Below are 72,089 nucleotides of genomic sequence, written 5' to 3' on the forward strand. Positions count from 1 at the left end.
ATATTTAATTAAATATTTATAAATTATATTAATCTTATATTTATAAATTATAATAATCTTATATTTAATTAAATATTTATAAATTATATTAATCTTATATTTATAAATTATAATAATCTTATATTTAATTAAATATTTATAAATTATATTAATCTTATATTTATAAATTATAATAATCTTATATTTAATTAAATATTTATAAATATATTAATATTATATTTAATTAAATATTTATAAATTATATTAATCTTATATTTAATTAAATATTTATAAATTATAAATATTTAATTAAATATAAAATTAATATAATTTATAAATATTTAATTAAATATAAGATTAATATAATTTATAAATATTTAATTAAATATAATATTAATATATTTATAAATATTTAATTAAATATAAGATTATTATAATTTATAAATATAAGATTAATATAATTTATAAATATTTAATTAAATATAAGATTATTATAATTTATAAATATAAGATTAATATAATTTATAAATATTTAATTAAATATAAGATTATTATAATTTATAAATATAAGATTAATATAATTTATAAATATTTAATTAAATATAAGATTAATATAACTTATAAATATTTAATTAAATATAAAATTAATATAAGTTATATTAATCTTATATTTAATTAAATATTTATAAATGGTATTAATCTTATATTTAATTAAATATTTATAAATTATACTAATCTTATATTTAATTAAATATTTATGGATTATATTAATCTTATATTTAATTAAATATTTATGGATTATATTAATCTTATATTTATAAATTATAATAATCTTATATTTAATTAAATATTTATAAATTATATTAATCTTATATTTATAAATTATAATAATCTTATATTTAATTAAATATTTATAAATTATATTAATCTTATATTTATAAATTATAATAATCTTATATTTAATTAAATATTTATAAATTATATTAATCTTATATTTATAAATTATAATAATCTTATATTTAATTAAATATTTATAAATTATATTAATCTTATATTTAATTAAATATTTATAAATTATATTAATCTTATATTTATAAATTATAATAATCTTATATTTAATTAAATATTTATAAATTATATTAATCTTATATTTAATTAAATATTTATAAATTATATTAATCTTATATTTATAAATTATAATAATCTTATATTTAATTAAATATTTATAAATTATATTAATCTTATATTTATAAATTATAATAATCTTATATTTAATTAAATATTTATAAATATATTAATCTTATATTTAATTAAATATTTATAAGTTATATTAATCTTATATTTAATTAAATATTTATAAATGGTATTAATCTTATATTTAATTAAATATTTATAAATTATACTAATCTTATATTTAATTAAATATTTATGGATTATATTAATCTTATATTTAATTAAATATTTATGGATTATATTAATCTTATATTTAATTAAATATTTATAAATGGTATTAATCTTATATTTAATTAAATATTTATAAATTATACTAATCTTATATTTAATTAAATATTTATGGATTATATTAATCTTATATTTAATTAAATATTTATGGATTATATTAATCTTATATTTAATTAAATATTTTAGTAATAATGTAAAATTTGATCGTGATCAGGAATTGAACTCGGGTCGCATTGTAACAATGCGGATAGTTCACCGCCGAGCCATTGATTTCCTTAAAATAAAGGAACAATTATGATAAGGTGGTTTTTTTACTAAATTGATTAATACAATATCTGTATATATTGTTTATTGAACTTTGTTTGTTTATTCTTTGGTACGGTTTTTGGTTTTGTTTTAAATTTTTGTTAAATTCTTAACAAAATTTCGTTAAAACACAAAAAGTAGTTCATTGTTACCTTTTAATAACGCTTAGAAAAAGGATAATTATTCAAAACTCCCGCGGAAACTATGTAAAAGTAATAATATAGCGCCACCGTATGGAGAAGTATCAATCAAACCGGGTAAAAAATATAATATCTTCAATTTTTCGAACTTTAGTCAAATCTCGACGGGTAAAAAAACACAAAATAAACGTATATAAGGCCGTTGCCGTCAATATAGAAGATTTAATCTTTCTAAGTTCTTGGCTGTCAGACGAACTACTACAGGACGGGGTCCTGGTGTCGGTCAAACGTTATGAGGTAACTTTCCGGTTTTAATTACTATGTTCGGTCTTCGGTCAAGAAAAGAGTTAAATTGTGTTTCGCGTTTGGAACGTGAGTGAATGGACTTAAGTGTATGAACAGTGCGTGTTTAAGACTGAAAGTGTTAAAGTAATTGTGAACTAACTGAAGTCAGCTGTAAGATAAAATTGATTGTTATTTTTTTGAATTGGAATAACCTAATTATACCAATGAAATTATCAACTCAACCTATGAGGCTAATTAAGTAGATTGGAAGTAATTAGTAGCAAACAGCTCTCAGCTGTTAATAAAGACAGAGTTTATAGTTAGGTAGTTTGAATTTAGTTAAAATTACTCAGCATAATTTATGATATTTACTTAAGTGTAAGTGTGTTTTGGTTTATTTTTCAATCACGATGAACTAAGACAAATCTAGTCTTAGACACTTGAGTACCAGTTCTGTACAGTTACGTAGAAGGGATATATATTGTTGGGTTATTGATGAAAGTTAAATCTAGAACGTTCCATAGACTGTTCTGAATAAAAATAAACATTTATAATTTTGCATAATTCTGGTTGCCATTTTATTTTCTAATCACTCGCCCACAACATTACAGTTCTGGCAATCCCGAATAAAGTAAATTTTCGATATAACGGCGACGGGAAATTATTATCGTAAATTTATCGCGCGGCCTTAGGGAATATTCTTTTAACAAAATTTCGATAAACTATCGTTTAATTAAAATCCGCCCGATTCCGTTAAAATTATAAACCAAAAAGCGAACGGTCGTTATAATACCCTCTGTAGATATTTATTTCATTAAAATTTGCTTTGTATTATATTCAACTGATAAACTTGTACTGTAAAAAGGGTTTAATTCAATTGTGCATTGTTATAGTACGTCTAACTCACTGTTGTAAATAATTAACTTATGATATTCTGAATAAATTAAAATTGGTCGTTTCGTCTCAATTATTTTAATTATAATTAAAATTTTATACCGGGCGGGATAGAACTGGGATAACATTTTTAGCAAATAACTCTAAATTGCGGAGATATATCTTTAAGGGTTATCTCGAGAAATTAATACAACTAGGGACAATTCTTCCGAGGAGAGGTATATTTTGGCTTGCCAACTTGTTATATTATGTTATAGTTTTTGGATACAGTTTAGTCGGTCAAAGGTCAGCGGTTAGGACACTAACCTTGAAAAATATACTGTGGCTCATTCTACTGATTGAGATCTACTTTGACTTTTAAAGAAAAGCTACACTCTTGACGGTATCCAATATTTATAAAAAAAATAATATTCAAATTTTATTTTCAACAAGAAAATTACGAATCAGTATATTTTTTTTATTATTAATTGGCAGGGCCATGCTTATGTTTTATTTAGATATATTAGTATATAAATTCATACTTTTAGCAGTCCCATTAGTATACTATTTTTATTTACTCTTTGCGAATTGAAAAAAGGTAAATAAAGCTTCTTTTAAGATAAATCTAGAAAAGTTTAATTTATTTAGTGACATTTGGTTAGTAACTTTGTAGGAAATTGTTAAAGTATGAAATTTAGTAGTAAAAATTGGATTATTATTTAAAAAATTACATATATTTAAAACATACAAATATACAATTGAACTTCCTCAAGAAAACAAGTGAAAACTTTGTTAAATATAGTATACAATTGGAATTTTCGAGGAAAAATGTTGGGAAAAAATCTTAAAAGAATTGCTTAGAACGTTTGGGAATTTCTTAAAAAATCTAAAGGAAATTTTTGTTTAAAACCCATTTCCTAACCCAGAAGAGATTTCCAAAGTTTCTTAAGAATGTTGTTATAAGATTGTCACCTCATCTTTTCAATTTTACATGAGAATAAGTGGGTAAAATATTTGACTTAGGCGTTTAGATTTAAATAAAGTAAACTAGGATTTATTGGATTGCTATAGAATTAAAACCAAATAGACTAAAAATTATCCCTGGCCGATATGGGACTGGCCAATTTCCAAGATGGCGTAGGATTTGAACTAAATACAAAAAGTGTCATCTGCAGTGTGTGACAAACTAACACCGAGGCGTTCGCTCGCATCGGTTTTAAACTACCCTTATTTTGTCCAACCCTAAAACTCTTAATAAGAGCCTAAAAATTATCATGCGGTTATATTTCTTTTATATAATAAAAGCTTTTAAAAAACCGTCTGAAATGGAGTCGCCATTACATTCGCCATTGTAAAATCTTGCTTAAGTGATATTCGCCATTGTGAAATCTTGCTTAAAGGATATTTACCATTGTGAAATCTTGCTTAAAGGATATTTACCATTGTGAAATCTTGCTTAAAGGATATTTACCATTGTGAAATCTTGCTTAAATGATTTTTGCCACTGTGAAATCTTGCTTAAAGGATATTCACCACTGTTAAATTTAGCTTAAAGAATATTCACCACTGTTAAATCTTGCTCAAAGGATATTCGCCATTGTGAAATCTTGCTTAAAGGATATTCGCCATTGTGAAATCTTGCTTAAGGATATTCGCCATTGTGAAATCTTGCTTAAAGGATATTCGCCATTGTGAAATCTTGCTTAAAGGATATTTGCCATTGTGAAATCTTGCTTAAAGGATATTTGCCATTGTGAAATCTTGCTTAAAGGATATTAACCATGTGAAATCTTGATAAAATGCTATTTACCATTGTAAAAACTCGTGGAACTGGTATTCACTATTTTGAAAACCTAATGAAGCGAGACCACTGTTTTGGCAATCCTAGATGTAAGAGAGCTCTATTCAACCTAATGATTTTAGCTAGAGTCGGATTTAGACAACTGGATAATCCGTGCTAGTAGACCTTTGCAGTCTCCAAATTATATTCTTAAAGGATGGAACCTCACGCAGAGCTTATCTCAACTCCTCCTCTACATAACACGAAACGGTTTAGGCCCCTGTACTGCTGGCCCACTTCGTTAAAAATCAAACCAAAACTCTTCCTCATTTCACTTTTAGATTTGATTGTTGCACACGACCATGCCTTTCAATAATATTTAAAAATTACTGGCGCGTAAAAACGTCAAGGGTAACCTGGTGTCTTGATAAAGAATGACGAATTGATAACGATAGTTAGGTATGACACGCTCTCATCGGTATAACAGTGGACGTTGAAGGGTCTTAAAACAAGGTCGCTAAGCGAAAGGAAAAATTTACACCTAAATAACGATCAATGAAGGGTTTTCAGTTCCAAATGGAGATAAATATTATAAAGTTTAAATAGTTAAATAATGCCCTAAATCGTCTAGGCTTTGTAGTGTATTGTAATTGCTATTTTTATAACACGAATCAAATACTATTGATATCCATTTAAATTAATGATTGTGAAAATCAACCCTACATTTATGCAGGCTCACAAAAAAAGCCTATTCTATTTTACATTTAGAAAATGTCATTCATCGCTTTCAAAACAAAAACCAAAAAATAATATTAAAAATGGATAATAAATTTGTAGTAAACATAGTTCAAAGAGTCTTAAAACCGCGTGACATCAGAATCACAATCAGAGATTGATAACCTCCTTTTGATATTCAATGTTATTTCGTTTCCCGTTCGGCAAGTGGAACGTTGATGATTGTAAATGTTTTCGCAAAGAGAACATCGTGAAGGACAAATATGGAAATCTAATATAAAATAAGACAGCAAACAACCTATACAATTGATAAGATTTGATATTTTTAATACGAAACAGGAAAAGTATCGCTTGTATATTTAAGTGACTCACAGGCATACACGTTTTATGATTATCCTACATGTATGTTCATTCAAGGCCACTGGAAACGATAAATCTTAAGAGATAATTTCATAATTCAATGTCAGTCGGTAATTTATTTTCACGACAGCGAAGGGGTACACATAAACTGAACGTCTGACGTCGATTACTATAATAACGAAGGATTTTCCCAATAGGTTTTCCGATAATGACAGCTCTACGACAATAACAACTGCATAGGTATATCAAAGATATTACAAATGTGACGCACTTCGATCGAGTTGTTTTCTTTAACCATATGCCTTGATTCCAAGATGTACTTGAAAGCGTCAATCATAACCGAACGATAATTCGCGTTTAATTAACTCTCAGAAATCTGACATTGAACTGGGCCGATAAACGTGAATATCACTTACACATCGACGAGCGAACAGTCCTCTGCTGGTATTCTTAGCTTCACCATTTCAGTGCGTACCAGTTTTCTCATCTTTTTATTTCAATATTTTGTGGCTTTTTATTGGTTTGCCTCTATATTTAATAAGTGTTTAAGAAATATTTCCTGGCATTGTTAGAATTTTGGATAAGAGATAACGTCTCACGAAATCGTAGTTCGGAATCATCACGCACTCCCCTTCAAAATGCCCAAAGATTCGAAAGTCCGAGAGTACGTTGTACCCGAGCCCGTTTTGAAACAGGGAATAGAGGACTTACGTCAGAGATTTTTTGAAGACTTCGACCAACAAATAGGTATGTTATACCCTTTGTACCTTTGTACCACTCTATATTTCTTTTCAAATTTTATATTTAGACAGTACCTATATTTATTGATATTATCTACCTATATTTATTTCGATGTCTTTAATTATCATAACCTACATTTACTCCAAAATTTTATAATTATTTTCCCCTTAAATTTCTTTCAAAGTCTGAAATAGTCTCTACACATTTCTTTCAAAGATATATAATTAGTTTATATATATATATATTTCTTTTGAGGTTTTATATATATTTCTTTAGAGGTTTTATATATATTTCTTTAGAGGTTTTATATATATTTCTTTAGAGGTTTTATATATATTTCTTTAGAGGTTTTATATATATTTCTTTAGAGGTTTTATATATATTTCTTTAGAGGTTTTATATATATTTCTTTAGAGGTTTTATATATATTTCTTTAGAGGTTTTATATATATTTCTTTAGAGGTTTTATATATATTTCTTTCGAGGTTTTATATATATTTCTTTAGAGGTTTTATATATATTTCTTTCGAGGTTTTATAATTATTTTCAAAGTATTCTATAAATATTTGTATAATATTTTATATTTTGTTTCTACGAATATTTCAATCAAAAGTCTCTTCACATTTATTTCGAAGTGTTTATGAATTTCCACGAATTTTGGTTATCGAAATTTTTTAATTAATTTGTACGAATTTTTGTTATGGATGCTTTATATTTAATTTCTAAATATATATTTCTTTCAAACTAATCTATAAATATTTAGGTAAATTTACCCACTCAAATAACTAGTTAACCAAAGAATTAATGTTGACGCTTTTTGAGATATATTTACCGCTCTATTAATGACTGTAAATTTGAAGTCTTTCGAAATTAATAACGTAGATTGCTTTACGTATTGTATGATTTTAAAATTCTTCACACTTGTAACTTAATCGTGAGTGATTTTCAGGTAGCTATTTAATTATGTTGTTTATGGAGATCAGCAATTTCGTTAAAAATAAATATACCGTTTATAAGTAAACTTTAAAATAATAAAGCGCTATCGGAAGTAAATTAACTGAAGTATTCAACAATCAATGCTTGCATTGACTTAGAGAACGCTATAAAATCATATTAAAGTTAAAAGAATGACGAAAGGTTTTAAATATATAGTAGTCTATAGTTATTTCTGTAGGAAAACAATTTTTTCTAAGCATAATATATGTCTTTCCGGGTTTTCGCCATACTCTTATATTGCCTAATTATATACCTCATTTTATCTTATCGTGTCGTGTCTTATCTGAATCGCTGTTGAAAATTAATTTATCTAGGTTAATTTATTTCTAGTAATTAGGGTACCAAATTAAAAAAATGAACATTACTTGAATATTTAACTTATATTTAAAAACATACAAACAGAATAAACCATTTTACGAAGTCGTAAGATCTCTGGAGTTCTATTCTATCCTATTTAACAAATTAATTGAAAAATGGACTATGTTCGTCGCTCGATGTTTTGGTATTAAGTTGCCTGTATTTTGGAAATCAGTTCTTCGTTTATTTGTTATTCTAAATGAGAGATGTTCCTGCGCCAGTGGTTACGTAATTTTAAATTTTCTAGCTAGTGGAAAACAATATAGTTATCAATATAAAATGTTATGTTATTTAAACTATTTTATTTACCACTTTCCCAAGAGCGTGTATGACTGTAATTTGGAAAAGAAAGGCTTTATGCATGCGTCATATTTGAGAAATTTAAATAATCTATATACACATAGGTCGAGTTGATAAAACCATGAAGTCTAATAGTATATAATTTTAAGAATAAAAACCTACTAAAAGACTTCATTTCTTTCAATTTTGAATAAAAACCCGCCTTGGATGTCAAACTATAAAATACTTTATACAAGTCTTTGGTACAACCACTGTTTGATTATGGAGACATTTTCGACCATGGTGCGTCGAAACGCCATCTCAAATCTCTACAAGTTCTCCAAAATAGGGCCGCCAAGACTATACTTGGTGCTAATCGTCGTTCCTCCGCTACACTAAATACTTCTTTAAAACCTAATTCGTAACGCGGAAGGAGATGTTCCGAGTTTTCAACCAGTGGCACAAGCTGGGATCGAACCCGGCTCTTGCTGAGAGGTGAAAGTGCTAACCACTCCCCCACCTTGATAATTTAGATTTCTTATTTTTATTGAAATTACTGTTCATTGTGGTATACTGAAAACCTTTTTTCTGGGGTGGAATATTACCAATAGGTGTACAATTCGCATTTATTATGGAATTTACTACTTTTTCGATATTTAAAAATTTAACTTTACTAGGTTTTGGTATGAGGCGACCGAATTGTCACTAATGAATCATAAAATTTTCCTTGTAATCGAACTCACAACTTTCCAGACAAGTAAATTTTCTGGCAGCTGTCATCTTGTACATTTTTAGACAACGCTTTTTTCACTACTACTGCCTTTATATTTGTTAGATAAAAACCTTTTTAGGTCTACCCAAACATTTTTTCGTTGTTGTTGTCAGATACATTTCCCCGAGGGGCAGGTCACCTCCATTTTGGGTGCGTCTTAATCATAGTAAAATGATTAAATCAGGGTAATCAAGATTAAATAATCTAATCAAGATTGAATCTATCTAATCACGATTAAATCTATCTAATCACGATTTAAACGATATTTAATTATTCTAATCATGATCAAATCTTCTTAATCCGGATTTAATCATTTTAATCAGATTTAATCATTTTAATCACGATTTTATCATTTTAATCACGATTTAATAAATATAATCGGTTGTATCGAGATTTTATAATTAAAATCAAACCAAAAGTACGATGATTTAATATTAATTATTAATATTGATGGTTCTATCGTAATTGTGTTTGATTCTCGTTCTAATCTTTCAATCAGGATTTATTCATTTTAATCAGATTTAATTATTTAATCATGATTAAATCAGATTTAAACACTAATCACGATTAAACGTGATTTAAACACTCTAATCACGATTAAACGTGATTTAATCAACATAATCGTGATTAAATTGAATTTAATCAAAATAATCCCAATTAAATCAGATTTAATCTTTTGAGGGGTGCGTCGTTAATCAAGGAAGTGACCTGCCCCTCGCGTCCCCCCCCCCACAAAACCTTTATTTACTGCTATCGTCTTTTACATTTATCATAAAAACTTATTTAATTGTCATTTCTTTTACATTTTTGAACCAAAACATTTTTAGGTGCTATCTTCAACAATATTTTTCAACCAAAAATGTTATCACCTTTTACATTTTTCAGCCAAACCTTTTTAACTGTTAAATTCAAAATACTCTATCGTGTTTACCCGATTTTTCAGAGCACTATGATTTGGAGTTTGTGGAAAAGATTCGTGTGGACGACGACCTTCTAGGCCGTTTTATTTGGAATCAAACTAGCAATGTGGACAAGGCTCTCGATCAACTGAAATATTCAACGAAATGGAGGAAAGATTTTGGAACGAAGGGTATTCTCAAACATTTATCGTAGATTTATAAATTTTAGTATTTAGTGGTTTCAATTTTTCGCTTCGCAGATTGACAATAGAAAACATTTATATAATGTAAGCTGAATCGTTAACTAGTTAGGGCATGAAAGTGTGATTTTCGCGGTTTATTTTATCGATAGGCAAAAATACCTTTTTATTTAACATTCAGAATCAATTTAAAGAGCATTCCGTAGCGTACATTGTAGAAAAGAAAGTAGACGAAGCTGATGCTTCAGCTCCTCTCTGTTTTGTCATCTATCTTATTAAATTAAAATTATTAATAATTTATTAATATGAACGTTTTGTATAGGTTCTATAAAGCTAAATAAATAATAATAACACTTTGAAAACATTTTATATGTATATATATAAATACTTATATCAGATATATATAATTTATCAAGTAATATATTTCACATATGTATAAAAACATATAATATATCATTTGTTATATAATAAATATTAATATCTTAAACGAACTCTGTGAGGTTTTAATCCCGCTCAAGCAGTATTAATTAAGTTTTGATTTTCAGACCTTAAACTCACCGGCTTGAATCAAGAGCTTCTTAAATTATGTTCACTCTATCCAAACAAATGGGACCACAATGGCCATCCTATCCGTAAGTACATTCACTTAATTTGCGCTGCACTCAGATATAACATTTATGTTGCATTTTCATCCATTCATCATTTACCGAAGATTCAACGACGTTGTCTTATAACAATTTTGTTTTAGGTATGACTAGCGTTTTATTTGATCCGTAATTTCGACTGACTATTTACACATTATCCAATTTAAATTATGTTAAGTTCTAGCAGAAGGAAATGGCCGTAGCCGAGCCATCTTAATGTTTTGGTTGGGCCTTGGGTACATTTTAATTTAGTGCCCTTTTTGACATTTGGCCTACTCGTCCGAGTGTTTACAGTAACATTATTAAAATTCTGGTTAGGAAATCAACAACGCTATTTTAAATTATCAAATAATTTGTTTTTATAAATTAACGGGGTACCCGACAACTAAAAGTGCTTGCTCATACTACATAAGAAAAAAATGTTTTATTTTAAAGAGGTGGCGCTGGTTGCCCTTATCATCTCTGCAAAATTATGATGCACTGTAGGTTTTAGAATGAAAATGTTCATGTGAGCCCCTGCTAGGACCCGTTTGGAATGAGGCCCTTGGCCCGTGAGCCTCATGGCCATGCCTTAAGATGGTAATGGGCTATAGTAGTTATCTGTGTATTGTTGGCTACATATTTACCTTTTCCAAATGCGCTTCGGCGCTTCCCCATGCCGGACGAAAGAGAGGCAGTTAGTGCAAATTATGGGGCCCATTTTGAAATAAATCTCGGTACCCACCCCCTGGTTTCTCCTCGAAAACCGATAGAGTTTCAATTTGTTCCCTCTAGGAAATTAAATTAAAATCAACGATTTTGTTGTTATCTTTCCATTAAGGTTATTTCGGGTATTCAGGGGCGATTTTTCGCCTAAGAGCTTTGGGTCTGCGAATCGTATGGGCCGCATTTTGACCACATGATGGGGGTGAATATCGCAACATTTACACATTTTACGTTCAGAGTCGTGGGGGGCACGAAACAGATCCCAAATTTCCACTGCGCCAATGAGCTTGAGAGGAATCTTCTCTAAGCAGAATCATGGCAAGCAGAATCCCTTCTTCCTCCAGTACACTTCTCGGAACATCCACGCCAAAGCCACTGTGGGATTATTGTCCTTTGAGGCCCTATAGGGACAATTTTCTTATAAGGCCCTATCTAAAACCTAATTTTACGGGCCATATGAAGCCTAAAGAAATGTATTGGTAAAATATGAATTATTTTGATTTCAGTGATGTTAGCAGTGCATAGAGTAACTCGGGATCCGGAAATGAACCACGAAAAGCAAAGAATATTAATTTTTTTGACTGAGACCATACTCAAGAAATCAACAGACCACAAATTGACGTTTTTCATTGATTGTAATAACGTTGGAATTTCAAATATGGTATAGCGTACCTATCCTTGTTTATCAAGAACGTATTTATGTAACTGAGAACGTATATGTCGACAGAATTGAATATCGTTATTCACATTTAAATAGTAACAACAGCTGTCGGAAACCTATTCTAAATTATTTTATCTTGGCACTGTTGTGAGAAATATACCACTAATTTGTTATTTATGACCAATTCAATTAAATAACTCGTTTAATTCAGCTTTTATTAAAGTTGTTTATATGTTTCTACTTAGGGAGAATAACAACGTTGTTTCCAATCCCTCGGGGCCGGAACAGTAACTATACTTTCCCGTAAACAAATTAGCCCCGAACCTCAACAGTCATTCTTCCTAGGTAGAACTTAATTCTTGGTTGCACGAACCACAATAACAGTTAATTTAATTATTTTCGTAACAAATTTTAATTATTTCCTTGAAAAATAAAATAACACTTTCTTATGAGAATGAAGGATTTCCATTTGAGAGACAAACTTATTAAGTAGATCATTTGTAATTAGCTTCTGATTCCCAAGTAAAATAATTTCTTATTCAATTTAGGATCTCGAAATGATGGTTTTTATTACGAATTCCCTGTTGAAGCACTATCCAAACTCCATTGGTAAGTTTTTCGTTTTGACATAGGATTATATATTATTAAAATGGGGTCGTACAGAAATTATTAAACTGAAAATCGATTTCGACAAAACCTAACAATTGGTAAAAGTTCAACCCTCAAAATTATTTAAAAAGTACTCTGACGCACCTTAATAATAATCATCTAGGCTAATACGCAAGGTACCACCTTAGGCCTAAGTCGTCAAGCGACTTTTAAAGCCATTAATTCAGGTGGCCGGTTTACAATGCGTAGGAGGGTGGTGGCAAGCCCTTCATGCCACGCGAGCCAACAGCTCCCTACACTAACTATGATTACCGTTAACCTCAACAAGTTTTTATGGAAGGGGCAACCGAAGAACTTGCGAAAAACCCCTAAACCTGTTATAAAAGGACAATAAACTTTCAAATTATGAAACTTAATTCAAAATTAAGGCTATTTTTATTGTTAAGTAATCGCTAATTTAGGTTTTGGTAGATAATTATGATATGGACGTCACATTATTTTCAAATTCATACCTTAATTTACGAAAGGTCACATTTTAAAATATAATTTGTTTATTATGTGTAAAAATATATTGAATTGAGTAAAATTTTAGGATATGAGCTGAAAAATGTGTTTCGATATATACCCTAGAATATTAAAAATAATAAGAAAATACGATATAGACCGTTATACGGTAATAATTCATTGATTTCAACAATTCATTCCAATTAGTGTCAATCAAGTGTTTAATTCTATAAATTTTGTCAATACACAACTTTAAACGCATTAATAGTTGCCAGGTGACCTAGGATTTGGGTAATGCTTTTGGTATTAGCCTAGCGGGTTATATTTATTATAATTATTATTGTTGCGCCGTCTAGGACTATGTTTTGAAAGAAGATAATATTTCAGTGTATTATGTATGACACGTTAATTATAAAGATCAAAGCAGATTTTGGTTTGATCTTTAATATTTGGCCAAATGTATTTGACATTTTAGTAATTAATAAACTTTATCTTTTATAGGTTACGTTTTAGTGTACAACATGCCTATACTATTTAATGGTAAAACGTTTTATAAAAATTGATTTTAACTTTTAAACTTCTAACGAACTTGTTTCGTACCGTTTATATTACAGTGATATGGCAAGTTATCAAATCAATACTTCCGAAACACTATAGACCCAAAGTGAAATTCGTAAATAAAGAGACGGTCAGAGAGTTTGTCAAACCTGAATGTTTGCCTGAACGAATGGGAGGACAGGTATGGCATTTAGAAAGCACTTTTGGGATGAAAGGGACCTACCCAAAAAAACAATGGCTTTCTTTATGGTGGTGTCTTGAGTATTAGATGAGCTGATTAGCTAGCCTAGTTAGATTAGGTGAAACAGATGTTGCTTTGTGTTCACTAACCCGAGGCGGTTCTTGCAAGGGCTTTAATTTCGAATAGGCGCTTAAATAAAACATCTTCAAGGAAATTTCCAAGAAATAATATATCTGAGAGCCAGGACCTGCAAGTTGCTGCTTGTTGAAATAATGGCAATTTTTTCACCTGTAAACAGAACTTCGTGTTTTTGCTAAGCCTTATTATGTCAAAAAAGGCTACCTGGTTAAACGGAAACATTTGTCGCATACCGTTCAGGTTAAATAAATTACATGATTTCAACAAGCACTATATAAACAATAACTTTCAGGTCCTGGTTCTCGGAAATATTACTTCTTGGCGATGTTTTATTGAACCGTCTATTGTGAACCACCTAGTAAAACGAAACGTAGGCTACAGCCTAAATAGTCTACCCTTGGCGCCAACACTGTTTGTAAGCGTGTGCCATAATTGTTTCGCGAAATAAATTAGTTGGACAACAAGGTAATACGAGACACTCTCCTGTTATTTTAATTTTAATGGCCTAGATCAGGGTCGTATTAAGGCTTGTGGCAAATGTGCGATGGTACGATATAAATATTTTTGAAATTTTTATTTAACATTATTACAAGACAAAAAGTAAGGTCTGAATTGTTTAGGGGCCCCAAATTCTACTTTGCACAGGGTCTCCAATAGTGTTAATCAGGCCCTGGTCTAGATCCCGAAATACAAAAGCGAGAAGGGAGGGATGGTGGTGGAACGTGATAGAACTACAAAAGTTCATTGAAAATTAAATTTCGTCAACTCGACTAAAATTTTTCCACTTTGGGATAGGTTTGTAAGGATTACTCCCACTTATATCGACATTTCTGACCGTTACGATTATTTCCTTCAGGTTCCCGACTACTACGACTTTGATAAGATGGTTGACTTCGAAGAAGTACATTCTTTAAATTGATTTGAACTTTGACGACTTTTATTGTATGAAAAATTTAGAACACCCGTGATTTCTTTCAAAAAGTTTATAAAATAAGCCTTTGCACAGTTAACTTTTATCTTTTCCCAAATTAATGGTTTAATGTCTAACAATTGTAAGCTATTGACGTGCTACATTACAAGACCAGACTAAAAACTTCTTTATGAAGAATAAGAATTTCAATGGTTAAGAGTTTCACGAAGGCAATAGGCTTGGAACATGATCTACTGAACCCAGTCCTCTATCAAAGCTGAAACAACTCGGAAGTGGTGCAATGTCTGTTTGAATCTTGTATTTTGAACCCAAAGGTTTTAATTTTGTGTATATTTAATTTATACTGTTGTAATCGCAAAAAATGATCAATTTAAATGAACCAAAATCGATTTTTTATTATTATTTAATTAATGATGAACATATGAACGATTTACAAGAAGAATTTGTAAATCACCTTGGCTAGAACAAATCACTGATTGGCTTTGACTATTCAGTGTGCTGGTTGTCTCTAATCTCATAATTTTATAACATTGGGCCAATTAATTTGATATTAATGTATATTATTTTTATGTATATTAAAAAATTAAAAGTGATATGTTTTAATTCAAATGGTACATACAACTGCGTACAGGAAATTAAAATGCTGAGACATAGAAAAAAAAGTATTATTTGTATTGCTTGACAAGGGTTTTACTTGTACTGCTAGAAACTATTTTCAGAAACGTTAAATGTGCAGATTTAAAACCTTAGGAAATAGTTTTGAAATAATGCATCTAATATCCGGTTCAATTCCACTTATAAAATAAAAGTAAAATTAAAAAAAGGATGCATGGAAAGAAAGTATATTTTTAATCAATTTACATAACGTATTTTCATTTAAAATTTTCTATCGGAAATTTGTATGATTGTAATTTTAATAATTTTAGTAAATTCTCTATATCAGTACCGTGTAAATACAAATACTTAGATAACGATTGATAAGGGAATCAGCTCATTTTGACTTAATTGGATTGTAAGTCGCCAACAAGGAGTATATTCTGATCTCATGAAAAACACGTGAAACGATTGTAGTAAGCAACAAGACTCACGTTGATAATTTTTTTCTAAGTCATTGTTTTTTAATATGGCTGTATAAAGCAAATTACAATCGAACTTTCCACTGTAGTGACTGATAAAGTGCAGAATCATTACATCAGCAGAAATGTGTGTGTTTTTACTTTTGAGATCAAAATAGCCTTGGCAATAATGTCTGGCTTGATGACTAGTTCATTAAAAATCGTAATTTGATTTGATTGGAACTCATAACCTCCAATTTCTTAAAACTTTTAAGGGCAAGACTGAAAGATTTTAAAGTTTTATTTCTTGATGATCGGTGCTCCATCTTTATTTACTGTAGTTAATTTTATAAAAGTTCAAGGTTTTCAAAGGTTTTTTCAGATTGAAATATATTATTAAGCACGATCAAAGAAGCGAAACTAGCCATTGCCATTTTTCCCTAGGACCCATGGTTTTTCCAGTATCATGGGTCAAAAGTCGGACGAAACTGGCGTGTTCTATTGGTTAAAAGAAGTCCGAATTTACTTTTAGCATTCAAGCCTCGCGCGTAGCCGATTTGGGATTCCTCGAGAAGCCTAATTATTTGTATTCTTATATTATGGTTTTTGCAATGTTTTATATCGAGAGAAGGAAGATTAAACAACAAATTCCAACTTGAAATAAAAAAACTTTGTTACTAAATGTGCACGTGGAAAATATATCTGACCAATTAATGTTCTCAACTTAAGCTACGAGAGAAAGAAACGCCCGAATCACAAGAGGAAAGTTGTAAAATGAAAAATTCCGTTCATGCTCCTAACCAAACGAATGCTAGCTACTGCATCATTTGGAGACAAGTTTAAGTTAGAAGGAACTGTACTACATAAAAAAATTAAAAGTCGTTAAGTAGCTTGAAAAGCTGCTAGTGACAATTTAATGGAATTAAATATGCATGATACATAAAATCAATATCGATTTTTTACTTCTTTTTTGATATTGACTTAAATAGTAATTTTTGGGAAGGAACTTACTGAACTATTAACAACCTAACAAAAAATACACTTTTTATTTCTTAACTGATCTTAGCTTATTTTATGTGACCTGACCGAGACTGTTGTTGTTATTTTCGATCGTAATAAATTAAGCAATTAGCTATGTCCAAAAACCAAAATAAAGCCTTTCTCAATGTTGATTTCAAGTTCACATTCAATGACAATAAACTTTCGCGGACCAAATTATGAATTAAACGGTTTTTAAAAATACTAGCTTGTTAGTGGCATGACAAAATACTTGGGCACAGTCAACGGAACAGAACCTCGTTGCGATAGTTAAAATTTACTGCGTCGGGCATTCAGAAGGCTTGTGCTGGGTGTCAGATCATTAGTGCGGGTTTTCTAAATGGAAACAATGCTTTTCTCTCAGCCTCTCTTTCAAAACAATCAAATTAGGGTGATTATTTTTATTCAAAGGGGATATTTTTAAATGTTTTAGGTATGTTATTTTGGAGTTTGGCATTACCAATGGGTATAAAAATGTATCTTCGACACTCCTACATAGAAGTTTGAAGGAAGCTGTGTTACAGGTTTTCTGACTATATCAGCAACAGGCCTAGCCTGTCTTTCGTGCACGTATTTATTCTGTTTTGGTCTTGAGCAATCATGACTCTTGGAGAGAGCGCAGGGTAAAATAACAAAACACTGATTTCAATAATTTACAACCTCTTAAAAGGTCACGTAATCACTTAAATTTCTGCCCGAATTTCATGTGGCTCCATGTTTTCCGTACATCGTCATAGCAGATGCAGCGAATTAGGCATTTTCAAGTCTTATTTCCACAATTCAGACGGCTCTATGATTCTTTAAGTTGCATAATTCAGTAATGACCAATCAACGGTGGTATAACATAAGTCGCACTTGATGGCATCCACCTGATTGCAGCGCAGCATTCGGAATAATCTGCCAGTCATTAACCGCACCACTCCTATTCTCACTAATTCCCATTTCACTTTACTCAGATAGTTTGTAAGTCTGTATTCATTTAAATCCCATTCCACTCATATGCATTTGCGATTTCCACCTTTTTCCTATTCAATTTTATTATCATTTTATTTTTACCTCTCCGAGGGGACTTTGTACCCTAGGAGGGGTTATACAACCACCGTGTCTGTCTGTCTGTGGGTGGGTCTGTCTGTCTGTGGGTTTGTCTGTCAGGCCTGCGAACGCGTTCGCATTTTCGGGGCAAAGCGTAATCACTGCGTACCCAATTTCTTAGAATCAAGGAAAAGGTTTTTCCAAAAGCGCCCTCTTTATGTCATTGGGTGTAGTATAATTTTTTAATCGGCCGGGATTCGAACCCAAGCCCTCTTGAACGACAGGTGAGCGTTCTACCGCAGAACCACGGATACAGTTACGCTTCACTGAAAATTAAAAACTCTTCCGAGGAGAGGTATATTTTGGCTTGCCAACTTGTTTTACTCAAACTCATCCCTTACATCTATAAGCCATAGAAATGAATCGTGTACCTTATAGCCTCGAAACCAAAAATAAAATATATCGCTAATATTATTCCAACTGTTTTAGAAAGTCACTAAAGCCGCGTTCACACTACAGCTTGAAACCAGTTTCAATTACGAGTTTCTCTCAATTTAATTTTCCAAAACTGGCAATCAAAGATACTTAAATTTTATTTTAAACTCTAATGTGACCGTGGCTTTACATTCAGTAAAAGTTATTTTTTTAACGTTTCAATCTCTGAGTGAAGTAATGCACTTTCTCTTAATAACAACAAACAAGATATTCCTTTCAGATATGCCTTTGACCATGTTCCATATGGACTACCAGGAACTATGGAATATCCTGGGTGATATCCAATAGATGATACCTTTCTTTTTGGTTGAAATCCGACATTGATTTACAATAGGACTGATATGACTATGAAACAATAGGTGCCATATAACCCATTATTAGAATGCAAGTTAAATTTCAATCCAAACTATAACTAAAATTGGGCAGCTCCAAATTCAATTTTGATCCCAATTTAAATCAAAACTTTCATATTTTATTCATTTACAATGTATGATATAGAACTTTATTTAGATTTTATTAAAATGATTTAATCGAAACCGAATCCAAATTCGTTAGAGACAAGTAAGGGATGTTTTGATGTAATTGTATGTAATTTATTTATAACACTCATTAACTTCGAACACCGCGACACACGCGGGCACACTGACAGACATGGCAAAGGCAATACCTTTCCTAGAACAAGTTAACTCGGAGGTTTTACACGTTTTTGGATACAGCCGAAATCTCTGTAAGAATCGCGAAACCTTTCAATCCAATACATAGCACGTGCGTTAAAACGTTCGATTTCAATAATTTATTTGCGCGTGAAAAAAAAATTTAAATACTTTATTTGTTGTAATACTTCTATGAAAATAATAAATAACCTTCTTCATTTTCGTTCAAAAATGCATTTGGAATGAAATAATTTTAATTTTATGTTCACTCATTTTCGTATAAATTATATTCCCTGGAGCAATGTTCTTATGACCTAAAACATTAGGCTTAACGTCGTTCGCTTATATTGAATGTGTTTTTTTATATACAAGCACCCGAAAAAATATTTAAATATGTTGTCATAAACAATAAGAAATCATTGCGTATTTCATTAGAAATGAGACTAAAGTGGTGTGTTTCAAAAGGTTCCAGGATCTGATGAAAGTAGTACAAAGAAAATTACACGTAAAATAGTTGTGTGCGAAAATTGATAGCGTATCTTATGGTAAAATCAATATGTTAAAAGCTGTTTTTCATTTTCTAAGCAGTTTCTAAGCTTCGATATCATTATCTCATTTAGAAATAATCAATGTCATGTTTATCTAAAGTCAAGTTATAAGGGTTCAAGGATGAGAATTTAATAACCTGCTGCTAAGCTGTTATCTTCGTGCAATATTTAAGTTAAATTTGCGACATTCCAACTATTTTCATGGTAACGTTGGTCAAATAAAAACGATCTTGCAAAATGAATACCCAATACATACAAATTATCCTCGTTCTTTCATTTTTAAAGCTCGCTGTAAGAAATTTAATTATTATTTATGTTAATTTAAATTTGTTAACTTATGAGCGATTTAATTTTACTTTTCTTGCGCAAATAGATCTGCTACGAAATCAAAGCGCGTCCGATACCGGAAAATGTGACGGCTAATTTAATAACGTCTCGCTCTATCCTCTGGACTTGGGATATGCCTGAAAACACTGGACCTCCTCTGGTTGGATATTTCATCTCTTGCGTTAGGAATAGAAGCAAAAATATGTGGACACAGGACCTGTCCAAACGAAACGTTCTATGCGAAGGATTGGAACCATTTAAGATATACACATTTTTCGTGGCCTCATACGCGTTTGAACCAGGAACAAATCAAAATTATACATCGAAACCAGCCTTCAACACAGCTAAAACACATACAGAAGGTAAGCAATATCATAGAAAAATTCAACACCAAAATTCAACGTGCTGAGTGATATGAGGATTATATAAGGAACTTCCTTTTATATAGCTCCGAGCGCGCCAGTTAATATGACGCTAAAATTATCACCGAATAATATAATTATAAAATGGGATGGACCGGAAGTTTGGAACGGACCTCTGGACGGTTTCATAATTCAAGTCCAGAACGATGCTGGTGAAACCATATTTGAACATAGCGGCAAAGGTTACAGTAATTCCTTCGAACTGGATTTATTCAATATACCTTCGACGGTTTCTGACGTAACTGTCAGTGTTAAATTTTACAATCTGGATTCAAATTTGGGAATTCAACTTATTGGAGCCTCATCTTCATTGAGTATCAATATTCAAAATAAGTTTAAATAAATTTACGAAATTGAAAAATTTACATTTTTTTACAAATAACCTGTGAAATATATCGGTTTTTGAAAGTTTATGATAAAAAGAACTTGTCTTACACCAAATACGGTAGTGAACTCGTATTTCATCTCTAAACCTTGTACTGTTTATTTCGTATTAAAAGTGAAATTGTCTCCGTACCACCCTTTATCACTTTTTAATATTGTTTTCAAAATTATCTGACAAATTTAGAGGTAAAAAGTTTAAATAAAAATAATCAGTCCTCTAGCGACTTTTAAGTGCCTTAAACCGGTGGCCGGGTTACAAATAATAATAATCAGCTAGGCTAATACCCAAGACACCACCCTAGGCCTAAGTCATCGAGCGACTTTTAAAGCCTTTATTTCAGGTGGCCGGGTTACAATGCGTAGGAGGGTGGTGGCAAGCCCTACGAGCCAACAGCTCCCTACACTAACTATTACCGTTAACCTCAACAAGTATTTTATGGAAGGGGAAACCGAAGGTGTCGGGGGAAAACCAATTAAACCAGCGGGGAGAGAACTTGCAAACTCAACGCAGAAGGAGTGGTTCCGAGTTTTCACCCAGTGCCACACGTTGGGATCGAAGCCGGCTCCTCTTGCTGCGAGGTGAAAGTGCTAACCACTCCGCCACCCCACAATGCGTCGAAGGGTGGTGGAAAGCCCTTCATGCCACGCGAGCCAAAAGCTTCTTACACTAACTATAACAATTAACCTCTAAAAGATTTTATGGAAATGGTAAACCGAAGAACAATTTTTTAGGTCACAGTTTCTTCCCAACGTTTTCAAACACAATCATAGTCAGAATAATCAGGTTTGTCAACTCCAAGATATCGTTTCTAATCAATTCGCACTAGTTTTTACCTTTTGGTTCATGTCAATGAGTTCCAAGGTCAAGACACTTATACCGTATGTTTATCGTGTGAAGATACATCTTCTTTCCATTTGCTGTCCGCGCCATTATTATCTCCTTGAGCTCCCGAATCTCCCTCACATAATTTTGGTACAATTCGTAAATGATAAAACAAGTTTTTCTTTCTTCAATTTTCAAGCCCCTTAACAGCCGTAGACTACGAACAGAATTCAGTTGAATTATCCAAAAAAAAATACAAAATTAATTTTTGTGGCATTTTCGTTTCTTTAGTTTTTAAATTAAGTTTTAAGCAGAACCCTTACGAAAAATTTATATAACAAACCGTTAGCAAGGCACTATCAAAGTTTCTTCGAATCTTCTTTATCAAAACTCTTTGTATTTTTCAGAATATCTTAAAGGAACTGGCAAGGGGTGATGCGCGGGGGGCAACGCAATTTCAAAAAACGTCAGAGTTAACGTAGAATTCGGGAGGGCACAATTACGGGGGAAAGAACGAAGATATTCGGTAATGGGCCAATTGCGCAGTTCCCATTAGCGCAGTTCCCATTTCCGCAAATGCAATTTCGTGGTTTTCCATTTGCGCAGTTTTCATTTGCGCAGTATCTAATTTCCGCAGTTTTCCATTAGCGCGTTTTTCATTTGCGCTTTTTCCGTAAGCGCAGATATTTTCCATTTGCGCGGTTTATCATTTGCGTAGGTTTTTCATTTGCGCGGTTTTTCATTTGCGCAGGTTTGTCATGTAGAGGTAGTTATATCAAGGCTAGCGCGCGAAGCGCGCAACGGTTAGGTTAGCCGGGCGCGCCGCAGGCGCGTAGGCACCGTTTTCATATAGGTGTTCTACTACAGAGGACCGCGCAAACGGGGAACTGCGCAAACGAGAAAACCGCGCAAATGGTAAATTGCGCAAATGGGGAGCTGCGCAAATAGCAATTCCGCAAATGGGAAACGCGCAATTGGGAACGTGCGCAAACGAAAACTGCGGAAGTGGGAAGTGCGAAAATGGAAACTGCGCAAATGAAACCTGCGCAAGTTGACCCAAACCAGATATTCCGATAGTTTATAGGAAGGCCATAACAACGTCATGGTACTTCGCGTTTCCGTTCGCTTTCATCAAAATGTATTCGTCCGCGATTCCTTTATCTCGGGAGGCTCGTGCAAGATTCACGTAGGCCTAATGTTTACGTGAGTCCGTGTTGTAGCTTAGCTTTCCACCCGTTGTGGGTGTATTTAATTTTGGAATTGAAATAAATGGGCCTATTTCAGATAATACTAAACGCAAAACCACCGAGAGTGTAAGAGCGAGAGTAAGCATTTTAAATGCTTTCGATAATTTTCAAAATTTGAAATCACAGTGGATAGAACAATGTTGTTCTACCGATGGTAGTTTCTGGGATTCCAATAAATGTAAAACAATAGTTCATTGTTTGACTTTAGGTGAATCTCTTCTTACTGCTGTAAACCCCATGAGTATTTTATTAGAGGAGGAAATGGTAGATGCTTTAGAAGCAGATAATTTCCCTAGGTACGTTCAATGAAGTTTCTAAATACAAATATCCGGGTAGTTAAAACCTTTTTTTTTCGGTGTACCGAATTTATACAAAATACTCGGTACGTACCAATTTATATTGGGTTGAAGTAGATTTTTTATCTTAAATAATATCTTTGAAAAATCAAATTTCAAAGTATACCTAAACAAAAAGGTCAACTAATTCATTTAGGACAAAACTGGAAATATGTCGCTATCACTTGGTAAACTCGTTATTCAAATCCGCCACTAGTGATGAACCTAGACAACTGAAAATAAGGAAAGTTGGTACTTGAATTAATAGGTAGAGCTTATTTATAATAATTAATACATACATATATTTACTTAACCTTTTTTTATTCTTTAAAGCGTTCATGAGGATCCAGTAAGTCTCGGGCTATCCGCTATAAGTGATTAAAACCAATCCATGGAGCCGCCTGTCCAACATAACGATACTAATTAATTAAACAACTTGAGTGAATGTCCACAAAATCCTTCACTTACATTTAATGAATCTGAAATGTGCGAGGCTGAGTCTCCAAATAACCTGAAATTAACACCTCACGCGAAAGAAATCCACACCATTCCTTTAAATTAAATTCATTAAGCATTAATATTTGAATATGTAAAATTATCCGAACATTTTTATTATAGCTAGAAACGGTGTTCACTTTTTTGGGCATGCAAGCGATCAGCCATACTAGTATGTATCATGTATGAATTTCACGATGAATATTTTTATCCCACGGTTTTACACTTTTGGGACAACCAGTAAGTCGCTTTTTATCACGATGCAAAGAGTCTATGGTGATAGCTTGTGATGCCAGGATGGATAGGTGAGACAGCTATTTGCAATGTTGACTTAATAAATTAATTTAACTATGAAAATTAATATTTTAGCCCTGTTTACTGTGCAAAATTTTGCACATATTCCGCAATTTATGTAAAAACTGTACAAATTATACCTATGACATTCGCCACGAAAAGCGACACGGAGAACAAGAGCCTAAATATGAAGTCATTTTGTTTTCGTAAGTTATTGAACAAGGTTGTGCAGCATTGCAAAGTCGCCGAAGTAGTCACAGATGCCCATAAAACAATTAGAAAGATAATTCGTAAGTAATTCAATATTTTAGAGTTGTAGTGTTATTAACGTAAAACCTAACTATATTGTTTTTAGGGACGGAATATCCCAAAATAAAACACTCCCATGACATCTGGCAAAGAACTTAAAGAAAATATTAGTGAAGGTAATAAGTTAAGCTGTAGCCATTGTAGCCATCCTTTACAGTTTACTAATTCTAATTCTAATTAAACCTATTTTTAGGTCAGAAAGAAATTGTAGGGTTATTGATGCCTGGATTGACGATTAAGTTACTCATTTTTAGTGGTAAGCCGAACATTGCAATGGCGATCCAAATGAAATGAGGGTAATACTATCTCAAAACCATTAATTATGAATTCCAATTTAAATGAGTGGATAGATTTAGGAACTATGGCTAACCTCATTACATCACGTGACCAACGAGCATGATTGGCGTTCTGGAGAATGTTCTCATGACGAAATGACACCCGAAGAGGAGATAGTGAAAGAATGGCGGGACTATGAAAGCGTATCACAAACTTCAATGTATTAAAAGTTAAAAATCTCTCCTAGAAGATTTTGAGTTTTATGAGAATTACAGATAAATTCAAAATTCAATTTGGTACTTGACGTGCCTAGAAAAAACACGATATTAGATTCGATCCCCCAAATATGTTATTCGCAACACCGCTACATAGTTTCTTTACTCAATTCTATATCGAGCCGAATCTACATTCAGCGGGAAATGTACATAAAAATATAAAATCTGTTTACTGCACTTCAAGCTTCACTATATACGCCGCATAATTTACACTTTTATCTTCGCTGTTTTAAGTCTTTCAGAGTGAATTTGGCAAAAGACACTCAAAATCTCGGTTTAATCTGGCCAGAAATAACTTATATTAATAAAACCGATTTTTCAATATTAAACAAGGTCCCTTCCAAGATGGTAACGACTACATCCTGTTGTACCTTAACAAACATGTACTTCCGCAACTGCTTATCTGTATATTCCAGGCTCGCAAGTATAGTTTGTTCCAAGGTTTGTTCGAAGTACGTATAATACATGTAGGCCAATTACTGCAACAATAACACGTTCAGAACTACCCCGAGAATTACAGATATATAGGTATTACCATAAGTAAATAATTAAATCCCGTGAAGACTGTTTCGGCCGGCCCCAGCTAGAAATAAAATCCCGTTTTCGGCCGGGTCCCAGCTAGAAATCACCGCTAGCTTACCGTTGTTTTACCAGAAATATGGAAGTACGTACTGCCTTTAAAGGAATATGAAGAATTTAAAGCTTACTCTTTGGTCTTTGGTACACTAAATGTTACAATGGGGAGGGGTCTCTGAAATGTTACGTAACCCCCCCCCCCTCCCAGTCTCCATTCTCCAAGTGAAGATGACGCAGAAGCGAAATTGACTGAGGCAGAAAAATATTGGTTGTATAGGTGTATGTAGGTTGCAGGATTCACGGCACCTTTCCAGGGGCAAAATTACATTATTTAATTAATTATCTTAACCCAGATTGGAAATCGATGAAAATAGCGCGACTCGCTGCCTTTGCGCCATCACTACCTACGTTATTTAATCAAGGCCCGTGCATGGCCATTTTTCAGTGAGTACTTTTCGCTCTCCTCCCCCCCTAAAGTTTCAAAAGTTGTCGATAGATGGCGCACATACGTCTAATGTAACTGGGGGTCAATACTAAAGGTTTTGTAATTGGGGGTTGCTTTTTTTCATAAAGATAACATCGTTCAAGATTTTAAAAAGACAATTGTCCCTAAATAAAATATGATATCTTTATTTTAAACTTAAAAACTTCTAGATATTGTTTCTAAATATTATATCTTTATTTTAGACTTTAAAACTTTAGATATTTTAACAAAACAGGAAAGTCTTGAAATTTCCGATTTGGTAAAGAACATTAATTTTACTACATCAAGTTAACAATATATCGTTTAAGACACCAGAATGGATAAATAGTTTATATATTTTATTTATATTTAAAAAATATGTGAAACAATACTTACAAAAATGAGGAAAACACCCGCATAAATGGTCTAAACGCGAGTCTAAACCACTGATCCGTACGAACGGTACGATTCACTTACGCCATTAGCGTGTAAGACTTTTTGGCAGACGAATTCAGGAATCAGTAGATCACGTGATTTCTTTAGACGTAGCAGCGCCTCTCGCGGGAATACGCGGCGAAGTAAAAATACCAGAAAACAAATATTTTTGGCGACCATGCACGGGCTTTGATTAAAAAACGTAGGTAGTGCCAAGCGCCATAAGAATAGCTGTGATAAATTTGGTGGTCCTAGGTTGAACGGCTCGGACGTCTATAGAGAAACAGACGCAAGACACTTAGGAATATAGTATAGATATCAAACTGAATCGAAGAACTTTAAAATAATAATAAGAAATTAAATATAGTATAATATAATTTTATACATAATTATATTTATTGTTAAATTATATATTACAAAATGCTTGATAAATCTCATCTATCTATACTATCTATACTATATTCCTAAGTGTCTTCTGTCTCGCGTCTGTTTCTCTATAGACGTCCGAGCCGTTCAACCTAGGACCGCCAAATTTCGCACAGCTATTCTTATGGCGCAAAGGTAGCGAGTCGCGCTATTTTCATCGATTTCCAATTAAGTTAAGTAATTAAATCATGTATTTTTGCCCCTGGAAAGGTGCCTTGAATCCTGCAACCTACATACATCTATACAACCAATATTTTTCTGCCTCAGTCAATTTCGCGGCTGCGTCATCGTCACTTGGAGAATGGAGACTGGGAGGGGGGGGGGTAATGTAACGTAACATTTCAGAGACCCCTCCCCATTGTCACATTTAGTGTACCAAAGAGTAAGCTTTAAATTCTTCATATTCCTTTAAAGGCAGTATGTACTTCCATATTTCTGGTAAAAGAACGAGTTATGTCACCAGGTTTAATATAAGCTAGCAGTGATTGGCGCCAAATTTATCACAGCTATTCTTATGGCGCAAAGCCAGCGAAAAGCGCTATTTTCATCGATTTCCAATTAAGTTAATTTATTAAATAATGTATTTTTGCTCCTGGAAAGGTGCCGTGACTCCTGCAACCTACATACACCTATACAACCAATATTTTTCTGCCCTGTCAATTTAGTTGCTGCGCTGGGGGGTGGGGGAAGGGTTTAGTTTATGACTCAGTCTACACGGGATTTTAGTTCTAGCTGGGGCCCGGCCGAAACAGTCTTCACGGGATTTTAGTTCTAGCTGGGGCCCGGCCGAAACAGTTTTCACGGGATTTTAGTTCTAGCTGGGGCCCGGCCGTAACAGTCGTCACGGGATTTTGTTCTAGCTGGGGCCCGGCCGAAACAGTCGTCACGGGATTTTAGTTCTAGCTGGGGCCCGGCCGAAACAGTCTTCACGGGATTTTAGCCAGTCTTCACGGGTTTTTAGTTCTAGCTGGGGCCCGGCCGAAACAGTCGTCACGGGATTTTAGTTCTAGCTGGGGCCCGGCCGAAACAGTCTTCACGGGATTTTAGCTCTAGCTGGGGCCCGGCCGAAGGACGGGCTACCCAGCTAGTCTATACTATATTCCTAAGTCTGTTTCGTGTCTGTTTCTCTATAGAAATCCGAGCCGTTCAACCTAGGACCGCCAAATTTCTCACAACTATTCTTATGGCGCAAAGCCAGCGAGTAGCGCTATTTTCTTAGATTTCCAATTAAGTAAAGTAATTAAATCATGTATTTTTGCCCTTGGAAAGGTGCCGTGAATCCTGCAACCTACATACACCTATACAACCAATATTTTTCTGCCTCAGTCAATTTAGCGGCTGCGCTGGGAGGGGGGGAAGGGTTAGGTTTCTGACTCAGTCTTCACGGGATTTTATTTCTAGCTGGGGCCCGGCCGAAAACGGGATTTTAGTTCTTGCTGGGGCCCGGCCGAAGGACGGGCTACCCAGCTAGTTTTAAATATGTTGAAGTCGAGTATTGAACTAAATTGTTTTCTTGATATCCATCCAACGGTAATATTTTTCTTATTGAAAAACTGATAAAAAAATTTATAATGGAAAATGTGGTTCTCTTCTAAATTTGGTCAAAATATCTAAGAAAACAAACGCGGGAAATCCCAAACTTTACTTCTTAAGCAGTCGTAATGCTTCAATATCATTATCTCTTTTAGAAATAAATTAATGTCGGGATTATCTAAAGTCTAGCTATAAGGATTTAACGATGATAATTCAATTATCTTTGCTAAAACATGTTAACTATTTTCTGAAATTACAATTGCTTTTACGGTAACGTCGGCCAAATTAAAACAATTTTTCAGAATGAACACTCAATTCCTATATATAATCTGCCTTCTCTTATTTCTTAAGCTCGCAGTAAGATAATTACTTTTTTTAAATGGTTTAACTTAACAGTGATATGATTTTACTTTTCTTGCGCAAATAGAAATGCTACGAAATCCAAGCGCGTCCGATTCCGGAAAATGTAACGGCTTATTTAAAAACGTCTCGCTCTATCCTCAGGACTTGGGATATGCCAGAAAACACTAAACCACCTCTGGTTGGATATTTAATCTCTTGCGTTCCCAATAGAAGCAAAAATGTGTGGACTAAGGACCTGTCCAAGCGAAACGTTCTATGCTAGGATTTGCAACCTTATACCATGAATATATCTAGCTATGAATATACAATAGCAATAACCTCTCTAACCTCCCGCTAAAATTTGGGTTGGGCTTATCTAGTCACGTGATCAATCACATCTGCTCCGACCGAGTGAGGAGCATGCCGTCATTTCCTTCAGTCTCCTGATTGGCTGAAAACGCGTCACTGGTCTCGAAAGTTGCCACCCAAATCAAATCGACATGATAGAAGGGCTATATCGTAGGGTTGGATATTCATAGCTAGATATATTCATGCTTATACCGAATATACTTTCTTTGTGGCCTCATACGCGTTTAAACCGGGAACAAATCAGAACTTTACATCTAAACCAGCCTTTTATATTGCCCGAACACATACTAAAGGTAAGCAATATACTAGACATTTTTGAAATTCAGGGCCTAAATTAAAGTAACCTTTTGAGCTCCATGCGCTCCAGTAAATATGACGCTAGATTTAACACCGAATAAGTTAAAGGTGAAATGGAACTCTCCGAAAGTTTGGAACGGACCTCTGGACGGTTTCATAATTCAGGTCCAGAACAAAGCGGCAGAAATAATATATGAGTACACTGCCAAAGGATACAGTAGTTTCTTCGAACTGGATTTATTCAATATACCTTCGACGGCATCTGACATAACAGTTAATGTTAGATTTTAAAATCTAGATTCCAATTTAGGAATTCAACTTATTGGCACCTCTTCTACGTTAAAAATCAATATTCAACATTATTTGTATAAATTTAAGAAATTTTAAAAATTGGCATTACTTACGATTAACTAGTGAAATATGTTGAATTAGTTTTTCAAATATATTCTTTTGTTTCAGAACCAATACGATAATGACTCGAATTTCTGCTTGAATTTGGTATTATAAAATTTATTTAAATAAATAAAATCCTTTTAGTTAAGAGTTCACCTTATTACTGGTTTCAAACTTTAATTTTTCCAGCGTCAATACTATACTATGTATAAAAACAATATTGTCTTTGAAGAACTGATGTCATCAAAGCTGGTCCGAAAAGTAAGCTTTTATCTGGGGTATTTACTTTAGCGTATAATGATAGAGCTCACAATAAATGGTTAATTTCAATACTTCACCCAAATTATTGAAGTATTTAAAAAAATTAGCCTGTACCTGGTTTGCAATAGATTATAGATAATCAATTTACATAAAAATTTGGAAAGTTAAATGCTGGAGAAAAGCATGCACATTATACAGGGTGTTTTTAATTTGATCGCCTCAGGGATTTTGCTTAAAAACTGCATTACCTAGAAATTTTAATTTTTTAGTATGTACAGTATTGGGGAAGGTCGTTGTTATTTGTAAATTTCAGCAAAACGTGACATTTTTCACGGTTTCGGAATTTTTATTTCTTTAACGTTAGGTGGTATACGAAAACTGTCAATAGGCGATACTGTAAAGTAAATTTATTCTTAACCAACTTGTTAAAATGGGAAAACAAAATCACATTACTACCTTTTCACAGCCAACTTCGATTCGGTAACTCGTGAAATAGTTGGCCGTGCGACGTTAAAGAAAAACATTATTCCTTCCAGATACTACAGACAGCTTATTAACTTCCACTCTTCTATTACAAATTGTTTTAAATAATAATAATAAATAGATAATTTAGACGAATCGATCCAAATTTAAACCACCATTAGCAAAATAAAATGAATAATAGTTCGAATTTCTTAGGATAGATGGCGCTGCAGTTCTCCACAAAGTCACGTGACTACCATCTTTGCAGCCCCCATTAACTTTATAGTTTCGCGTATTGGTTTGATCGGAATAGTTCGATTTTTTACTGAAATATTTGGTCATGAAAAATAACAAGCCGGTAATAGGTGGCCACGCATTTTTACAAGTAATTTAAAACGAAACCTATCTAAATTTTAATGTTTGTATGACTGCTAAATATGAACGTTTCTTGATCTAACTTTTTTAATTGGTAATTAATTTTGAGATAAAAAAACAATTTCAGAAAGTGTTACAAAATTTACAAATGTACCAGTCTTATACTAAATGACGTTCAATAATTCCACCATGCGCTGCGTTATGCAGCATATTTTGAAATGAAAGACGGTCAAAAGCGGGAGTTACGAGTCGAAACGCTGCAATTATTATTTGCTGCAAGTCTTCTTCGCTAGTGACTGGCGTCTTATAAACTTCCTCCTTCACGAATCTCCACAGGAAAAATCCGGTGGTGCCAAACCTCGGGACCTAGGAGACCATCGCACTGAAACGTTCGGTGTTAGGGAATTCTACCACACCTCTTAACTAGTGAGGAGGTACACCGTCCTGCTGAAATCAAAGGTGTGGGATGTCTATCAACGCTTCTGCAACTTAATTATGTAAGAAAGCCAAGTATTCTCCCCATTTAGCCAAGTAGAAAAAATGGTCCAATAACGCGATCTCCTAGTAGACCAGCCCATAAGGTGAAGCGAAATTGGATCTGGTTGTGGTAAGGAAATCCCTAATTCCGGATTTTCATCACTCCACATTTGGTTATTCTGTCTGTTAAACGGGCTGTCCCTCGAGAATGAGCACTCATCGGACACGAGGAGCAAACAAAGGATATTTTTATATGCATCGGACCTGGTACTGAACGAGTTTCATAAGCCCAATCTAAGTCGCTTATCACCATCGTGGATTGGTCGGTGCAGCGTGGCCCGGTACGTATGAAAGCTATGGTGGTCAAGGACACTCCAAACATACGTTGACAAGTCCAAATCAGAGCATGAAATTCTTATACTTGCTCGAGGGTAGGCAATAAAGCAGGTGATGACTATGTCTTCCATATTAATGTTACGATGTCCTCCTCCGTGGAATCTGGGATTTACGTTGCAATCATCTTCAAAGTCACGAACAGCACGGATAATAGTTTGTTAATCTAGTCGACTGTCAGGATATAATATTTGAAATAACTGACTTACTAGACGTTCATTTTGATGACCATCACCGAAGTATAACTTCACCTTCTTGGACCGCTGTTCACGGCTATAATGAGGCATACTTACTTACTGAAGAGCGTTGAGTTAATTTAAATACATAAAAGGAAACTTAAATTTAAACGAAGTGCAAATAAAAACAAAAGCTTTAGGAAATTCAGTTGGCGTAAATTAGTCATTTTGGTAGACTTCTTATAACCTCCTTTTTTAAAATTTAGGAAAACTTTCGGAAATTGTTTTTTTTTTCTCAAAATTAATTACAAATAAAAAATAGTTTAAATACGTTCATTCTTAGCCGTCATATAAACATTACAGTTAAAATATTTTTCTTTTTAAATTAGTTTTGAAAAGTCTTCGGCCACCTACTACCAATTTGTTATTTTTCAAAACATTATATATCAGTGACAAATTGACCTATTCTGACCAAACTAATTTCATTTAAGGTTTTATAGTATGCTCTACAACTTGTTTATTGATTGTTTTCCTCTACCACCCAGCGTTTTAAAATAAAAATTCCAAAACCCTGTGAAATGTCACGATCTTGTTGAAATTAAAAATAACAACGACCTTCCCCAATAGTGTACCTTCTGATAATTTCACATTTCTAGGTAAAATATTTTGAGAAAAATGCCTGGATCAAATTAAATCATCTTGTGTAGACGAACGAAAAATTTTAATTTCTAATCAAAGAATAAAAAGTGTTTGTCGGGTTTTTAGTTTTTCATTAAATAAATAGAGTGGTTTTAAATTTTTGTGAGTGTTTTAAACGGATGTGGTTCACTAATCTTGAACAAAATAGTGAATTTTAATTCAAATAAATCAGTGAATTTGTGCCTTTGCTATCAGATAACTGTGGGTCTTAAAACCGAATAAGGTAGCTATTTAAGTCTATTAGTTATAAATACTAGGTGAAGGAGAGGTGCAAACGACGCTTTTGGTTCGCATAGACATGAATATCAGTAAAGAGGTGTGAAATTTTTTAGGACAATGTGGAACAATTATTTAACCTTTGCAAGCAACGACTTAAATGTCTTTACATTTCAGGAGCATGAAACAATGCCTCAAACAATATACCTACAATTTATTCCCTTGAATAGGATATGGCTCTCTGTTTTCTCTACCACCACAAAAAGAAATCTTCGTCGACTTCAGCTATTTCAATGCGCGTTATTGTAGGCGCATCACCATCGACCCAATCTCTGCCCTTCAAAGTTGCTGCGGAAATTTACAACTTCAGGATAGATTCCATGTACCTCTGCAACCCTATCTACTAAATAAACCAAATCTGCTGCTAATCAAAGGATATGATTCGTCGACTGTCATATTTTTTTCAATTAGACAAAGTGTTCAGGAAGAATGTACAAATCTAGCGGGACTAAAATTGAAACCCGCTGTAGAGGCTCTGTAATATCTCCTTTGAGGAAGTAAATGAATGGTACTAAAGCTTGTGACGGACGGACATTTTATTTGAATTTAGTGATTTGCTCAACGCATGATGCGCGCTTCGTCTACGTTAAACTAAATTTTTTTTAAATATTTTATCGCATGAGGAATATAACTTAATGAATCTTAAGATAAACAAATACTTTTCCGTACATTGATTAGATCCTCTGCTTTATATTTGGTTACTTGAAAAAAAATCCTTGCACTTGTTTATTTGAAATTGGCTGATCTAAATAATTAGCATCTCATTTCCCTACTGGAGCTTAATTTCATAAATCGAAATATTTGCACAATCTGCAATTACCTTCCATTTTCAGTACGTATTGCACTATACGTTGTATTTCTTTATATTAATCAAAGTGTATTGGTTTATTTTCAATGATGTATTTCTTATTGCCAAAACTTAACGAAACATTTAACGAAAGAATAAAATTTTTATTGTCTTTCTCTGAAATTGGTAACTCTATTTACTAGTGTAAAGTTGTGTAAACGTGGGAAAAATTAAAAATGTTTATTTTCCGAGCACTTAAAATGCTATAATACCATTATCTCTTTATTACTAATCAATGTAAGGTTTATCTAAAGTCTAGTTAAAAGTATTCGGTGATGAGAATTTAATAACCTGCTGGCAAACTGTTATCTTGGTGTTACGTTTAACTTAGATATGCGACTTTCCCCTTATTTTTACGGGAAAGCCAGTTAAAATAAAACGATCTTGAAGAATGAATACCCAATTTGCTCATATTATTTTCCTTCTTTCGTTTTTAAGGCTCACAGTAAGTAAATAATCGATTACTTATCGACTCTAGACCTAACAATTAATTTAATTTTCTAAACTTTATATGGAACTGATCAGACATTATGTAACGTGGGAGGGAAGGTCTATTAGGTTTTTCTCGTTAATTTATTTAGTTTTCTTAAGCGTAAGAGCAGAGGAACATAATTTTTATTTCATTGTGGATAGATCTGTTACGAAATCAAAGCGCGTCCGATACCGGAAAATGTGACGGCCAATTTAATAACGACTCGCTCTATCCTCTGGACTTGGGATATGCCTGAAAACACTGGACCTCCTCTGGTCGGATATTTCATCGCTTGTGTTAACAGTAGAAGCAAAGACATGTGGACTAAAGACCCGTCCAAGCGAAACGTTCTCTGTGAGGATTTGGAACCTTATACGGCCTATACTCTTTTTGTGGCCTCATACGCGTTTGAACCAGGAACAAATCAGAACTATACATCCAAACCAGCTTTCAACAGCGCTCGAACACATACCGAAGGTAACAAATATCGTGAAAAAGTCTAGATCCGAATTTTAACGTGATAAGTGATTAGGACATCAAACGAGTATTACTTAAAGTAATCTTTTTCAGCACCAAGCGCTCCAGTAAATATGACGCTAGATTTAACACCGAATAAGTTAATGGTGAAATGGAACTCTCCGAAAGTTTGGAACGGACCTCTGGACGGTTTCATAATTCAGGTCCAGAACGAAGCTGCAGAAATAATATATGAACACACTGGCAAAGGATACAGTAGTTTTTTCGAACTGGATTTATTCAATATACCTTCGACGGCATCTGAAGTAACTGTCAGTGTTAAATTTTACAATCTGGATTCAAATTTGGGAATTCAACTTATTGGCTCCTCATCTTCATTGAGTATCAATATTCAAAATAAGTTTAAATAAATTTATGAAAGTTTAAAAATTTTCAATTAAGTTTTACCACTTGAGAAATATGTTTAAATTGGTTTTTAATACATTTGGATAGAGGATGTTACTTTTATATAAAATAAATAAATATAATTTAATATAATAAATAAAATCAAATATAAATAAATAAATATACGGACGAATACGGTATTAAACTTGAATTTATGATCCAGACCTATGAATTGTTGGTAAAATTTAATATAGTATTGCAAATCTTTTTATTTTTGTAGTAAATAAACTAAATTTTTCTATTATATAACCCATTTTTGTTCAGTTTTTTTCTAACCTCTTTATCTATAGCGAATCATAGATTTTATTTTCAAATGCTTTCAAGGCTGAATGACAAGATTAGTTTCAACTATGCATTTAAAACGAATGTTTTATATAAATATGTAAGTATTTGCGTGAAGTGGCTATTTTCCAAATATCACCGAGATGAAGATTTATTTTATCTTAAAATTGGTGCGGCTACCTTGTTTATAAACGATAAGATTTACCCGTGATATGACATACTATATTCAGTTTTTTGTGGCATTAATGCTGTATCGTTATCGGGTTGCACAAAGGCACGTACATTTAAAGTGTGCTGAGACAACAACCAGGGTAATTAAGTCAAACGAAAATTTGGAGCTTAAAGGAAATAGTGTTATATTCGGCGTTTCGCAGGTTTTCAATATTGTGCACAATAAGTAGCATCATTTAAAAAATTTCAACTTATAGATAACCTTTATTAAATTTATTGGATGTTCTATAGAAACCATAAATAAAAATGGAGATTTCTAGTTACAATATCCAATAAAGTGCACTACAGCATTTCCGAAATTCTACCAGGCCTGAGGCCATCAAAAATAGAATGTTCCAGAATAAGTTAGTTAAAATCTATTATGGTATTTATTAACAAGTCGGCCCACCCATTATATTAGTTCCACGTCGGCCAAATGTATGGACACAGAAGGCCATCACTTCCGAGAAAATATTATTCTTAATGAATCGACGTATCATTTACATTTGTGGTCTCAGTGGGTTCTAAGAAATCAAATTCTCAAATTTAAGCGCCCCTGTATTGAAATTAAAATAAACTTAAATCACTTACACTTCAAAATTATTTCCTATTTATTTGTACTTCAAAGTATTGCGCGAGAGCTTTCCGAAACTGAGCACGCTGCGGGAGGACCTTCAGGTACTCAGGGAGGGAGTTCCAGTCGCGAACAGAGGACGGAAGGAAATAATGCTTCCTTGTGGCGAGACGAAAACCCGGTAGGATGAAAGTGGCGGTTCGGTATCCCCACGGGGGGTGAGACCACGACGACACAGTTTTGGAGAGGGGGGTAAGAGCCCCACTTGCGTTGTGAATGACACTGTTCACTAGGGTGAGACGGCGGAGGCGTCGTCTGGTGGCGAGGGTTGCCCATTTGAGGTTGGTGAGGACACGGGTGACACTGAAGCTCCAGGAGAACCCCACACTAGAGGCGAACCGAGCTGCCCGCCACCGAGTGAATGCCGCTGGTCGAGGTTGGGGACCAGACCGCAGAGCAGTACTCGAGCGTGGGCAGAACGTAGGTTTTTAATCCCAGGGACTTCGTGGTGAAAGAGCAATGCGCCCAGTGGCGCCAAACGTGGCCTAATGAGCGTGCCGCCCGAGACGTTACAGGGTCAATGTGGGTGCTCCATTCCAGGGTAAGGTCACACCCAGATATTTGAGGGACGTGACCTGCTTGGAGGGATCCCCACCCAGGGTGTAGGTGGCAACGTGGGACGGACAACCACGGTTGTGTAGAGAGAGGACTGTACACTTCTTGAAATTGAGCGGAAGCTTCCATGTCGCGCTCCACTCCTCAATTCGGGAAAGGTCCAATTGGAGTATAGTTTGGTCTTGGTCAGTGGAGATTGTGCGAGAGTGCGACATCATCCGCAAAGATATATAGACTAGAGATGATGTTGTCTCCAAGGTCGTTAATGTAGATTATAAATAACAGTGGTCCAAGTACAGACCCCTGAGGAACGCCCGACGAAGCTGGATGCCACTCAGACTGGGCTCCAGGAACAACCACTCGGAATTTTCGGTCAGCCAAGTAGGCCGAGATCCAGGTGAGCGTGCGCCCTTGGCTGCCGTAGGAGTGGAGCTTTTACTTGAGGAGCTCGTGGGGACCGAGTCGAACGCCTTGTGAAAGTCGAGGAAGATGATGTCGACTCGTCCGGCCCTCTAGAGCCCGGAAGTCCAATCATCAACACAGCACAGCAGTTGGGTTCCAGTGCTGAAACCCGTCCGGAAACCATGCTGGTACGGGCGGATTCGGTTGTGCCGCTGTAGGTGGACTGTAATATCAGATGCCACTATGTGCTCGACTGCCTTCAACACCTGGGAAAGCAGGGCAATGTGCCGATGCTCAGCCGGAACCGACGGATCCCCACCCTTTGGGACCAGGGTGACATTAGCAGGCTCCAGTCATCTGGGAGGACCCTATGGTTGTAGGACTGCTGGCAGAGATGAGTAAGGGGCGCAGCCAGTGTGGGCGCACAATTACGGAGCACAATAGCCTTGATACCGTCCGGTACAGGGGCTTTGTATGCATTGGTGGTAGCCAGTAGTTTTCGCACGCCTTGGACCGAGAAAAAGGATAGAGGGCATGGTCGGTGACCGAGTCGGTAGGAGGGGAACCGTTTCAAATTGGTGCGCAGGGAACGTTTTTAGGAATTATGGGTAAGTCTCTGACAAATGATCACAGGCTGTCAACCCTACCTCGGCGGATTTGTATCAAATTTGGTGTAAGGGGTTTTCACAATCGCTGGAACCAAAATCTCGGTTTTTTTATAAATCGGTTTAGTAGTTTTTGAGATATAGAAAATTGGCATTTTTGAAAATGGGCTTGACCCCTAAACTTGACTAACTCATAACTTGGTCAATTTGTAACCGATTTTAATCATTTAAAGAACATTCCAAAGAGGACGATGAGTACTAGATACAGTGATAGACAAATCATAGTATTTAATTTTTTTAGAAGCTAATACTAGCGGTTAAATAATTTGACCTTTGACCTTTGGCCGCGACCGAGGTTAAATGTTAAAAGTAAATGCTTTTTTCGAAATGCCCGTCTATAATTTATCTGAAAATGTTTAAATCTCAATAGAATATTTTTCGTTTACGAGATATTAATAAATATGTATAGCCCCTGGAACTGGATTTTTATAGTCGTCCAAAGAGGACGATGAGTACTAGATACAGTGATAGACAAATCATAGTATTTAATTTTTTTAGAAGCTAATACTAGCGGTTAAATAATTTGACCTTTGGCCGCGACCGAGGTTAAATGTTAAAAGTAAATGCTTTTTTCGAAATCCCCGTCTATAATTTATCTGAAAATGTTTAAATCTCAATATAATGCTGATTTGAGAGTGCCTAAAAGGTATGAAAAAACTATACTTACCTTACGAACTGGAATTCCTAGAAAATCAATTAAAACAATTTGTTTGCATCATGCCGAGTTGCATTTAACTCCATATTCGAATAAACAAACTAATTGTTCAAACATTTTTGAACTTCACAAAAAACCACGCAAAAAGGGACTTAGTGTAATCAGTTTCGAAGATTATGAAGTTACAAAAGGAATTATTGAAGGCGTTATTCCTGGTCAGAAACTTTGTGTCCAATGTTCTTTTAAATTTAGAGAAATTTTGAATATAAATAAGCCGGCTAACTCTGATCCGGCAACATTGAATGATATAAGTTCTGTACCATCCACTGTTCCCATTGCTACGGAATCCACCAGTGTTTTATCTTTAACGGAACCCAGTACTTTGGAAGACACTTATATAGCCACAAGTGTTCCCATTTCTTTGGAACCCACGAGTGGAACATCATCAACTGTTAACTCACAGTTAAGTTTAGATCTTTCTCTGCCACAATCTACACCATCAAGTTCTTCAGGAGTTTCCAAAGAAATATTAGAGGACAAAATTAATGCTGCTCTTTCAATACTCGAGGAGTCGCCAATTAAAAAAAGTACTTATTAGTATTTTATCAGATTTTAGGGGCCCATTTTTCGAAAACGTAAATTTTAAGTGCTCCAAAATTACATTGCGCCTATAGGGACCTCCAGCGTTATAACGAGCCCATACTACCGCCATGTGTGTCCCAAAATATAAAATCAATTTAAATACAGTTATTACTATACCTTGCATTGCTGTATATGTATTCGTGCAATTATATTGTTAAGGCTTTCAACAACGTAATTACAATCCTTTTACGTGTAGCATACTTTCGTATTCCTTTTACATAATTCACTTCTTCGTTGTTTGACTAACAAGTAAGTTCAAAGTGTAGTATCTGTTAGTCTACCCAAAACCTTAGAAAGAGTAATATATTTCGGTTTTATTAATCTGTACAATATGGTGATATGCTGGCTCGGCCCATCTTTTATTTTGGTTTGGGGCCCATTCATAATTTACGTTCGATGAATTGTTTCATAATTATCAATTAATATAACTTTAAGTTGCAATTTAGTACTTACAATAGTATAATTAATTTCATAGGGGTGAAAATAAACTAAGAAGTTTTATTTTGAAAGTATTTTATTAATTTAATTTTGAAATTATAATTGGGGCCTGGGGCCTTGCAAATTGCTACTCTGGAAAGATTGTGTCTCTAATTTCGTTTTTGGACTCCTAGAGTCCTACACTTAAGGGATGTTTAAATATTGTAAAAATTTCAGAAGGACTGAATCCAAGAGGCTTACAAAGCATTGCAAAGAAGAAGTACGATACGGCCGCTAGAAATTTAAAGAGAAAACTGGAAGCAGCATGTGACGTGTCTTTGCAAGAGATTGAGAGTCCAGAAAGTGTTGAAGTGAAACTCAAGGAACATGCACTATATGAACGAATGATGATTATGGCTCTTACTGTTTGTAATGTTGAAGATAGAAAATGCATGATGAGATGGTGCAAAAACTGCCCGGGGAAAAACGGAATATTAAGTAATGAAAACCTATGCTCAATGCTGGACGATTTTGAAAAAATTTATTGTAAACAGTGGGTTTCGACAGACAAAACTAATCTCCTCAACATATCTGAATCAAAAGACGACTTTTTACCAACTCTTTCCCTGAAAATAATAGAACTTACCCGTCACCATTTCACGTCTAAAGCCCAGTCAGAATATTTGAAGTCGATTAAAGAATCACTAGAACCTGGGAATGTTATCGTGATCGGAGATTTTTCAGAAAATTATTCATTTGTAGTTCAAGGCTTTCATTGGGAAAATTCTCAGGCTACTCTGCACCCATACGTAGTTTACTATAGGAACGTTATAAACGAACCTTTGATTCATAAAAGCGTGTGCATAATTAGTGACACTAGGTCTCACTCTACAACAACAGTATACACGTTCCAATATAAATTAATTACATATTTAAAAAAATATATTCCTAATTTGCGAAATGTTATCTATTTCTCTGATGGTTGTGCCGGGCAGTATAAAAATAAATATAATTTTTGTAATCTGTGTCATCACAAAGAAGATTTCGGTATAGATGGAGAGTGGCATTTTTTTTGCAACCTCCCACGGAAAAGGGCCGTGTGATGGCATTGGAGGAACCGTCAAGAGGCTAACCGCTAAAACTAGTCTTCAACGGCCAGTATCAGGGCAAATATTATCGCCAAAGGAGAGGTTTGAATTCTGCATTTCTGCATTTCAAAACGTAATATTTTTTTACGTTTCCAATGACGAAATAATTGAAAAGGGATTTTTTTTAGAAGAGAGATTTTCGAAAGCGGTAACAATTAAAGGTACGCGACAGTATCATAAATGTATTCCTTTAAGTAAAACTCAAATCAAAGTTGCACCCCTTTCTTTAATGGGAGAGATGAAAATTTTTAACATTTCGTGTGCTGTTCAAGAAACCAACGAAGACACTGAAGAAATCTTATCTGAAACATTTGTTGCTTGTGTGTATGGCAAGAAATTCTATATTGGACTCGTTAAAGAATATTCAAAGGAATGTGGTGATTATTTAGTTTCTTACATGTACCCCCCTTTTTATTCCACTTACTATTATTGGCCACTTATTAAAGACGAAAGCTGCATTTTAAGAGATAATATTCTTTGTGAAATTGAAAATCCCTCCATAGTCCTCTTATCGAAGTCAAAATACATGTTGAAAGACAGCGATAAGGTAAAAATCGAATTAGCAATTGCAAAACAAAGGTTTGATTGATTTGTAGTTAATAACAATCTTGAAAAATAAAAAAATAAATGTTTGTAGGGTATAATGTAAATATTAATATCTCGTAAACGAAAAATATTATATTGAGATTTAAACATTTTCAGATAAATTATAGACGGGGATTTCGAAAAAAGCATTTACTTTTAATATTTAACATCGGTCGCGGCCAAAGGTCAAAGATCAAATTATTTAACCGCTAGTATTAGCTTCCATCACTGTATCTAGTACTCATCGTCCTCTTTGGAATGCTCTTTAAATGATTAAAATCGGTTACAAATTGACCAAGTTATGAGTTAGTCAAGTTTAGGGGTCAAGCCCATTTTCAAAAATGCCAATTTTCTATATCTCAAAAACTACTAAACCGATTTATAAAAAAACCGAGATTTTGGTTCCAGCGATTGTGAAAACCCCTTACACCAAATTTGATACAAATCCGCCGAGGTAGGGTTGACAGCCTGTGATCATTTGTCAGAGACTTACCCGAATGTTTCCGCCAGGAGGGTGGCCTTGTTTTTTCGGGTGATGAGTTGGTAGAACTGCCGTCGGTTGTCGGTGAGATTGGACGCGACATGATCGAGGTGGTGGGTGCGCGCTGCCCGAAGGGCGTACTTAACTATGTTTGACTGCTGGGATGCCCAAAAGGAGGAAGTCATGGTCGCCGCGACCCGGGAGGTGCGTCATAGTGTAAAGGAGCGAGGGATTCGACACGAATACAAGGTCGAGAATATTTCCACCCAAATCATTTTCTCGTGTAGGTCGACTTACACATTGAGTCATTTTTGCTGCCAAAGCGGTATGACTTAAGCTTGTGACCTCCATGCTGGGGCTGGTCAGGGACAGCCAGTCAATGTTAGGATAGTTGAAGTCCCCGACAACAATTAGGTCCGAGGAAGCGTTTGCCTACTGGGTGAGTAGTGCGTTGACGTGCTTAGTGTAGGCCGTCTTTGCTGATGGGGGGCGATAGATGCAGCAGAGTCGCAGGCAAGATGACCCAACGTTTATCCGGGCAGCTACCGCTTCGACGGTCGTGTCAAGGTCAATAGGGAAGGACGGGAGCTCACTGGTAATGGCCAAGCAAACTCCGCCTCCGTGTTTGTTTCTGTCCTTCCGGTACACCACAAAAGAGTGGCCAAACAGGTTCGCGGAGTAGTGAGAATCGTCGAGGTGGGTCTCCGTAAGCGCGATAATGGACGGATTGTGAACGTCCACGAAAGCCCGAAGCGCGTAATGTTTGTTTGTTAGGGATTGGATATTAGTATACAATAGAGTTAGATTGATGGGTGACCGAGTTTTTCATGTTTGGCCATGCGTGCCTGAAGCAGGGGGAAGCGGCGTAGGTCTCAGCGGTGGCCTGAAGAAGGTGACTGGGATACCTTTGGTCCAATTTCCCGGCAGGAAGGCCAGATGAGCTTCTTGGGCCGGAAGCTCGACCTTGAAAGCCGTGAAGTTTTGGCGCGTAGCGGTAGGAACTAAAGAGACCGCTATCGGATGCAAGCCTTTTTGCGAGAGATGGTCGGTCAGTTGAGCTTCAGTGGTTGAGGGGTGGGCTCGTGAGATAAGGAGAGTCTTCGTGACTTTGGCCGCAATGTGTCCCCAAGCTAAGTCATTTCCCTTCCCCCAGCATGGAAGGGGGCGCAGCGCGGTGGATTTATCACAGCGCGCCACTAATATTCCTTCCGGCCAAATAGTGGGGTCAAGAGTTTGGTCGGAGCTCTGTGTGGGGACGTCGAAAAAGGCTGACTGGAAGTCCTGCTTATAGAGCTTGACCAGTTTTAGACCAAAGGGGACAACACCGACCACCTGGAGAAATGTTTCCAAGTCTTTCACGGTCAGGTTTTTGTGGAGACGTGATTCTTGAAGTGTCTTCCGCGGCCTGCAGTCCTCTGGTATCTGCCGGGGGCGCAACTCCGAGGACTGATTGGTGCCGGGGCTGTTTCGCGCCCTGCGATGGGTGCTGGGTTTTGGTGATAGCGGCCGGCTTTCGGTGGTTTTTCCGATGTTGGACGAGCTGCCAAGCATCCATCTCCGACTTTCCCGGATGGAGGGGATGTGGGTTTATGAGAGCTGTTGATGACTTGGGGTGGCACGTGGCGCCCAGGACCGAGTGTAGAGGGGGGTCATGGAGTCAACAGGAGAGTCCGCCACCTGGAGAGGGGGCCAGGAGCTCGCCACTGTGCAGGTCGGGAACGTCGATGGGGAGGAGTCAGTGCCCAATGTTTGTCCGAAAAGCTGGCGGCGGAGGGCAAGATTGTCACTTTCTACAGCCGTTAGTCGGGTCATTATCTGATCGAGGCGTTTTTCAAATGCCTTAATTTTTTTGTTCATTTGGGCGGGAGTTTGGTCGCAAAGCTTGCACGCCCAGAGGCCGTAGACTCGGGCCTGGGGGGGGGGGGCGATTTTGTTACACGTCATTTGAGACCATTTACCGCAAAAAGTACAGCTCAGCATCTTCCCTTTAGCTTCATTCATACGCCCATGAGCGAAATCCATATAGCAGTTGTGAAAGGCAGGAAGCCCCGATCTACTGGGTCTGAGAGGTTTCTTTTTTGATAGAGAGAGAGGAAACGTTTTTACGCGGTAGAAAGAGAGAAGCAAGCGAGAGTGTAACATTCAAAATGTTTGTATCGTCTTTTTCCTTAAAATAAAGTGTTATGTTTATGTGTTTTAACTAATATCGACTAACTCACTTTAGTCTATAAGCCCAGAGAAAACAGCGTTAGGAACAAAAGTTCGCAGAGAAAATAACAGAGTCAATTAATGTTCAAAACATTAGAAACTTCAACATGCCCATAATAATATCTATTTCTGTTCTTTAAAAGTTGAGTCCGCAATGATTAAAAGTGTCATAGCCTTCCAAAACAGTTCTGTCATTTTAAAGAAAAAATTATTTAAGCTTTCGAAATGTTATACAATTAGATTACCATTTATATGTTCAACATTCTTCCAACAAAGTAACACTCCAACTAATCGCTAATAAATTTACCGCATTTTTTAATGAAAACCAGTTCAAAACTTAAAATTAGTAATATAATACATGCAGGCTGCCTTTTAGCAAGCCTAAGTTAAAAAATTAAATACTTTATGCTCAACACTATAGACTCAAGTTTCTTTTCTGACAAAGATCACTGTTGTTGTTTCGTATTTATTATTTAAACCTCTAACGTAAAAATTATATTACATTACCCTGTAAATTTAACATATAAGGAAAAACAGTAAATCACTTTATAATTATGGCCTCCAGCTTGGTCTAAAGACGCCATTTTATTTTTAAAGCCTAAAACCGCCCGGTGAGTGCCTCCGGTACTACTTTTTTTCTCCAAAATACCTTATAATATTAAGAACCAATGGAAAGCGACCGCGTTTTTCGAACTGTCGCAGAATGATCTAATATCAAAATAACATGGGTTTAATGAAAAATGTAATACTTCCTCCGAAGGGGTTTATTATGAACTTCTGGTTACACTAAATGGCAGAACATTATTATTTTAAACATCATTGTTATAGAATCAATTTTCAATTTCACATACTGTTATAATAGTATATTTTGCGATATTATTAATATTTTAGTTCCGAACGTACTTCTCATCTTATGTTATTCAAAATGGAGACATTATCGTGGGGTACCATGGTGTTTTCTCTGTCGTAAAAAATAAAAACGTTTTTAAATAAATCATTTAAAAATATTTTTAGTGATCCGTTTTTAAATAACAACACGAAACCGAGGACTGACTTAAAACAATATCCGTTATTAAAATTAAAGTTTTTATACCTATATCTTGGAAGGTTTCTAACTAAATGAGGGTTTTCCAAACCGTAATAGTTTTTTAATAATTGGCAACTAGTATAACTGAAATAAGGTCGTATGATTTTCCGTTTCCTAGCTCAAATTTGAACATTTTGAGGGATTTTTTACAACGATTTTAGTTTTCTTTAAATACTTTTTTAATTTGCGCGTAGATCAATAAATTTAAGTAAATGGAATTAAAATTTAGGGGCAGTGTTCTTGAAATTTTTATAAAATTTCTCGATGACACTCTTCTGAAAGACTGAACATGGGCGAAAACGAGTTTTTCACTCTTAATTCATCTGCGCAAAGAGTTTGAATATATCTAAGAAGCTGAAAATATCCAAATTGATAAATATGTTAGCGGTCTTTTGATATTCCTTCAAGGAAGCTAGTTCCGGCGTCTGGGGTCACAGTGCTTTCGTTCTTGTTTTATAGTAAATCGTAGAGTGTACTGATATGTAAAAACACTCCCACAATATCTTTCATGGAATTTATTTCAAAATTTGGGGTAACTGGATCACGGTGCCACGTCGTAAATTATGTCGATAACGTTCGATCCCGAAACGACCCATCCACCAATTTCCATTTCACCAAGTTCGTTCCACGAAATATATCGCGTCCAAGCAGAACATAAAGCTCATAAAGCCGACTAAATCAATGGTTTGATTAGAAAGCCTTACGCCAGCGTCCACAGCCCGGACAGATGAAAAAAAAAACCAAAAAAACAACCATGGGCAGTAGCACCCTACTGCTGACGTTCTCACCATCAACGCAAGCCACTCATACTACAGAAAAAGTCGCAGAAATGGGGCAACCAGCTTCCACTTTGCTGACACCCTACCTACGTAGGTAGAGAGCCAAGCCCTTCAGTAAAGGCTCCTAAAGGGGAACGACGAGCACACTGCAACCCAAATAGCCGAGCACAGCTGGCACTGGAGATCCCGGTATGGCTCCGAAAGGCCGGGAAACAGGGTCACCCACCATCCCACAGCAGCTTACCAGTTACTCCGAAGCGGCACGGGTGCCTGGACCGTCTCCGTTAGCCTTACCTGACCGAAGTCGGAGGTGGAGATAGCACCATTTGATCACGGTTTTCATCTCCCAGTGCGCCACCGCCCTTTTGGGCTACAAGAGCCGGACAACGACTTCCCGGATAAGCCACCAGTTATGGCACACTCTGACCCGTTAAGGGCCAGCAGGCTTGGTGGAATAGATGTCGCAATTTCTTCGTACCAAGGTTTTTAAGATTGCTGTTGTTTTTCAACTGGTTTGCGATTAGAATTTATTTTTCTTACATATTTGGGTTCTCAAGAATCGCTTTCATTTCTTTATCCAAAGTGGGTATTTACGGTTCACAAACAACTTCTTCGGGAGTAGCGTTTTTCATACGACGTAAAGCGTCTTCGGATTCTTAAATAATTTTGCGAGTCATTTTTACTTATTAATGGCACGGTGTATCGGCGCGCTGGTGACTGAGCGTAGCGGAACTAATAAAAATCGGATAAATCCTCCCTTTTGCACAAGAATCTATTTTTAGCGAGATCAATTTTTCAACAAAGATGATGTATCACTTTACGATGTTTCTTCAGCCGACTCTTTTGCCCATCTGAAAGTTGAACGTTCCCATGAACTACATTTATACAGCATTCGACCAACGGTAAAATGGCGTCTCGATTTGCTAGCTTGTCGATAGATTTTCTGTTTCGCGTTACAAGTGCAAAAATATTTTGAAACGTTTAGGTTTTTACAAGTTCGTTTTGAAGTTCGTACGCTAATTTTGGAACGAAAATCGAGGCTTCTTCTCTCGGTGTGATTCCCGTTTGCAATGGATATTCATCTGAAGTGTTGGAGGAAAGTGTCAACGACGAATTTGATATTTCATAGAGAAATTTCTTTGGTAATATTAAGTACGCTGGAAACGTCTCTAACCATATTTTAACCCACTCAAATAGAGTGGAAGGCCGTATGGAAGCGCATTAAACATAATACTAACGGGCCGACTGGTTTTCGAGGCCTGAATAAATATAGTTCGAAGAGCGATGGTGTTTTTTTTATTCAAAGAAGAAAGGGCTGATTGGAGTATGAGAAGACCGCGAGCCCGGCGAAGACACCATCTGATTAATCAGGGCGAGATATGTGGAACGGCCACGCCAACGGGGGGATACGTAGGGACAGGGGTGGGGACACCCGTGGCGGAAGTATTCCGACCACCCGTTGGGGGATTGGTGGTCGTCCTCACACGGCCATCCACAAACTCTGCCTCCCGGACGCCTGGGATTACAGGAGTGAGCCACTACTCCCGGCAGAGCGATGGTGTTGTTTTAAAAAAAATTAGAGTATATACTTACTTTTTTATCCAGATATTGTACATTAACTTTAGGCCAACTTAATAATTTCATGCCTCTAAAACAAGACGTTGCGTACGAAAAGTGTTAACAAGATTTGCTGATAGCCTTCCACCAAAATTAAATAGGGGGAGAAAGTCTATCACTGCCTTCAGATTTTACCTTCCACCATGCTTGACACCCTTTTTAAAGAGCTAGTGATAACGTGATATTTCTAACCAATAAGGATAGCACATTACGCGCGAAGTAGTGCATTTGTGGTATTCCGGTCCGCGCTCAAGATGAAAATTTTTAATTTTATTCACTGGCAACCATGTCACCGCCTCGCGATTTCAAATAGTCTCTCTGTCAAATGCTGACCATTATTTCCTTCGATAACAGTTGATTTTAATTAATAATTACTATATCAATTGTAAAATAAACAAAAAAAGCTCGTAGCTATAGCTATTATTTCATTTAAACTTGCAAATTGTTAGGCCTTAACATCGTAGTTTTACCAATTAGTCCCGATCTCCGCTCTTAGATGGCGCCACGCTCTCCACGATTTAAGGGAGCGTTATTCTAGTTACGGTTTATTTCTTTTCAAAAGTCGTGTTATTATTTTTAAAATGTCGCATTTTAGTTTCTATCATATATCTACTTTATTTAGGAACTAAATTAACCAAATTATCGAAAGCAAAAGTTTAATATTCACGTATTTTATAGAGAACTATTTTTCATCGTGGCGGAGTACAACCGATACCTTTGTGTCCCTGTAAAGAGGCGAGGGGGAAGTCATTTCCGAAGCCCAAAAATTTTACCCCTCAAATAAGACGTCGTGCGGTTGGACCCAAGTGCCAGACTTTCTCCCCCTATATACTTTCGCTTCCACTCTATGGGAATGGGTTACTCTATAGTATCCAGCGGAACGAAATATGACGAGGTATTGCGAATTCAGATTGAGAGTTCTCACCTATTTCCCGTAATAAGACAAATTTTACAAAGTGGGCTCAACAGTTAGCGCTGACGAGATGTCACTTCTGTGCTATAAGGTCAGACCGTGTTATAGATTTAGGGCTATAGAGGAATTCTTACAGCCCAATAAGGTAACGAAGCTGCAGCGATTCCTCGGAATGTATTGGATATCATCGGCAGTTCATCCCGAATTAAGGCGGGTTAACTTGCTGAAAACGATGCAAAAATGTCATTGGAAAGACACCCATACTAATGCTATGCGGGAACTAAGTAGGCAGGTTAAAAACACGGCGAAGTTGGCCCTCCCAATTTTCTATTTAAATTCTCTAACAAGACCCGCTAATTTTAATTAGGACTGAAAAATTTTAATTAATATACTTAGAAAAATTAGTTGATTATCAAGTCGCGTTCTATCTATGAACTATCACTATTCCCATCATTGGCTACAACCTTTTTCTACCACAAGTTGTTTTCTTTATTTTGGGCCTTTATCCGTTGAAGAATTTGCAGTTTTCTGGTCCGCCTTTGGAGAGTGGGCCCTTTTTAAAGATGCCCCTCAGGGGCTCTCAAGCTGGACAGGATTGTAAGCGCGCGCAGAGTCTGATGGGATATTTTAGGGTTATTTCCAGAAACGTTCCATACCTAAGCCACCAGACTCTACTTACGAATGATTTTGAAATGCTCTTTACAAAGAAAGGATATTGGGCCTTTCATAAATACATGAAAATATATTACTTACAGCATTTTCAATGAACTATTTATTTTTAAACACATTTTGTACAACAATGAATTTTAATCATTCGAATTACACAAGTAATACTTAAACTTAATTGATTTTATTATAATTTAAATTCAAACTCGTTAGAAAGTCGAGAAGGGGATGACCACTATAGCCTTTGTAAGCCGGGGACTCGCACTGTTATAGCGCAACTATACTTGACGACGGAATTGGAGTGTCGTGCTGTGCTATATTCGATATGGATTCCCACAACAGGTGAAAACTGATAATGCATCCGTATTTTCTAGTAAAAAGTTCAAAAGCGCCTGTTCGGATTTCGGCATTCGCCCTAAGACGACGGTCACTTATCACGCTCAGGCAAATCTGATTGAGCGGATGAACCGAACTACTAAGCCAGTGATAATTTCTAACATCGAGCGACATAACGATTGGGGTGCTCGTCTCCCAGAATAAGGCTTTGCTTTGCGTTCACGTGAGAGTAAAGCGACTGGGTATTCGCCCACCACCTTGAACTTAGGCCGCGCACCCCTGGATTGGGAGTTTATACCAGGAAAACGAAGCGTAGGCACGTACGCCGAGAAACTGAGAATAAGGCTGCATGATGCAATCGATCACGCAAGCTGTTTTCTACAAACGTGGAGACCTCGTATTGCACCAAACTCATCTTCTTTCCGACGCGAGTCGTGGTATGACGTAGATAAGTTTGAAAGGCCGTTTGTAGTGCGCGAAAGGACCACTTCTTTGATATATCGGCTTTGGAACCTGAACTCCGGTTATTTTATTGGAGTAACGCACGTGTAACAGTTGAAGTATTCCCTCCCCCCCCCCCCCGCCCGTGGCAAGGAGATGACACTGATCAATTAAAGTGTCGTATAAAGGGAGCGACTTTGAACCCGAAAGGTTCAATTTATACCTTTTTCACAAACACTGTAGTGGCCCCATTTTTACCATACTACGAAACATTATGTACACTTAACATCATTGAAAATATACACCTGTCTTTCGCTGCAGCTGCATTTTCCCCGGTAAAACCAGATTTCATAACATTGACCAAGGAAACAGTCATACTGGTTTTGCGCTATTTGCTAAATCTACCGCTTTATGCTTCACAATATAATTTAGAAGATTCAAAGCACAATGCGTTCGCTGCTCTGTCTCGCTACAATGTTCGCCACTGTTATAATCGTCGTAGGCGTTAACTCACCAGAAATTACTTGCAGTAATATAAAATGTGCCAACACCGATAAAGAGTCCTGTGACGCAGTTAACGGGCAATTCGTTCCTCGTAGCACCAACAATCTTCCACCGTGCTGCAATTCATGTTTGCTAGGTAATGTTCAATTTCCATATGCGTTTATTACTATCTATTATAAGGCGAAATATAATTAGAGTCTTAAACACTAAAGTGGACTGTGATGTTTTTTAGTCTCACACGAACCTAGTATAGGCAAGAGTAAGACTCCTGTGACCGGCACAGTTTCCGCCACCGTCGTTGACTTGTAACGGCATAGAGAGATGCGAGTGAGCGGCATATAGCTCGGCGTTTGGATAAGAAATAATCACTTTATTTATTTTTATCCACAAACGAAAATTATCCGGGGAAAAACGATTATTTTGGCTATTTGGAACAATAGCCCCGCCACATGTTTTCCACTTTTTAGTTGCACCTTACTAACGTACTTATTAAGGGGAACCTAATGGGGCAAAAATTATTAGCCGCAAATAATTAATTTTAAAGTTATACGAGCCGAACGGTTCGGGGCGTAGAATTCACTCCGTGGCGAAGAGAGCTCGCCGTCGCGCCGTTTTTGCCCTTTCGGAAATCGGCCTTTCTTTATTTGTTAGGAGTGGTAATGGCGCCAGTAGGACCACAATATACGCGAAATATGCTGCTGTAGTAGACGTGGGGTTTATAGGGATTAAAATGACGGTGACCGAAACAAAGCTTTTATTAAAGGATTAAAATGACGGTGGGCTACTATACAGATAGCAAAGAAACATTTCACAAATCGTATTCATTTACCGCTAACCAAGCCCGATACCGGGTCTTCGCGTAGTTCCGCAAGTTCGGAAGATTCTACAGGCTACTTTTAACAATAGGTACTTTTGGTTTTTGTTTATTTTTTAAGGTGCATTATTTTTCAAGGGTGGTTTTTGATTATTTTTTAAGGTGTATTATTTGTCAAGGATTAGAGTAATCCAAAAAGTTTTAACCGCAATTAATTAGAAAGATATGATAAATAGAAAATTGTTTCTTGCCAGCTATTTTTACCTCTTAAAATACGACATATTTGGATTTTGGAGATTTTCTCGGGAAATACGAGATTTTTGTACGTGTTGGATAAGGTAGGACTGATGACGAATTACTTTTAAAGGCAAGATATTACCAAATTTTTAAAAAGTGTCCAAACCGAAAATGTTTTTTTTTACGGCGAATTCAAATCGATAGATACTAGGTACGATTTCACTGGAATCGATGTCCGTAGGTTGGGTTAATATATGCATCCAGGATTAGGGAAAACTCCTTCGTGTGGGATCGATTCACCTCTCAGTCGCCTTCCCTTGTTTAATTCGCACCACAAGAGACTATACTGGGTACTGTCCTCTAGGTCGTGTTATAGATGGCACAGCTTGATTGGCAAGAATGGGGCTGGCGCACCCAGCGCTCGAACGAAGCGAGTGCGCGGCGCCGTTAGGCAATTTTTAATTAACTTTTTAAATAATGCTTTGCGGGGAATAATTTTTGCACCATTGGAATCTCCTTAAAAAGTACTTTAAGGGGGGTCGAGAAAGGGGGCTATTGTTCCAATTTACCATTATTTTACATGTTAAATTGCTATATAGCCGTGGATAAGGATAATATCCACGGATAAACAGTTAATCGTAATTTTTTATGGTTAATGAAAACTTTAGCGGTTAATTTACCTGTTTCGCCGAGCTCTAGGCATATTTCATTAGCCGTTCAGAGAGAGAGAGAGGCGGCGAGGGAGTTTGGAGAGGACGGGTGCGGGCAGAGTTGCCTGATGGGAGGTTTCCCGCCCAAACTGGGCTACTTTGGGAACGCTGTTGCGGGGAAAAAAACGTTAGGTGGACGGGTTTTTTTTTGTTGGTTAGATCAAAATTCCAGCGTTTTTTAGCTCCATATATATATAAATATATATATATGCTGGTTTGTGTGTGTTATCACTTTTAGAAGGTCAAATATTTGCTAGGTAAGCTCGTGTGAGACTACTATTTGGAACTGCCGGGCCCATTTGTTTATATTACGGTTGTAATGTGTGGGACAATATTCAGTCCACTCGTCCATCTGGTTAATGAAGGCGAGATAAGCGTAACGGCCACCCCAACGGGGGTATATGTGGGGACACCCGTTATTTATTTCAAAGATTCTTCTCCATACTTATGATTGTAGTAGTTTTTTACCACGCTCTTGGTGTGTACCATTGGTAATGGTTTTTCGGTAAAAAACAATTCTGTTAGGTGACGTTTAAAACTTTAACGATTTTGCAAAGATAGAAAGTTGATCATAGTCTAAAGCCCGTACCCTCAAACATTAATATAAAAATGCTTTGATTTTATTTAAGCAAAATAAGACCTATTGGATTGGAATGGTGTGAAACTATAAAAGGATATTACTAGTGGAGAAATGCAATGAGCCTTCAAAATACAAATACATTTCTGGAGAGTTAATTTTGTAAAATATACTTTATGAAGAAGTTAAAACTATGACTTTCTTGTTGGATATATCAAAGATTGTAGATTTTTTAAAGGAATCAGAAATACTAACTGTTTAATGTCATACGTATACACACATTTTCAGTATTACAATTTATTTAGGTAAATATTCCAAGGAAAAATAATTATAATTAATTAGGCTGTTTTCATTAGTCAATCGTAACTAGAGCTCGCGGTTTGGATATATCCGTTTTATTTAAATTGATCCATAACCGAAAGTTATCTGAATAACAACTTAATGTTTGCATATTAAATCGTTTTATAACCGCGAATCATATCCATAAATTAACAGAAATTTTTCGAATAAACATAAATTGGCGGTTAATTTATCTGTTCCACCGTCTTCTAATTGTAATGCCTGTGCGATGCCATGATATTTTTTTATTAATAGAGATATATATATAATAAATGAAATTAATAAAACCTTATTCTTATTTTAATATTTAAAAATAAATTATATATTTAAAATGTAATACATATCTTTACCGTTTCAGACGTCGGAATGCAATGCAACGAGAATGAGATCGCTATTAGATGTAAAGTCAACGATTGTAAGAATGGAATATGTCCAAAGTAGAAATTCTATCAGAACAATGGAAGTACATAATAAAATGTGTTATTAAATTAATTGTTTAAAAACCAACTGGAGTATTCCTTTTACTATGGTCTCATTAGTATGGAAAGAACCTGCAGCACTTCCAGCTTGGAACTGTTTCAACAAGCGTCAGCTGCATCCACTATTGCAGCTTGGAAACAATTTGTTCAAGCTATAATCGCTTATGAAAAGGTGGCCAAATTTTGCTGTTTGGCTTTAAGTGAAAATCGTACTAACGTCATTTACATTTACATTTGTAAATGGAATTGCGAGGGGCTAGTCACACTGCGTAATCGGTGTACATGTACAAGCCCGTACCTTTGACTGTACTAAAGAGATTAAGCGTAATCTTTAGAGTCTGTACCTTTATCAGTGTTGATTACGCGTAATCGGTGTACAGGCCATCTGACAGTGGTTAGCCCCTCGTGGAATTGTACAAAGGGTCCTAGGGCTTTCTAAATGTTTAAGAAGGCGACGAGGGGCTGACCACTATCCGTAATCGGCTAGTAGCTTTGACTGTACTGAAGTGATTATGTAGTCGATTACAGATTAAGCATCACCAAAGGCTGTTCTCTTTGTAATTGGTGTACAGAATCTCAGTGGTTAGCCACTCGGAAGGCGATAATGACTTGAATACATGTTATCCACGACGGATAGTTTAGAATAAAGTAGTGACGTCCCAGGAACTATATTATAATTTTTTAAACATAAATTATAATATAGTTCAATACATAGCTATTATTATATTTAAGAACTTACTTGAAGCGCTTTTAGAATTTCTGTTTTTTGAGTATGCATTGTCATCAGCAAACTTGGACTTCTATTCTACAACTCTTCTTATGATTCGAAAGAAATTGTTGTTTTCTTACTCAAATTTTCGTATTCTACTCTTATCGTAGAGAAAATTGTCCTTACTAAGGTGCGAAAACAGTCCTTAAAACTAAGTGAGAGTAAAACCTCCCCTAAGAGATGCAAGGAGCAAGAAGTATCTTTATTTAGCTCATATTTTAAGATGGGAAGCCTTGATAAATATTGATATTTCATGATTTGATGTTATAACGAATGTCAAAAACATACCTTCAAAGTTTTTCAATGCAAAAGAGTAATAAGAAATTAATATCCTACATAAACTATAAGTGATACCTCTTTAAAGAATAAAAGCCATATTGTATTTAATTAAATTATATTGGAATTTGTTTTGGCAAAAAAATATCATAGAATTGCCAAACGAAGATACAAATATTATCCCTTAAATTTCTCATAATATGCACTAATAGGGAGTACACATAGGAGTCCAGTAAAAATATAACCGAAGAAGCGAACCAGATAAATTCAGGATCGAACCCTATCTAAAAATGAAAAAAAAATTGCATATTTGAAAAGGCTAAAAGAAATTGAATATAACAAGACGTACGACGGTCAGAATACACACAATCCTTCTAATGTGTTAAGTTTGTTTGAGCTATTCACAGCAACCTGCAACGCCGGTATCACATGCAAAATATATCTACGGTCACATACATATTTACACTTATTTGTTACTTCTAGCACGGCCAACTTTGATCACGCGCTGTTCGCGCTACTACGGCCAACACATTCGTCGAAATTCCGCGAGCAAGGATTTTCCCCCTATAAACTGTACTATAATGTGTAGGAGTTCAGCGCCACGCTCGGTGGTTATATTGTCTTCAATGTAAAAACTATACTAAAAATAATAATCCGCTAGGGGCGCTGACGTCATACACATCTTTTGCTCATAGGTTAACACAGAAACGTCAACGAATGAGATGGCCGCTGTAGCGCGAGAGATGCGCGAGAAATCAAAGTTGGCCGTGCTTCTAGTCATACTTTGAGAGCATCGAAGATTCCTTCGATCAGTTTCTTACTTATTTGTTACTTCTGATCACACTTATTTGTTACTTCTGATCACACTTATTTGTTACTTCTGATCACACTTATTTGTTACTTCTGATCACACTTATTTGTTACTTCTGATCACACTCATTTGTTACTTCTGATCACACTCATTTGTTAAGTTGAGTGTCACACTTATTTGTTACGTTGAGTGTCACACTTATTTGTTACGTTGAGTGTCACACTTATTTGTTACGTTGAGTGTCACACTTATTTGTTACGTTGAGTGTCACACTTATTACTTCTGGTCGATCAGTGTCATACGTAATTGTTACTTCTGGTCATACGTTGAAAGCGCGATGCACTCTGAACGGCTTTGAAAAACGCCAGAGGGAAACGGGCGCGTAGACCTCTATAAACACGCGGATTTACAATGTTGGAAATTGCGGGGGTCCGTATACGCTGTTCAAAAAACCTTACTTAGCATAAAATTTAAGGAACGTAATTGCAATTCTAGGTTATATGTAAACCACAGCTATTCAAAAATTTACTTTAATGAAGTAAGGAACTGTATGTAGATTTTTAGGCGAAAATATAAAACCACGAAAATTGGTGTCCCGTAAATTACCCTAAAAACTATACTTAAATTTAATATTTACTGATATAACCGAAGTTGTAGGTCCGCTGAATCCTAACCTATCCAATAATATTTTTTTAACGTTATCGGACTTAATTTTAAAGAAAATATCAACCACACAAAGCCAAACTACCGGAATGGTGGCCTTCTGATACCGAAAAGTTAATTTTGGAGAAACGCGACGCTTTTAGGACCAATCGCATATCTCCCTCAGTAGAAACTAGACACAACTTCGCGCGAAAACGAAACAAACTGACGCCATTATTTTGTACGGGATTTCGTAGAGATTTTGGCGATTTTATCATTACTTTTTGAAGTGATTTTGGGATTTCAATGCTAATTTACCATAGAGATAATTAAAAGATTTTGCAATTTTAGACAAAGTGTACGGGATTTTGGTAAATGTCCGACCCCTCGACTGACGCAGCACATACGTTCATCCAAGTTTAGATATGAAGCTCGCCTAATTGAAGATATTCCTACCAATCCTAAAGCTCTCCATTTCTCACATTTCGCGCTCTCTCAAGCCTAAACCCCCACTAATGATAGTTGAAAATGCGGATTGAGCCACTTCGGGATCCAATGGAAATTGCTGAGGCACTAAATGATTTTTCCCGCTCAGTTTTCATTAGTGACCCGCATCCCGAGGCGGTGTATTTAGGTGACTTTTTCTCCTGTTTTGAGCAAACTTCCCTGTTAAACTACAATAACTTGTCTCACATTGACTTAGGGTTAACTTATGCTGCAGTCCGAAAATACCTCCGTCGCTTAAAAATTTACAAATCTCCTGGACCAGATAACATTCACCCAAGATTACTGTCAGAAGGCTTTGCCATTTTGGCCACTCCATTGCTAAAGATTTTTAACTGTTCTATATTAACTGGTCGACTTCCATTATTGTGGAAGAAAGCAAATATTACGGCAATCAAAAAGTCTCCCAGCTCCTGTGCGGTGGATACTTTTCGTGGTATCAGTTTGACTTGTCTTCCTTGTAAGGAATTAGAATCTCATGTTAGGGACACGCTGGTATCTATCCTAACTGAACGGTCTTTCTTCTCAAACGATCAACACGGTTTCATACTGAAAAAGTCTTGCTTTACGAATTTACTATCTACTATTGAAGAGGTCACGCAGTGCCTGGATAATGGGGACTCTGTCGACATTATTTATCTAGATCTGCAGAAAGCCTTTGATACCGTACCGCATTCGTTACTTATCCGTAAACTGGTTGACGTGGATGTTCCCCCCATTATTGTCGATTGGGTAGCGGATTGTTTGAGGGACAGATAGCAGCGTGTTGTGGTAAACGGTCTCTCTTCGTCATGGTGTAATGTGACCAGTGGTGTACCGCTGGGTTCGGTGTTGGGACCCACACTATTTATTATCTTTATTAATGGCCAATTTTATTATCATCCGCAAATAGCTTCAGAAATGAGTTATTAATTACAAGTTGCCACTTGTAATTAAGAACTCTTTTCTGAAGCTATTTGCGGATGATAATAAAATTGGTCGTGGCATTTCTGGTCAAACTGATGCTCAAGCGCTACAAAGTGATTTTGATGCACTCGACTTTTGGGTGTCTTCCAATTGCATGAGTTTTAATCTAACTAAATCTATGGTTTTACACTGTGGTGACAGGAACCCATGCCACCAATATAGGTTGCGGGGACGGATGATAGAGGCACATTATGTAGTAAGAGACCTTGGAATTATTTTCTCTGGTCATATGTTGGGAGGCACTCATAGTCGTGTTGCAGCCGCTCGTGGTATGAGGGCACTGTATATGCTACGTAAATCTTTTTCACACTTCAGTGTCAAATCCTTTAAAATTCTTTACAGTTCGTATATACGCCCTCATCTCGACTACTGCTCCAGTATTTAGTCCCCTCACCTATTGATAATTTAGAGAGGGTTCAGAGGTGAGCCACGAAGCTTGTCACGGGTTTGAGAAACTTACCATACTCAACTCGCCTTAAGCGTCTGGGGCTACTGTCACTCGAGGACAGAAGACTGCGTACTGATTTGATTGAAGCATTTAAAATTATTTATGGTCATTATGTCATCTCAACTGACACGTTTTTTGATGTTAAATGGTCAGGGCGTAGCCTCTCTCGAAGATGTTTTTTTACACAAAGGGTAGTTAACCATTGGAATGACCTGCCATCGATAGTAAAGGTCAACTCGTCTATTCATCCGTTTAAGTCGCGTCTTGACAAGTTTCGTGGCTGGTACTAACACTTGAGTATTTTTCTTTTCATTTTTTTTTCATTTTTGTCACGATAGACGGCGCATGTACAGCGCCCCCTGTGCCTAACGAGGTTTATGTTTTTAAAATAAAGGTCACTCTTCCCTTGACACTCGTTGTTGTTACATGGTGTCAGAAGTTGTGCGGGGTCATCGGTCAACTAGATAAAAAAAAATATAAAATAAAATAAGAGAAAGACCGAGTTAAAATAAACAGAGCTATGCCTAATAACGTAAATGTTGCGGGTGAAGAAACTTCGGGAATTTCGGGCCTACGACCGCCGAAACCCCTCGATATTTCTTCAAGTAATAACATGTCCACTACATGGAAAGTGTGGAAACAGCGATTTTCATGGTACGCTACAGCCCAAAATTTGTCCAGGAAATCACCAGAGATACAAGTCGCGACACTGATGACAACGATTGGGGAAGACGTCATTTCCATTTACAACCCGTTTGGATTAAGCGAAGCCCAAAGCAAAAATCTTGAGTATATTTTGAATAAATTTGAAAAGTATTTTACGCCCAAGGCCAATTTAGCTTTTGAAAGATTTAAATTTAATGGCATGTTTCATAAACCTGGGGAGGCTTTTTCGGAATTTCTTACCGAGGCCCGCATTCAAGGATTAGAAGACGAATTATTAAGAGATAAATTAATAATAGGCACAAACAACAACAAGATAAGGGAAACCTTTTTTAAGCGACCCCGGAATTACCTTGCAAAAAGTTATAGATGTGTGTAAAGCCAGTGAGCAAGCCGTTCCATGTTTTGACGTCATGGAATATTCGTTGTTAAAGTAGAATGAAATTAATTTTAAACTCCATTTAATGTCATTAAGTGTCTATTTTAATCAATAAGATAGAATCGTTAAGTACTTTGCGGGAGTGTTTTGACGTCATGGAATTTCCGTATAAGGGTGTTTTCCGCGTAGTTTTTCCGCGAATGAGCACGTTTTTCGACACCGGCGCGTTTTCACGTAGTTTTCCGCATTGGGGATCTTGTTTCTTGGTATGTTGATGAAAACTGAGAAAAATATGAGATATAATGATAAAATATTACTCTGATTGACGGGAATTCTCGTCACTGCTTATCGAATGTATAACACCTTTTAAGGAAAATAAATTTTTGAGACAAGGCTGCCATCTATAGAAGCGTTTTACAGTTCATTGAAAAATCTAATTTTTTTTAAATCATCATCTCGTTCGTAATTGCCTTTCTATCTCTTCAATTTTAAAAGTATATCCTAATTAATTCTATATTTTTAACATTAACAAGTCTCCAAATTATACCAACTTTTAACCAATTTTCCCCAATTGTACTAATTTTTACCATAAGCCAACTTAATTTCAAAACTATTGTCTATTTATGAAAATTGAGTTTTGTACGTATTTGGAATCGTTTCATATTTATCCCTAAAATGGGTGATTTGTAGGAAATTTATATTATTTTTATTGGCTTTACGATATTTAAAGTAATTTATAAAATTTATAAATGAGTTTAATTAAATTAATAATTAAGTTTCGTTCGTATATTGAATCGGTATTTATTTATAATAATTTTTTCACCTAGATTATTTTTTTTCATCCCCCCACACTCTCGATCCAGCTCCCTACTATACGTGTCCATTTATAAAATAAAAATTGAACCGTCATGAATAATCCATATAAATGTAAAAGACGCGGGCGTCTTGAAGTCCAAGTTTCGTTTCCACTGAAATAGAAACAACAAGAGGAAAGGGTCTTTCTGGTGACCTAACTTTTAACATTGCTGGACGTTTTATATTTATTGTGTTCTGTTACTTATAGCCATATGGATTTCCATTCATTCGAGGAAGTTAGTGAAATAGTGGAAGAGTATAATAGGACGTGGTTAGATATGCAAGAAATAAAAGAGCATTTAGACGAAATGGAAAAGCATTTAAAAAAGTGGGAATTGAAGTTAGAAGAAGCTTGTCAAAGGGAAATTGTACTGATAAATAAAGTTAAAGATATAAAACCAAATACAATTGGATTGAAAATATTGCAAGATAGTTGGAAGGGAGCAGAGAAGTAAAGGGATAATATTGTATGTCATTGATTGGCTTAAGACCTGTTAAATAAAATATGAAATAAAATATGAAATAAAATATGAAATAAAATAAAATATGAAATAAAATATGAAATAAAATAAAATGTAAAATAAAATGAAATAAAATAAAAAATATTAAAATATTAAAATATTAAAATTATTAATTTTTAACAGAATTTCCTAAATTATTCTAATTTTTGCCATAAGCCAACTTAATTTTAAAACTATTGTCTATTTACGAAAATTGAGTTTTGTAGATTTTTTGAATCGTTTCATTTTTATCCCTGGTTAAAAGTTATTATAATTGGGGATATTTTGTTAAAAGTTAGTATAATTTGGGAGATTCTTTTAAAAAAGAAGTTTTGGTTATTTTCAAACAAAACTAGAAAATTAAAGCCTGCTTTTTGATTTTGGATACCTCAGAGCTTAATAACAACGCTAATCACTTGCATCTTGTAAAAAACAGTAACCTGAGATTAGAGTTAAAATTTGCAAAACCGTTACCGGAGCCGATTTCCATTCTAATAAAAACTTTCAGGGGAGCCCACCGCGGTGGGGAAAATATGTTGGGCCTTAGACATCTTGAATATAGCTGCCGCGCTCCGCTCAGACCCACCCGCGGTAACTTTTATCTCCGCGCCGCACCCTAGGGTAATCCGCGGTTGGGTCTGAGTGGAGCGCGGTGGGCTCCCCTCAAAGTTTTTATTATCTTTGATTATGCCAATGTGTTTATCTCCCTGATAAGAAAATTCTACTTTCAAAAATCTATAAATGTAAACTTTAATCGTGTCCATTGTTTAAATCACAATTGAACCGTCATATTACTATAAACCATATAAACGTAGAAACCGAACGTTTACGCGTCAGAGTGTCGTTTTTACTGAAAAAGCAGCCATAATAAGAGAGAAAAGTCTTCGGACGACTAAAATATTAGCATTTCTGAACTTTTTATTTATGTTTTGTTACTTATAACCGTATGCATTTCAATACATTTGAAGAAGAGAGTGAAATAGTGGAAAAGTACAATGAGACGTGGTTAGATGTGCAAGAAAGAATAAAGCATTTGGAAGAAATGGAAAATCATATAGAAGAGTGCAAATTGAAGTTAGAAGAAGCTAATCAACGATAAATTGTATTGAGAAATAAAGTTAAAGATGTAAAAACAGATATAATGGGATTGAAAATATTGCAAGATAGTTGGAAGAGAGCATAGAACTTGAAAGATAAAGTGAAACACGCGAACTAGTTTAAACAGTTTCTCAGTTCGAAACTAAATCTAGAATAATTGACATCGTGAATCAGTACCATTAGAACTTTTTGTAATGTTGTATACCATTGACTAGCTTAAGTCCTGTAAAAATTGTGCGATTTAATATTAAAATAAAAATAATATATATAAATATCAATATTGAAATTTTTATAGAAATGAAAGGTAGAAAATAGAAGATATCTTATTTTTTATAACATTTCTTAATTTCTTTATTGACTTAAAATATTTACAATATTTTACAAATTTTGATTCGGTTTGACGTCGTAATTTGTATATGAGTTGGTGTACAATTCCTCGTCGGGTAAAATATTCTGTCCATAGCCATTTGGAGATAATTTCTGCACAAATTTACAATATTTATAATTTTTCCAAAGGTACGAAACTATGATTAAGAGATAAGTAAGTTGTATATAAAACAGTTCTGAATAGAAAATTAAAATAAATAATAATGTTTTTAATATCTGTTTAATAAATAATATTTATAGTAATTAAAGGTGACAGATGTTTTTGCAAACAACCAGTGTACTTTTTATCAAATATTATAAACAATTTAAGCAGCGTGCCTATATTATTCTGTCTGCGTATCTATTTTTTTAAAATTAATTTCCATCTGTATGCATTTGGATAGAGCATACCTTCGTTTATCGGAGCGAAGACCGTGTGGTACAGCTTAAATTTGCTTTAATTACCCTGAAATGATAAGATTACGATTATTCATTCTACAGTTGAACAGAAAATGACATAGCGAACGAATTTTCCAGATTTCTTTTGAACCTCCATTCGTAAATGCTACAAGAAAAACCTCGTCCTTCACCATAAGAAAGAAAAATGGGGAATAGGATTTAGTTTTGGTTGTCGTTTTGTTTATACTGTAATAGCAACAATACTAAGATGACTTTTCGATAAAGGATTAGTTTTGCAGAACTTTTTATATTATCGCGATTTGATTCTTATTACCGTATGGATTTCAACACAATTGAAGAATATAAAACACAATGCAAATAATTTAATTCTTTTAACTGATAATAGTGATTTGAAAACCTTGATGTAATTTTATTTATAAGCTGTGGTTTTTTATATAATTTCAAATGCAGGTATTTTTTAAAGTAAAAATGCATAATTTAATGTTTCAGGTTTTGTATTTTTATGTTTATTGATAATATAAATACCGATAAGATTATGCAACTAAATATTACATTTATGTATTGGTGTGCTTTAAAGGTACTTGGATCTTTTTAACTAAGAACCCTATGTAAATAATGTAACCATATTAATAGTAAATTAATAAATTATAAAAATAATAACGCTTTATATGCGTTAAGAAATATGTTTACTTTCTTCATATATTAAGCTATTTCAAATACCATAATGGGTTCAAGTACATACCATAAATATAATATAGCAATTAAAATTTTAATAACACATGATACTTTTAGTATTTTGTTTATTATTTTCCATTGCCGCCGTTAGATGTCACCAAAGTATCTATTTAAATAAATTTATCCCTTGTTAAAAAACTTTGTTTTCTAGATTTGAGGTTTGCTTTTAAGCATCACTGTAATTAAGAAAGAAATATAAAAACATAATGCAACTAATTTTTTTTTACCTGAGTGTAATACCTTGATATATTGTTTAACTTCTTTCATTTTTAAAAATGTAATTGCTTGACTTACATAAAGCTTGAAAATTATTAGTTTCAAATGATATTTAAAATTTTATCCACTCTAAAGTCCATTTTTCAGGTATTAGTAAGTATTTCATATAAACTAACTTCTAAGTTATAAAATAAAATATGGATTTAGTACGTAAATAAAATCCTTTTAAAGTACTTTGAAGGACTCTTTATACGTTTTGAACTTGAATAAAATTAAAAACAATAATCTAAGATACCCTTTAAAGTTAAATTGCTTTAGAGTTTATCAGTAAAACCACTTACTTAAAGTATTTTTTAATCCGTTCGGTCTAATAGTAGATTACGCACCTATAATCCATGATGTTTTCATTTAAATTGAAATTATAACGAATTGAAAGTTTGAAGATAATATTAATTTAGTTTGTAAATGATATCCTTTTATAGTACTTTGAAGGGCTCTTAATACGTTTTAAACTTCCAAAATAAATTAATGTACTAAGCTACGTTTAAAAGAACCTTTTGTAACAATTCCAATATGTAAATATAGGTACAAGGATTGAAAAAATACTTAAAGAAACTCAGCGTAAATTAGAATGGAAATCGGCTCCGGAAACGGTTTGGCAAATTTTAATTCTAATCTAAGGTTACTGTTTTTTACAAGATGCAAGTGATTAGCGTTGTTATTAAGCTCTGAGGTATCCAAAATCAAAAAGCAGGCTTTAATTTTCTAGTTTTGTTTGAAAATAACCAAAACTTCTTTTTTAAAAGAATCTCCCAAATTATACTAACTTTTAACAAAATATCCCCAATTATAATAACTTTTAACCAGGGATAAAAATGAAACGATTCAAAATATCTACAAAACTCAATTTTCGTAAATACACAATAGTTTTAAAATTAAGTTGGCTTATGGCAAAAATTAGAATAATTTAGGAAATTCTGTTAAAAATTAATAATTTTAATATTTTAATATTTTTATATTTTTTATTTTATTTTATTTCATTTTATTTTACATTTTATTTTATTTCATTTTATTTTACATTTTATTTTATTTCATATTTTATTTCATATTTTATTTTATTTTATTTTATTTTATTTTATTTTATTTCATATTTTATTTAACAGGTCTTAAGCCAATCAATGACATACAATATTATCCCTTTACTTCTCTGCTCCCTTCCAACTATCTTGCAATATTTTCAATCCAATTGTATTTGGTTTTATATCTTTAACTTTATTTATCAGTACAATTTCCCTTTGACAAGCTTCTTCTAACTTCAATTCCCACTTTTTTAAATGCTTTTCCATTTCGTCTAAATGCTCTTTTATTTCTTGCATATCTAACCACGTCCTATTATACTCTTCCACTATTTCACTAACTTCCTCGAATGAATGGAAATCCATATGACTATAAGTAACAGAACACAATAAATATTAAACGTCCAGCAATGTTAAAAGTTAGGTCACCAGAAAGACCCTTTCCTCTTGTTTCTATTTCAGTGGAAACGAAACTTGGGACTTCAAGACGCCCGCGTCTTTTACGTTTATATGGATTATTCATGACGGTTCAATTTTGATTTTATAAATGGACACGTATAGTAGGGAGCTGGATCGAGAGTGTGGGGGATAAAAAAATAATCTAGGTGAAAAAATTATTATAAATAAATACCGATTCAATATATGAACGAAACTTAATTATTAATTTAATTAAACACATTTATAAAATTAGTACAATTGGGGAAAATTGGTTAAAAGTTGGTATAATTTGGAGACTTGTTAATGTTAAAAATATAGAATTAATTAGGATATACTTTATAATTGAAGAGATAGAAAGGCAATTACGAACGAGATGATGATTTAAAAAAAATAGATTTTTCAATAAACTGTAAAACGCTTCTATAGATGGCAGCCTTGTCTCAAAAATTTATTTTCCTTAAAAGGTGTTATACATTCGATAAGCAGTGACGAGAATTCCCGTCAATCAGAGTAATATTTTATCATTATATTTCATATTTTTCTCAGTTTTCATCAACATACCAAGAAACAAGATCCCCAATGCGGAAAACTACGTGAAAACGCGCCGGTGTCGAAAAACGTGCTCATTCGCGGAAAAACTACGCGGAAAACACCCTTATACGGAAATTCCATGACGTCAAAACACTCCCGCAAAGTACTTAACGATTCTATCTTATTGATTAAAATAGACACTTAATGACATTAAATGGAGTTTTAAATTAATTTCATTCTACTTTAACAACGAATATTCCATGACGTCAAAACACTCTTAAATTCAAATTAACCGCGTCCCCCGGGTAATCCGCGCGCGCGCCGCCTAGGTTATCACTTTTTACATCATTTCAACTTATTCCGTACGATAAAAGTTGATAAGATATACGTTCAAGTGTCACTCGCGATAAGCAGAGATAAATGAACAAGCTGGCCTGAACACACTATGTTGATATACGAAAAAACAAATCGTCGCGAGAAATATCATAAATACATTGACTTTTTGACGATTTTACCCCCATTTCACCCCTTAAATCCCGGATCCCGACGATCCCGACGATCCCGATCCCGGGATCGGCGTGTCGACCTTGCTTTCCCTCTACTGTAGTTGTTCGACTGAAAGGTAAATTAAGACTTTGTATGGACCCAGTAGAGCTGAATAAAAATATTCTAAGACGACACCACCCGCTTAAAACCTTAGACGAAATAGCAGCCAAGCTGAAAGGTGCTAGGTATTTTACGTTGTTAGATTGCTCAAGAGGATTTTGGCAAATAAAGGTGTCTGAACGTACAAGTAGTTACCTGACATTTGCAACCCATTGGGGGCGTTACCAGTTTAAACGTATGCCATTTGGGATTTCCTCAGCACCAGAGGTTTTTCAAGAGTTGGTTAGTGGGTTACTTCAAGGCTTACCAGGAGCAGAGTCCTCCATGGATGTTATCTTGTTGTATCACGAAACTTTAGAGGGCCTTGAAGCGTTAACAGCGAAGGTTATGAAAATTATAGAAGAAGCAGGCCTAACTTTAAATAAAAGTAAATGCGTTTTTTCCGTACCAACTGTAAAATTCTTGGGACATATTGTAACGCGAGAAGGCTTACAAGTAGACCCGGAGAAAGTTTCGTCAATAGAGAAACTCAAGGAACCGTCTAATAAAGAGGAACTCAGACGTTTTATAGGCATAACTACTTACTTGGGGAAATTCGTACCTCAATTTTCGAAGAAGGTTGAACCGTTAAGGGAACTGCTTAAGTTGCAGGTGGACTGGTCTTGGGGTGAGCTCCAGCGTAAAGCCATTCAAGAAATAAAAACAGCATTGACCACTGCACCAGTACTTCAGTACTACGATGTTAATTTGCCAGTAATGTTATCAGTAGACGCCAGCTCAAAGTCACTCGGTGTTGCTCTTATGCAGAATGATAAGCCGGTTGCGTTTGCATCCGCCGCTCTAACGGCGTCTCAACAAAATTATCCGCAAATTGCTAAAGAAGCACTAGCAGCTCGATTTGCATGTGATAAGTTCCACCCGTATATATGTGGTAAAGAATTGGTGATCGAAACTGATCACAAACCATTAGAAACACTTAGTCTAAAACCACTTTCAGCAGCGCCACCCAGACTACAAGGTATCCTATTCGATATACAACAGTATTCGCCGAAGGTCGTTTATCGCAAGGGTTCAGAACTCTACCTCGCGGATGCGCTAAGCCGAGATGTTGAGACGGCGGAGAGTTTTACGACGGTATCCCAGGAAGATATGACTGTCTGTTTGGTTGTACCGATGTCCAACTCGAAATTTAAAGAACTTCAAGAAGAGACAGCTAATGAGCCCGTGTTGTCGAAGGTCATAAAATATCATTCTCAAGGTTGGCCGGCTGATGGTGCAAAGATTAGAGACCAAGTTACGACATACTGGTCCTTCAGGCATGAAATTTCTGTTCACGACGGCGTGGTCCTCAAGGGTGAACGCATCGTTATACCTACCGCCATGCGGCCTTTGGTCTTGAAGCACATCCGTGAAGGCCATCACGGTGTTCAAAGTTGCATAAGGTGAGCAAGAGACGTTCTCTACTGGCCTGCCATGACCAACGATATCAAGCGCCTAGTCGAGACCTGTGCAACTTGCGAGGTGAATCAGAGGGCGCCAGCGAGTGAACCGTTGCTAATGAAGCCCGTTCCGGAGTATCCCGGCCAAATCATTGCCGCGGATATCATGTACTACAAGAGAGATATATTGGTCATGATGGATAGCTATTCAGGATACATAGACATCTGGGAACTACCACGAAGTAATACCGCAACGGTTGTTCAATGCCTGAAGCGTTGGTTTGCATACTTCTGGATACCAGAGGTATTGGAATCTGACAACGGTACTCAATTCGATTCCTTCGAGATGAAGAAATTCGCTGAAGATTGGAACTTCGACATTCGTACGTCCAGTCCTACTTATCCAAAATCAAATGGTCTGGTTGAGAGGGCAGTGCAAATCGCCAAGAACTTGGTCCGTAAGTGTGACAGAGACGGGACGGATCTACAATCCGGTCTCATGGCCTATAGAAATACGTCTAGAAGTGCAGACCTCAGATCTCCAGCTCAGCGTTTCTTGTCTAGAAGACTACGGTCCACACTTCCTAGCATCCAAGCGAGGCTATTGCCTAAAGTCGAGCATGACGTAACGCAAGAGCTTAGTAGGGCTAGACGCAAACAGAAGTCGTATGCCGATAGAGGGGCACGGAAAGCTCCTGCTTTGCAAATTGGAGATAAAGTTCGACTTCGTATTGGACCTAGGCAGTGGGTTCCTGGTCATATAACCTCTGCTACTGGAGCTCCTCGCTCTTGGAATGTACAGACGTCCCGGGGCAACTACCGTCGGAACCAGAGCGTTATCCGTCCTACTCAGGCCGATGGCTGGAGGGAACGCATCACGCCAACTTTGGAGTCGTCGCCAGTATTCGAATCACGCCTTCCAGTCACCTAGTCTTCAAGCGCCGGAAGTCAGATCTCAAAACCGACATCTCCACCGGTGCCATCATCACCGTCAGTTCCTGTGTCCAGTGTTCCTGAGGTTCCAGACATCTTGCCCAACGCTACTGTCACGTGTTTTGGAAGAGTCGTGAAGCCACCGACTCGATTCGGTTTTTGTTAGTTCTGTTACCTGTTTTGTTTTAACTTATTTTCACGCGTTTGAACTTTGCGTTTTTAAAGTTGTTTCGTTAAAATACTTAAGTAATTCATTGTAAAAGAAAAGAAAAAAAGAGATAGACGTAGCTTGTACAACGCCCCCTGTACCTAACGAGGTTTATGTTTTTAAAATAAAGGTCACTCTACATTGCCAAACTTAGACGATTCACTAGCTCAACTAATGATGGGTAGACGTCTCGGATCACCTTTGCCAACTACAGAGGGAAGTCTAAATCCACGTACGATTCCTCCTAAAGAAATGGTTCTTGCTAAAGTAAAACAGAGAGATAAGGCTAAAACGCATTATGACAAAGGAGCGAAAAAGCTGGGTGATCTTGATAAGAGCAATAAAGTATTCATTTACGACACAGATGAAGGTCTCTGGAAACCTGCATTGGTTATAGAAAAACAGCAAGCGCCCAGGTCATATTTGATCAGAACAGAAAAGGCTAAAGCTTTACGTCGCAATCACGTTCATTTTTTGAAAGCCAAGTTTACCAAGAGAAAACGCTAACCAAAGTCAAGACCAAACTGGATTATTTTCCAATCAGCAACTTCCAGATAAAATGACTTTGCCAAATGCCGATGCAAAGAAGTAAGCTAATGACTAGAGTAGAGAGTAACTAAAACTTAGCGCTTTTATTTCCAAGATGGCCGCCAAGATGGCCGCCAAAACAACCCTCCACCCCCCCAAAATATTTTCCAAAAACAAAAATTTTTGTTTTCAATTTCACCTTGAAGATGATCTTTGACCTCGACGCCTGACACCTGTCCACAACCACTAAGCCTCGGTCTATCAAATCAACAAGTTTGGTCACTATCGGACAAGGTCGAACCGAGATATCGGCGATAATATGTAACCCCACCAAATACTTCCACTTATTTACTTTTGGTGTCATTTTTTTATTTTTTTCGTTTTTTAGCGGTTTAAAATGCTAATTAGTTATTTGCGAGATGGGGAAACCTTCGCTTTATATCCTTGGCAACGTTTTGCCACACCCAATCCCGTAATATCCAAATTACCCCTGTTGAAAATTAAACTTTATTTACTTTTTGGAAATAAATAAATAAACAATCAATACATAGTTTGCATCCCTACGTCATCAATGACGCAGTTCCAAGTATAGATTTAAGAACCAAGAATAAATATTTAATTTGAGCTAGAATGAACTATGCCGCCATTTTGCCGGTGTAGATTTCTTAGTAAAACGGGAGGGTTAACAGTTTCAATCGTCTGTTTGCGGATTTTAATTATTTTCAAATGATTAAGAAATTAGTTTCACGTTAAAAATGGTTATCTGCCTGGTTAAAAATTGTTCGAGTAGTTCAATTACCAAGGGAGAGCGAAAATTGTTTATTCGATAGCGAAGGTAATTGTAAAAAGGATGACTGCAAAGGCCTAACTTTGATAAGCTTTGTCAACTTCTTTTCGTAGATATTTCTGTCGTAATTTGATATTTTATTTAAATAACCCGGCCTTAGAATCTTATCTGACTTTGTTTAGGGCCCATTTAAAATTTAAAGCATAAATCTAATACGTTTTGTAGCTTTGACGAGATTACCAACAAAATGGCTACCTATTTAGTAGCTACGCGCGAAATGGTTTGAATTTTTGATCGCCCTCCCAGTTTCCTTGGAGACCATAGGCCCCTCCCTTCGGTGCAAACTAGGTATACACATTTTAAAACAAATTACAATGGAGCTGGTCAATATCCGCCCGAGATATAGCCCCTTATGTATAACCCCGGTCGAAATAAAATACAATTTAGCTTACCCCTGTCGAAATAAAATACATATTTTAAAACACAACAAATAGGTCTGATTGGTCAATATCCGCCCAATAACTTATGTTTTACCCCTGTTGAAATGAAACTTTATTTACTTTTGGAGATAAATAAATAATACAATAACGACATAATAAACAATCAATACATATTTTAAAAACACAACAAATTACAATGAATAAAAGCGGTATTTTTTTAAGTAATTGTTTGTTTTTATTTAAATAATAGGCTTATTCACTTTCAATTATTTAAACATTTTGCAATTTTTATTAAACTATTAGTTATTTAAATAAATATTGAAATATAGCCGAGCTTATTTTATTCATGGATTAATCTACTGCCGAGCACTAACTTTTGCAACTCGAAAGGCTATAATTTTACCCAAATAGATGTCTGATTAATTTTTAATAGTAAAATAATATATTCTAAAGTTGGAAAAACATTTTTAAGTTACATAATCAATAAAAATTCCAAGAACCATTTATTGAAAATAAATAAAAAATAATTAACTTTTTTAAATTAAAAATAGCAACATTGTAGATAGAATTTTCTCTGACTATACACAGTAAACGAACGGCTGATTATTGGTGACTATATTAAAACAAAATTAAATTTATTAATTTGAATTATTTTCAAAATTAAACATTACTTACATTGATTGATAATTTTAACTTTCTGCTGAAACACGTTACCAGAAACACGGTCTATGAAATTCTGCCGGATTGTGAGCTATATCTTTAAATTTATAAATAAAAAACTACCTCTAGGATATAACTGGTTCAACATTGTAACCTTGTAATTTGATACCCACCCTTAATTATCGTCACGTGTAAACGTTATCAACTACAGTTACAGCCTTCTAAAACTAGTTTGGATTTTTCAACAATTGACTAATTATATCAATTAAACGCAAAAATGTTTATTAACATCTGGTATTATTGATCCTACTCTATTTTTTCCCAACTTTCGCATTTCCGCGCCAGATTGAATTAATCAATAAAATTATAAACGCAGATCACGTTTTGCCAGGAGACATTCCACAGAGCCAGTGAGAAAAAAAAAACTGGTTGCTCTAACAAACGTTGTATATATTTAATGTGAATTAAAAAACGGTTTTTTTCAAAAAATTCAATTTTATTTTGTATTGCTCTGTTGTTTATGTAACTTTTCTCTATATAATACAAGAAATATTTATAAAAAAAGATTTATTTCATTTTATACACAGTGTTTTTTTTAGATCGAGGATAAATACATACCGAACTATATTCAGATTCTATACAATCTGTATCTCTCGAACGTCTTCTATTTCCTCTTACACCACATATTATACAAATTAAATGTTGAGGAAAGATTAATAATGCATCCGATGGAATTCTCATTGATAAACAATTGCCTTGTCTAAAAACAACAGGTTTGTAGTAAAATCGACATTGTTTATTCCAACAATAATACAGGAGTCCACCATATGTTTCTAACGACTCAGTATATCCAAAACAATAAGGACAACAAATAAAACCATCTTTTTGTGCTTTAACAGAACCTCTTTCTAACAAATTTTTGCAAGAACTCTCGTCCACTGTATAAAATGAAGAAATAATTAAAAATATAATTAAAGAATATTAAAATTACTAAATAACATACTTTTATCTCCAAAATTGAAGAAAAACTGTATTTCTTAATATTCAACTCTCTCGTTTACACGGCGAATATATTTCTAATGATTAAAGGTATAATTCAAGTTTTTATACAAATTAT

At 35.1% G+C, this 72,089-nt stretch overlaps 3 protein-coding genes across 3 annotated transcripts; all 3 read left to right on the forward strand.

Annotated features, from left to right (window-relative positions):
- The first annotated feature begins 6,184 nt into the window (after positions 1 to 6,184).
- Positions 6,185 to 17,230, forward strand: LOC149954570 (motile sperm domain-containing protein 2-like). The gene is made up of 9 exons (XM_090169142.1): positions 6,185 to 6,386; positions 6,492 to 6,666; positions 10,008 to 10,154; positions 10,709 to 10,795; positions 12,019 to 12,173; positions 12,722 to 12,782; positions 13,788 to 13,826; positions 13,901 to 14,025; positions 15,020 to 17,230. Exons 2-9 carry the CDS (start codon positions 6,558 to 6,560, stop codon positions 15,080 to 15,082), a joined length of 786 nt encoding a protein of 261 aa, XP_090025268.1. The 5' UTR covers positions 6,185 to 6,386; positions 6,492 to 6,557; the 3' UTR covers positions 15,083 to 17,230.
- Positions 17,231 to 20,114: 2,884 nt separating this feature from the next.
- LOC149954571 (tyrosine-protein phosphatase Lar-like) lies at positions 20,115 to 21,180 on the forward strand. Its single transcript, XM_090167640.1, has 3 exons — positions 20,115 to 20,206; positions 20,289 to 20,604; positions 20,691 to 21,180. The coding sequence occupies exons 1-3, from the start codon at positions 20,153 to 20,155 to the stop codon at positions 21,005 to 21,007; spliced, it is 687 nt and encodes a 228-aa protein (XP_090023766.1). The 5' UTR covers positions 20,115 to 20,152; the 3' UTR covers positions 21,008 to 21,180.
- A 13,058-nt stretch (positions 21,181 to 34,238) lies between these two features.
- Positions 34,239 to 35,548, forward strand: LOC149954572 (protein sidekick-2-like). The gene is made up of 3 exons (XM_090167641.1): positions 34,239 to 34,347; positions 34,536 to 34,851; positions 34,945 to 35,548. The coding sequence occupies exons 1-3, from the start codon at positions 34,294 to 34,296 to the stop codon at positions 35,259 to 35,261; spliced, it is 687 nt and encodes a 228-aa protein (XP_090023767.1). The 5' UTR covers positions 34,239 to 34,293; the 3' UTR covers positions 35,262 to 35,548.
- The last annotated feature ends 36,541 nt before the right edge of the window (positions 35,549 to 72,089 follow it).

Source organism: Leiobunum rupestre, chromosome 3, assembly GCF_980474605.1.
Source record: "Leiobunum rupestre chromosome 3, qqLeiRupe1.1.hap1, whole genome shotgun sequence".
In the NCBI taxonomy this organism is placed as follows: domain Eukaryota; kingdom Metazoa; phylum Arthropoda; class Arachnida; order Opiliones; family Sclerosomatidae; genus Leiobunum; species Leiobunum rupestre.

Excerpts from the sequence above, each read along its gene's own strand:
- LOC149954572 (XM_090167641.1), top strand. The coding sequence starts at position 34,294 with ATGAATACCCAATTTGCTCATATTATTTTCCTTCTTTCGTTTTTAAGG. Across the intron at positions 34,348-34,535 it reads TTTCGTTTTTAAGGCTCACA|ATCTGTTACGAAATCAAAGC; the intron begins GTAAGTAAATAA and ends CATTGTGGATAG. Across the intron at positions 34,852-34,944 it reads CGCTCGAACACATACCGAAG|CACCAAGCGCTCCAGTAAAT; the intron begins GTAACAAATATC and ends AATCTTTTTCAG.
- LOC149954571 (XM_090167640.1), top strand. The coding sequence starts at position 20,153 with ATGAATACCCAATACATACAAATTATCCTCGTTCTTTCATTTTTAAAG. Across the intron at positions 20,207-20,288 it reads TTTCATTTTTAAAGCTCGCT|ATCTGCTACGAAATCAAAGC; the intron begins GTAAGAAATTTA and ends TTGCGCAAATAG. Across the intron at positions 20,605-20,690 it reads AGCTAAAACACATACAGAAG|CTCCGAGCGCGCCAGTTAAT; the intron begins GTAAGCAATATC and ends CCTTTTATATAG.
- LOC149954570 (XM_090169142.1), top strand. The coding sequence starts at position 6,558 with ATGCCCAAAGATTCGAAAGTCCGAGAGTACGTTGTACCCGAGCCCGTT. Across the intron at positions 6,667-10,007 it reads AGACTTCGACCAACAAATAG|AGCACTATGATTTGGAGTTT; the intron begins GTATGTTATACC and ends CCGATTTTTCAG. Across the intron at positions 12,174-12,721 it reads ACGTTGGAATTTCAAATATG|GATCTCGAAATGATGGTTTT; the intron begins GTATAGCGTACC and ends TATTCAATTTAG.